At 44.8% G+C, this 72,089-nt stretch overlaps 1 protein-coding gene across 1 annotated transcript; it reads right to left on the minus strand.

Annotated features, from left to right (window-relative positions):
• Window positions 1-11,914: 11,914 nt before the first annotated feature.
• AMIGO1 (adhesion molecule with Ig like domain 1) lies at window positions 11,915-13,911 on the minus strand. The gene has a single exon (XM_060231595.1). It carries the CDS (start codon window positions 13,887-13,889, stop codon window positions 12,303-12,305), a length of 1,587 nt encoding a protein of 528 aa, XP_060087578.1. The 5' UTR covers window positions 13,890-13,911; the 3' UTR covers window positions 11,915-12,302.
• Window positions 13,912-72,089: the final 58,178 nt, after the last annotated feature.

The following is a 72,089-nucleotide window of genomic DNA, read 5'->3' on the forward strand; positions in this document are numbered from 1 at the left end:
AGCTGCTATTTCTGCTATTTGTCCCAGAGAGGAAACATACAGGCAATGCAGCTTTAATGTTTCCCCTGTGGGGCAGATAGCAGTACTGGAGGGGGGAGTTATTTGAATCAGAACTAGTGTTGCAGGTCTGTATTGGAAAATACCTGGAGAATTTGGGGTGGATCTGGGAGAGAGTGGAGTTTGAGGAGAGGCCTCAGCATGGTTCAATGCTATAGAGTCTACCCTTCAAAGCAGCCATTTTCTCCAGGGGAGCTGATCTCTGCCAGTTGGAGATCAGTTGTAAAAGCAGGAGATCTCCAGGCTCCACCTGGAGACTGGAAACCCTAATAGAAGCAATGATGCAGAGGGAGGAGCACTAACCCCTACTTCTCTTGTGCCATGGTCTTCATTTCTGTATCACCCTCCCCTCCTTCTGCACTTGGGTTGCCAACTCATTTGGGAACTTCCTGGAGAGGGGGGGGTAGGACCTGAGGAGGTGAGGGACCTTAGTATCATATAATGCAGTAGAGTTAATCTTCAAAGTAGTTATTTTGTCCTGTGGAACTGATCAGTGCATTCCGGAGATAAATTGCCATTCTGGCAGATCATCAGTTCCCACTTGGAGATCAGCAGGCCTCAGATTCAGCAGGAGCTCACAGAAACACAGCTCCTGAACCTTTCTGCAGGTTCCACCTCTTCCTCCCCACCTTGTCCATTGAATAGTAGGTGCAGCTGCATAACAATCCCTGGATGAGCTCCACCACCTATTTTTCTACAAAATGGCCCCTGGAGGTCAGCAGCCCTAATCCACACATTAGCTATTATTTACCAAGAAAAGCTAAGCATGGGAATTCATTTGTTTGCTTGATTTGGAGATAATCTAGTGTGAATGCCTTGTTTTAAAACTCCATTTCAGAATATAGTCCTAAACCTCCTCTCTCTTACACTTGTATAAGGCCTGTTGTTTGTGTTAGGGTAAAGCAGAGTAAATACATAGGGGACTTGCTTGGTGATAGCCACGGTTTGAGACTATTACAGTGAGAATTTTTATCCTGTGCATACTATTGTACCAAAACAGCTTCATTAAATGTGCTGGGCAGCTATTCTTAGCATTTAAAAACTTTGATGGGTGTGCAGTGAGCTTGCACAGGTATGCAGAAGGTCCTGTTATTTTTAGTGACATTAATAGGCACAGGGCTCTTTTTGTAGAAAAATCTCAGCAGGAACTTATTTGCATATTAGGCCACACACCCCTGATATCACCATTGTTTCACAACAGGAACTCATTTGCATATTAGGCCACACACCCCTGATGCCAAGCCAGCTGGAATTGCATTCTTGTGTGTTCCTGCTCAAAAAAAGCCCTGAATAGACATGACATTTTAAAGAATGACAAGAAAATGAAGTTTTGTGCCCCAAGGAGTTTACAATCTAAACTTTGATTTCAGAAAGGCAAAAGTGGGAGGGGATGAAGATGGTTTACCAGTGGTAAACCAGGAAAGAATATGGATTTAGCCATATATAGGTTTAGTTTCAGTAGAGGGATTGAGAGGAATTTTAAGGAAGAAATAGAGGCAGTTTTGCATAGAAGTCAGTTCCAGGCACATATATTGTTGGGCTGCTGAACCTTTCTTGTTATAAATATAGTTTCCAACTTGCCTTCCTTTCTGCATGTTCTCCCAGAACTATAATTTATATTTTCAGTTGCTGTCAGCATCTCTTTCATGTCTCTCATCCACAATGAACATCTGAAATCCTGGAGAAAATAAAGACATCATAGTACTTTGCACAAGATCACAGCATCTTTCTGACATCTTGGAAGAGCTCAGATTTCTAATTGGGAGCACAGACTGTTTGCTTGCTGAAGCATTTGGGCAAAATATGCCATAAAAGGAGACTAGGAATGGGTAAGGGGGGATTTCAGCTTATTTCCTAGGAAATGTGAAAGCTGAATGGTGAAATGGAAAAACTGATTTTTAACTGAGACATTCCTAAAGTCAGGGCTTTTTTGTAGAAAAAGCCATCAGGAACTCATTTGCATATTAGGCTACACCCCTGATCAGGCACCCCTGATGCATTCCTGTGTGTTTCTGCTCAAAAAAAGAAGAAGCCCTGGCTAAAGTTTTACTCTTCTCTCTGCATCTAGCTTATTTTAAACAGTAGATGTTGTTGTGTATCTTTCAAATAGAGAAGGGGCATTTTGATCACACCATTAGGATGTTCCTCGGAACCTACCTTATTTAGGGCACAGGAGACATACAGAACATAGGACCGCTATTGACACACTTTCCGCATGCATTGAACTTGTAGACAGTTTGGGAACTTTGAGGAAGTGCAGTGGGTGCCATGCCACCACCAAATGGCAGTAATGGAAAGTGGGACCAGTCACAAAATGGTGGGAGGTTCCACAAGATGTAAGAAGATTCAGTGGCAATGGCAAGTCTTGTACTTCTGTGGAGGCAGCTGATTCTGAATGGACATTCCCTGGAGTCCCTGAAGATGCAAACTATATTCTGCCTGTGCTCTCCAGAAGTGCCTCCTGCTCCAACGAGAAAGAGGAAAGCTAGGATTAGATGTATGGTTTGAGGAAGAGGTGGTACTTAGTTTCCATTTCCAAAGAAAAGGAAGGGGTTGCTTTAGCATGTCTTTAAGGAGAGATTGTCAAGCCTCCAGAAATAAGAAAATTGTGACTGTTCTGTAGCCAAATTGAAGGTGCATAGTAGTGAGCTCAGTGCAGCCAAAAGTGGGATTCAAAGGATGCTATGAAGGAATCAGTCCTCTGCAGAGCTGCTGCACAGATCCTGGTACATCTGGTTCTGCAGACATTGCTTTGGTCTTGTTAAGATTGTGACACAGAGCCCAGAGGACATCACCAAGCTTAGGGTTTACCACAGGATGTGATTAGAAGGCAACAGCAACCTTGCTGAAACTAGGCATGGTTGAGTCTGATCAGAGCTTGGATTGGTACTTCCTAGGCACCCTATGTATACTACCTTGATGACAAAAAGATAGGAAATAAGCAAATGCTTATGACACTTGAACTACACAATGGCTGACCAAGCTTGTGCACCTTCTGCAATTCCATCTTTAGGCAGGTTTTTGTCACAATATTGTATCCCAATAAGAGCTTTAATACATTAACTAAAAGCCATTATCCTATTCATGTGGAGATGCTTTTAAAGCCTTTCTAATACCTTCCTATGCAGTCAGGGGATTTCTGTAGCAGGAACTCAGTCTTTTAAACAATGAACATACAGCTAGCTTGGCCCCTAAAATGTCCTTGAAGATGAGCAGATGATTTTGCAGGGCTTTGAGCCATAGGAAGAAAGAGGAGGCAAAGCTGGATAGTGCAGCCAAAAATGGAATTTGAAGGATGCAATGACCGAATCAGTGAAGGAACATTCTTCTCTCTGGCCCCAAGTCAGACTTAATAACATAACATTTTTATATTTTCCATTTTCTTTTTACAAAATGGGTGAGGAAATGTGTTAACTTTTTATGAGCAAGTATTGTTAATGGTCTACAAATGACAGAATTATGTTAGTGAATATCTTGTAGTTCGCTATTTGCATCAAAGCCTTTGTTTGTCAATTTGCTAATCCATTTAGTGAACTGCTAGGAATTTTTATATGTGCTTTCCAAGTGAAGTGCAAATATATGCTTACTATCTGAGAATGTGTTAGTTTTCTTTACTCTCTTCCTCTGTGCTGCTGGAAGTGCCCCTCCACGCATTGGGATTTTTTTTCACTAGACTGCAGGACCTTCCTGGCTCAATTGCAGTGGATGCGTGCTGAATGTGCACATAAGTGTTAAGCCAACATGTACAAATACCTGACTTTGAAATCTATGACCTGTGTTAAGTTGCAGCTAACCTACAGTGAACCCAGAGGGTTCCTTAGGTAAGAACTATTCCCTGCCTCTGTGTAGGGACCCTGGATCTCCTTGGGTGGCCTCCAGTCCAAGAACTAACCAAGGCCAACCTCACTTAGCTTCTGAGATCTGATCAGATTGGGCTAGCCTGGGCTATCCCGATCAGGATGTCAGCTGTATTACTAGATTCATAATAAGCCATAGCTACCAAAAAACAGAAAATTTTTTCCTAGCATGATGCCCATGAAAGAAGTTAAGCAAAGGCAAGTGTTTCAATGTCTTGTGGGTACGAAATACCAAACTACAGTCTTGATCACTTGTAATGACTAGGGCAGGGGTAGGGAACGTTGGCTCTACAGAAGTTTTTTTGCCTACAACTCCCATCAGCCCCAGCCAGCATGACCAATGGCTGGGGCTGATGGGAGTTGTAGGCAAAAAACATCTGGAGAGCCAACGTTCCCTACCCCTGGACTAGGGGGTTGGGAACAAAAAAAATCACCAAGGTTGTATAAAAAAGAAATACCAAGAAAAGAAGATGGGCTTATGTTTCAAAGAAAAAATGCAAACAATGATGAGAAGGCGTAATTTAACCATTTTGATAACAGAGTTACACTTGACCACAGATGCGTTTCCCAAGGGGAAGCCTTGCTCAGCCCTTAGATCCTTTTGCAGGAAAATAAAGGTGGTAGAGTTAAACAGAAACCAGTGAGGGTTGCACAGTAGATTTACTATTGCTATACCCTCTCTCTTCATAGTCAAACTGTATTTAACTAAGTGACCTACTGTATACAATAGTAAAATCTGTATAGGTCAAAAGGTTGCTTTTCTTTCCTCAGTGAAAGTTGCTTTACACATATATAAATGGCACATCCTCCTTACTATGTCCAAATGTGTTCATTTAGATGGCACACGACCTAGAAGTATAGACCTAAATAATGCTGGAGATGGGAGAGAAATGATAAAATAGGTTTTTATAATTGTTCTGCATCTTTATTGAATTGCACAGACAAACAAGTAAACACAGACATGTTCCTCCTTGATACTACATTCCAAGCAACCTGCTATTGGAGTGGCCGCATAGTGAAGAAGCAGCAGATATCTAACAAAGCAGGAACATGCATCATGTAATGTGTAGAATAGTCATGAGAGAGTAAGGAGAAACCCCTTGTTCTAGCTTTCTGCAATGCAGTTAGTTTTCTTAGCATATGCATTGCCTGAAATGGTCCTGCCTTTGTTAGCAGTGTCTGTAAAAAATTATAGCTCATGTGCTGCCTCGTTGGCCTATGGCAATTTCTAGCCATGCATGCACCAGCAGACCATTCAGTGAGCTGGCAAGCTGTCTGCTTTGATCAGTGTTTTTCTGCCAGTTGAGTGGGAAAGGATTTTTTTAAAGGGATTTCATTAGTTGCTGTTCATACCTTAGTGATGGAGAGTGAAACATGTTTTCATCCATGAAAACATGCAACTATGTTTTGGGTGAGTATTGTTCTCAGTTTACACAAGGCTCTTGTCACAGGACTACAAGTTTCAAATACCTCACCCCAACTCTGTGAACAGAGGTAGGAACTTTCATCCTTACTCACAGACAGCAGTTCTGGACCTTTAACAGCTGCATCTAGGCAGAAACTTAATAGGTGCTGCTTTACACCATCATTAAGAAGGGGTTGTGGCTCACCGGCAGAGTACCTGCTTGGCATGCAGAAGGTCCTGGCTTCAGTCCCTGGCATCTCCAGTTAAAAGGTCAGGTAGCAGCTGATGTGAAAGACATCTACTTGAGGCCCTTGGAGAGACTCTGCAAGCCTGAGTAGGCAATACTGACCTTGATGGACCAATGGTCTGACTCAGCATAAGGCAGCATCATGTGTCATGAACCGCAACTGTTAAAGGCAAAAGGTCTTTTTCAGAAAAACAGGTGACAATCCCAGGTCTACCAGGCAACCTTCTAAACCGTGTGCTCCACTAACTCACTACATACTGGAGTGAATTTGGTGCTGCATGTTCCATGGATGTTGGTACCAATGTTCCCTCTAAGCTGTAGAGTCCTGTGAGCAAAAATTCAACTTTGTGAGTTACTGGCATTAAAACTGTGAGCTGCTACATAAATTTGTTTGCTCTGGGGCCATTTTGGTTAGTACATGTGCCATACTTGTTGCATTTGTGTGACAGATTAGTTTAACCTACCTCTCGGGGTTGTTGTGAGGACAAAGCCACACATGCTGCCCTGAATTCCTTGAAGGAAGTGTGGGATAAAAATGTGATCAATGAGCAGTCAACCATGAGAGCTACATTTAACCCTAGAAGTAATACACACACCCTATTGCACAGATGACTGACAGTTCTCTTGTTCAAGGGCTGCTAGACCTTTGCCCAGAGATAATAAGCTGCCTTTCTAGCAAGCAGGGCTCTAGTTTTGGTCCACAGCAGATGGGAGCAGAGCGAGTGAAGAGAATAGCAGGACAGAAGGTGGAGTTTTTAAAGAGATATAAGCACAATGTATTAATGAGTATTTGGAAACCTTACTGTTGCATTACACCACCAGACTGTGATCCTGACCACACTGGGTCATTTTACTTACTAATTTGCAGGAAGGAGGTGCTGCTGATTAGCTAATCCCTGCCCTGGCAGTTTTATGTATCACTTTTGGCAATGACGCACTGTACTGTGAACCACTGCTTGTCCTCCTGAAACCACTTGCCAGAATTACTTCCAGTCATCAGTCTTCACTGGTGGGCAAGACATATCTTATAGGGTACTTGTGCCCATTTTAAAAATACTAAAACCATTATTTACCCAGCTGGTGATTAAAAATCAAACAGACTGACCTTGAAGGTACATGATGTTTAAAACTTATTTTATTTTCATCTATGTCTATGCTGAAGAATACAGACTACCTGACAGAGAAATGTAGCCCAGATGTTCTTTGGGATTGTGGTTTCTGCCTGAAATAGATAAGCATATATGCATCCTCTGCAGGTTGCAGTAACATTTTGCTGGACCTGCAAACCACAGAATGGTGACTGGGAGATGAGGCTGTCCTAAACTATAAGCACCTGTGAAGCTTTCCTTATGGTGCTGGAGGAGCTTCCTTTGCTCTGATGTAAGCAAAATTCATGCCCCCCTCCAAAAAAAAAATACATACACAAGACATAAATACACACACAGTTTTCTCTTAGCCCCTTCCTTGAAGGTGCTTCTTTTTGTGAGGGGATATCCAATAATCTACCAAATAACCATCTGCTTCCAAATTCTGTCTGGGTGCAGGATTGCTGCTCCATTTCCATCTCTAGCAATGCAGTTCTAAACAGAGCTAATACCCCCTTCCTAGGTCCATTAATGTCATGGCTAATATCCAACCACTATAAATGTGTTGAATCTTCTTTTAAAGCCCTCTAAACTAGTGGGCATCACTTTATAGTACAGCAAGCAACTCCAATCAGTAGGATCCTCTGAGGTAGGGAAAGCATCTTCTAGTTGCTTACAGAAATATGACTTTATAAAAAAAACCTATCCTGCCTCATCACTTTGCTTAAAATGGGTGACAAACTGATAAAATCTTAATAAATATTACGGATTTAGAGGCAACTCCATTTCACACTTTCTCCTCTTTAGTCTAGACAGCAGAGTCGGGGGGGGGGGGGGGGGAGGCGGTCTTTCTGCACAGCTACAGGAAGCAGTTGTTGTTAACCAGAAAAGAAAAAGACCAGACCATAGCAAGTACTTCAATGACCTAAGCCATAACTGAGCCATTTCTAGTCGTGTTCCATATAACATATATCCTCAGGTGCACTGTCTTCTAGGGGAAAGAGGATAGCTTTTTCTGGGATTCTTAATGTGGAGTGTTTCCAAAAGCATATTTAGGTTTTCAGAGCAACCATATGTGTGTTGCACACAGATAGCAGATGCACCCAAGTGGTTTGCTGAAAAATTGATAGTTCTGATGGCAATAAATGGAAAGCAGGCCACTAGTTTTGTTTATGACAAGGAAGTTGTGTGAGTGGATTCCACTCTGACTGCACTAGTTTAGATGGAATAAAAGGTCACCTTAGTAATTATTGATGAGGCACAATATCCATCTGTGGGACAGAAGAGTTCCTTTTTCCTATGAGCTGTTTAAGTTAATTGAAGAATACCAGGAGTGACTTGAGTGTTTGTTCAAAGAACAAGACAAGGGTTCTAAGACCATAGACCCATAACACTCCCTGATGACAATGGGGAAAGTATAGCTACAATATCTGGGGATATCTGAGGCTCCAAAACTATGCTAGTGGAAATCAGCATCTTGGTGTACCAAACTGAGAGAACAGGATTACATTTGCTTTGTTATATCCTGGCAATGAACATGGAGTTAGTGGTACAAGTACAACAAGCCATGGTGGGAAAAGGGGAGGGTTTGTATGAACTGGTCTCATGTTTCAAAGTCCATGGGGCAAATACATACATGTGCCTGGAGCTCCATGCTGAGAACTCTTCTTAAGCCCCTTATGCGCCCGTGCATACACAGTTTCCTGATTTGAAACAGCCCTGTGAGCTGTTATTAGCTCCATTGAGAAGTTTTATGTACTGATGGCTACAGGTAAGTTTCCCCAATGGGGCAAAAAGTATCTCCCTGGGAATATTCTATGCTGGAAAAATAGTATGGGGGAAGGATTAAACCCCCAATCCATGTGTTACATGGTCCCAGTTCAAATCATGCAACTAAAAGTCCTCCAAGGTTGTTTCACTAACTCCTTGACAATGACCAAGCACAAGCTGCTCATATTACATATGCTGTGGCCTAAAGTTACAGGCTGACTGTATCTCACTGACAAGGGTATTTCCTTGTGTAGATTTGCCACAAAGAGGATTGTGCAAGGGTATCCCAGAGTTCTCTATCCTGCTTTCTACAAAAATGTTCTTGGTCTCTTTAGTGGATTAAGGAACTCTAGCAAAAGATGGAGAGGGCTTACTCTGGTAATTAATACAGTTGGATATTTACAGAATCCCACTTCCTCATTTAATGACAACATAAGTTTAAAAACATTAAAGATTAATTAAATCAAAGTAATATTCATACAGCTACAGTAATTTTTGCCTAGAAAAGTTAAGGAAGTCCCAAACTCAATGCTTTCCTAGCACAATCTATAGTACTGAGAATGGTTTTCAGACTGGATAGTGCACATATGCAAATTCATATTTGCACATATGTGCAGACCAGAGCACCTCAGAGGCTATTACATTCTCACAACTCTTGTTAGCTTTCTGCTCATGCAGTTCCATTAAAGCAAGTTCCTGGGTTCCTGGCATCTCCAGTTAAACAAGCTTCATATGGCAGGGATGGGAAAAGTCTTGACCCAAGACCTTGGGCAGCTGCTCCTAGTCAGTGTAAATAATACTTGCCTAGATAAAACAATGCTCTGATCTAGTACAAGGAAGCTTTGGGTATCTACTACATTAGAGAAATGTGATTTGTTGTATTTTAACTAATTTTATGAGCACTAGCCACTCTGGAAGCCCCTCAGGATTGAAAAGCAGACTATAAATAAAAAAAGAGATGATACTGATGCATGTGCTTATAAATGCTTGTGTGGGGCTGGTTGCACAGTGATGAAGCTGTGCTGCATTGTATGTTTGCCATCAAGCATGAGAGGGCTGGGCTTGGTGAACAGGCAGCCTATGATCCTTTCTCCCTATATACCAGGAAGAAGCAGATTCCTCCCTGCAGCTTTAGTTACCACTGCAGTCAGGGCCATCTTTAATGCACTGCAGCAGGGCTCTTTCCCACCAGAGAAGCAAAAGGTTTCAGAAGCAATGGAAACAAGGGGGAGCAAAGAGGGCTTACTCTTTTTACTATTCTGCTAACCCACCCACAGGCAAAATATAACAGCTTTACAACAAACTGCATAGGTAAACATCCTAGTATGAATAAATACGGAGCCTTTACTGTTATAGTATAAGGTCACAGATTTTGGATTTTTTTCTATTCTGTCAACCCACTGATATATTTCCTCATTCAGTAAACACACATAAGGAAATATTTTATTTGTCTTGCCACCATTCTTAACTATTATAATTTTGGTCCTGGTGCACAGGAATTCTAGGAAACAGGTTTACTGCAGGATACCTGACGAAGCTGCATGATTCCACTTGAACCAGAATTCTACCACAGATTCACAAAAATCTTCCAGGCATCCTGGCCCACTATTGATAAATTCTCACTACTGCCCCCCCTTTCCAGTACAATTCTTTCTGCTCCCCCCATACTTCATAGTTTTGTTTTTCCAAATTGCTTAGCCTCCCTTCTGTGACTTGCAGACATGATGTTTGGACTGCATGCTTTTATTGGAAAACTCATGCCTAATATCAACATGCCAGAGAAAAATGACTGGACATCTCAGAGCAAAGGCACAGTCAGTTGGGTTGAGAGTTGCCTCTTGCAGCTGGCTTATTATTTATTTTGGGCTCTAACACTTCTTGGGTGTTTCCCTAGAGGTCCAAGGTTACAAGCAGAAGCCAGAGTTCATATGGCTGTGGAAGAGAGCTTTGCTCATTAAGTACGACAGCTTTTTGGACCCAGTCACAGCCTTGTGCAATACATTCTATGGCTTAATGCGTAGCATCCTTTTGCCCCCACATCCCCAACTACTACTGATCCTCCCCTGCAGGAAACAGACAAATTAGTGACAGTTAACAGAGCCTCCTGAATCCAGATCAAAAGAACCCTTACTATAAAATATGTGGCAGGACCTGTGCAGCAGCCTCCTTTTGCTGCCCCACTTTGAGTGGAACATTCTGAGCTGAACAGAGCAAGTGGGGACCTCTTGGGCTGGGACCTGAGAAATAGGAATGAGGCAAATCACATGCTTGGCACAGGGACCTTCTTGCTGTTCTTGCTTGGGGATGGCAGGGGCAATCTTTTGAGCTAAATAAAGGAGCCATTATGACTTCCTGAAAGTCCTTTGCAACTCCCCTCCTCCAACCAAAAGGCTGTCATTATGCTTTTTCTGTGCCCTTAGTATATCCCACACCCTGAGAGAGACTAGGAGGAAAGAAATTCCAGATTTTTTAAAAAACAAAAAACCTAGACACTAGAAAAGACCCAGACACAGTGAAATGCATCTTAGAAGATGGCTCAAAACAGCACAAGCACATTCCAGAAAAGCCTCTGTTTGGCCAGAAGCACTGCTACACTGGGTCACTGAAAGTGAACAGGGGAGTTCCTTCAGCTTTAGCCACTGTGTGCAAAAGGTTATAACCTTCCCTTTCCCTGCCAACACATGGAGTCACAAAACGCTTGGTCTGCTAAAGCAGTTAACCTAATATGAACACCTTCACAAGGCTGATGAATCTTCCCAGTTGCTTCAGGATTTCTACAAAGCCTCTCGCAGCCTCCAGACTTGCTGAAGTTCTGCAAGGATGAAGACTTGTTCGGAACCCTGCCTTGTGCCTTGACATATTATGACTGCAATTAGTAATGGGCTTCTGATTGTTATGCTGCCAAGCAAAGAGCTGAGAGGGGGAAGCAGCTGATTTGGATCATGCCATGCTGTGTTCTTGTCTCTGTCGCATCCCCAGAAAAAGCAGGGTGAAGTGTGTGGAATTCCAGCTTACCAGTTCCTGAGACTGTTGGTTCCTTCTTGCAGTTTGGTAATCTCAGAGATTTTTAACTTGGATGACAACTTCAGACCATTTTAGAGATGCTCTGCAGTGAACTACCTCTCCCCATTTCCAACAGATTTTTTAATCTTAAATTTATTTCACAGTCCAAAAAAGAGGATAGAGGATTCCAAAAACTGGTAGGCCTACTTGCTAAAAATGCTCTGAATTAGGTCCTGAGACACCTGGTATAATGGAGACCTTCGTTTTCTGTAAAAACTGCTTCTGTAGCAATATTTTAAAAAGCAATTTAAGAGTAACGTATTTTCAAATTGTTGTGACATCTAAAGTAGAGCTGCCTGGGATTTCTGCTGTGGCTGGAGCTCTTGCGGAAGTGAATTTTCTAGGCCACCATGCTGACAAAGTAGGCTGTCATCTGCAAAAGCTTGTGCCACAAAATTATTGTCAGTCTTTAAGGTTTATGGGACTCAGTAACTTCTGCTGCAACAGGGCTGCTCTTCTGGAATTCATACCTACCCAGGTGTTTGGAAGGACAGTCAAATCAAGGTGGTCTGCAAATGCAGAAAGAGTAAACAGGAAACCTAGTTAGGCCACTGAACCATTAGCATTGTGCAACTCCTTTTTGCAGTGGGATGTCTGCAAAGTTCCGACAATGGGGAACTGAAAAATACTATCATTCCAAAACTGTAGGGCTCAGGTACTGTTGTGCTTCAAGAGCAAACTGGGGCACTAGACTCTCAACACAGGGTGGCAGGCTTGAAAGGAGGGAAGATAAAAACAATGCTTTTACAGATTGCGGGAGATTGGAAACCAGTAGCATACCAGGCTATTTTATGTGTTCCTACTCTTCTCTTCCACAGTCACAGCAATCCCACTAATTCAGCTCCTGCCTTATCTCTGCTACACCCTCTCCCTCCTTCACTCTGTGAAACTCCCACAATGGGAGTATCTGAGAAGACTGAGCTGACAGAGTCTGGATCCGACATTTTCCTCTCTGCCTTCTGGAACCCTTTAGTTGCCTCTGTGGGGGAGCTGTTGGGCTTGCATTTGCCATTCTGACCTTGTGCATTACTTGGCATCATGTGGCGATTTAATACTTCTTTGCCTCCAGCCACCTCAGCATTGTGGTTAGGAGTGGTGCTGAGCATTGAGGAATTGATGCTGTCTTCTTGTTGGCTGGCCTGTTTCTCACTGCTACGGCACCAGCAACGGCATGGGGTCAGGTAAAGGTAGATGAGCACGAGGATGACACTCAAGATGCAGCCAACAAGTGTGGTGTAGGCAGTGTTGAGTGTGTCGGAGGCCCCATGCTGGGTAAAGTTATGGACTGTCACATGCACATAGAGGGTCTCATTGAACACCTGGCTTACCGCATAGCAGATATATGGGCCCACGTCCTCCACACCAATATTGCTTATCTGCAGACTTCCATTGGTCAGCACAAGCATAGAGCTATTGTTATTCTCCTGAGGTACCCGCTCAAATCTGGGTGTCACCCACTCTCTGATAGTTACCTCTCTCTGCCTGGTGTCACAATTGATGGTCACATTTTCCCCTCGGTAGGCTGTGAAAGACTGCTCCTTGACTTTGGTGCAGTTCAGAAACTCTGGGTTGCTGAGGCTTAAGATTCTGATCCCTTTCCTGCTCAGATCTAGATCACATCTGAGCTCCTCTTCAAAGTCCACAGCTGAGCTCAGCTGCCGCATCTGCCAGTGACTGAAGAGGTTGTAGAGCGGACAGCTGCAGGTCAGGGGGTTGCTGTGCATGTAAAGTCCATTCTTCACCCAGGCTGGAAGGTCTTTCATGGCATCCACATTAAAGGTCTTGATTTTGTTGCTAGAGACGTCCAGCAATTCAAGCTCCGGAAGCAAAGCTCCATCTTTTTTCACCAGCTCAAGGGGGAAGCGAGTGATCATATTATGGCTCAGGTACAATTTCTGGAGGCTGGCCATCTCCTCAAAAGCAGTGAGGTCAATCTTGGAGAGCCTGTTCTTGTAGAGAAGGAGCACTTCCAGCTCCTTCAGCTTACTAAAGAGGTTCTCTCCTAGAGAAGCAATTAAATTAGAAGAGAGGTCCAAGTACTTCAGATGAGGGAGGTTGTTGAAGGCCTCAGTGGAGATGAAGATCAGGTGGTTGTGGTTGAGGAGCAGAGAGTGGAGATGAGGGAGCATGGCAGGGGCCCACTCCGCTCGCACATGGGTCAGGTTGTTGTGGCTCAAGTCCAAGACAGCCGCATAGGGGGGGAAATGCAAAGGCAAGCCTTTCAAGTCGGCGTTCGAGCAGCTGATGATGTTGCTGGCGCACACGCAGTCCTTGGGGCAGCTCAGTGCCAGCCCGCCTCTGCGGGCAATACCAAAGCTCAGCAGCAGGAGCAACAGCAGGAAGGCAGAGCCCCCCCAGTCCGATGCCAGCCTTCCACGGGACTCGGAGGCATCTCGAAACCACATGGTAAGACTCAGCGCCGGCAGGGCAGGGTCTCGTTGTCACAGCGAGGCGCCGAGGCTGCAACCCTCGGGGGATGCGGGGCGCTTGCTGGCTTGTCCGCGGCGGTCATCACCCGAGCGGCGCCTGCCGGCTCCACCTGCTGCACCAGGCAAGGCGAAGGCAGGCAGAGGCAGAGGCCGAGCCCGCGCCGCCGCTCCTCCTCTCAGCATGTCCGCCGAGCCCTGCAGGCTGCCACGCCGCGTTGCACTGCGCCAACCACAGCCTCCCCGCGCGGCAGCGCCCCTCGCGCATCCTCGGTCCCCGGCTCTGCTCTGCTCAGCCCATCCCGGCCGCTCGGCTCACCCAGCTCTCGCTTCTCCGGCGGCGGCGGCGGCGGCGGCTTCTGCAGAGCAAGGGCGATCCTGGCCAGGCGACTCGGCGAGGGGCTTTCCCAGCGCTCTGTGTGCTGCCTGCAGCCGCCGAGAGAGGCTGAGAGCGCGGAGCTGCCGGGGTGCTGCGAAGGAGCCCAAGAGGCGGGGGGCGGGAGGGGCTCTGCCGGCCGCTTGCTGGATGCGCGCGCGCGACCAATGAGAGAGGGCGAGGAGGCTCCTGCCTGGCACGCCCCCCCGCCCGTCTGCAGAGGAGAGGAGCCGGCGGCTGGCCTTCCTCTGGACGCTACTAGTCGCACCCCACCGCCTCGCCTAGGAAGCCCCGGCGGCCGCCTGGCCACCTTCGCGGGGGGAATGCCAGCCTCCGTTGCCACCCCTGTTATTCCCTCTCAGTGTTGCGATGGAATAGTTAGTGAGGCGGGCTCCCAATTAGCGGCGGCCGGGGAGCGCATAAGGCTGGATGCCAGCCGTCTGACCAATGAAGTGCCGCAGGTATTTAACCTGTGACTTGCTGAATTGCATGTGCCCTCCCTCCCTGAGCCTCCCACCTCCTCCAATAAAATCCTTATGCGCCAAGATAGGGCTTTAGGGCGTCGGGCTGCCTCTCTTAATCGTGGTCGGATGAAAACGAGTGCAATTAAAAGCGCGACGGGTTGGTGCCCTTCGCGAGTTGTACGATCGGCTCCTCGCTGTGGCTTGTGCGACGGTCTGTGGGTCTCTGGCCGATCTTTCAGAGGCTCAGGGACTTGCGCCGGTCGAGAGGACAAATCCACTAAAGGCGGTTAGGTGCTCAACCAGGAATTACAAAGGAGGCTGCAAAAAACAAAGGGGGGGGGGAGACGGGGAGTAAATCGTTTGCATTGCTTCCCGGACAGGAACTGCACCGTTCTCGGTTTTCGTCCAAGCCCTATTTTAAATACGATTGTTGTGATATGTGCGCCTTTATTACAGGTGCAAAAGGCAGACCCACCCCCAGTCGTCATAACACTAGTACCTAGACGCACAGAGGAGCTAGGTGAGAGGAAGATTTAAGGCTGTTTTCACAAGCGATGCTTAAATTGGATTTGCATTTCCCACATTTACAATTCAAATATAAAGCCTTCATTGGCTACAATATTTCTTTTGCTTTCCAGCCACAGTGAAGTCTAAGCATTTGTATTGTACATGCAGCTGCTCACACATTATCAGCCTTTGCTTTCCTTGCTTCTCCACTCTTTCTGTTCTCTTTCCATCATCCCATACTGCAGGGGATCTTTCTTTCCAGTGCTGTAAAACATCATGTACACTGATGCTGAAATACAGTTAAATAAATGACTAGATTTATTTTCTGAAATGTATACCATGCTTTTCACCTATTTCAGTTTTTAAGAGAGAGGGAGAAATGCATTCATACTTTAAATTGGCTATTCTCATTCTTTCTATTCCCAATAATGCTTCTTTTTTAAAGGCAGGGCTGCTTTGCACATTATTTTATCAAATTTATATGCCGCCCTCCCCTAGTGGGCTCAGGGTGGCTAACAACAGTTAAAACAACATAAAATATTAAAAACAAAATATACAATAAAATCATTTTCATATATTTTACAACCATTAAAGTCCAAGATGCACATTGATGTTTCTGATTATTCTGATGTTTCTGGCTTCAGTGAGATTGTCGGTGCTGTGAAATAGTAGCCACCCCTCTCCTTAACCATTAAAAGTGAGTTTGAATAGTTCAGTCTTGCAGGCCCTGCAGAACTGTGGCAGGTCTTGCAGGGCCCTGATGGTTTTGGGGAGGGCATACTACAGAGTGGAGGCTATTACTGAGAACACACTGGGTCTGGTGGTGGACAGTCGAGCTTCTTAAAACATTAGGTTTTAAATGTGCACACACGGAATAATTGAACATATACACGAAGAAGTGTAATATACATGCAAAAATGTCATCATGTGACATAAAATATAATTCCCTGCCACATAAGGTTACCACTGTTAGTATATGTATAGCAGGGAGCCACTTAATATATAAACCAGCATTTAGAATCTCTTTTAGAAATATGTTAAGGTGTCAGGATTGTAGAGCAGGGAAGAGAATATGAGTTCTCTCAATGGGTGTTTTCACAAATAGCTTACATTTAGTCTGGAACATGTCATGTCTGAATGTTATTAATAACATATAGAAAATAGAGAAGAATTATTTTAAAACTGAATGCTCTGGTCAACATAGCTTCTCCATTTAATTTTAACATGTGGGGAAAGCTAAACATAAGCATATTATGTGGAAATGCCAAACTCTTTCCATATACATATTTCTGGAGCTCTTGACCCAGCCCAGAGAATGACAGAGCTCCACTGTGGTTGTTCTATTGCCACAATTTCTGTGTTGGATTTAAATGCGAGAGCTGCTAGGAAAAGAGCCCATATCACTACTCTGGCCAGGCTGACCTTTCAATACATGTGTTGTGTCCTCCACATCATCACTGATTTCAAAGCTTTGTCTGTATTCTTTAATATGAGGCATGACATGAAATTGGTCAAGCAGGCTTTCTACTGGGGAAAACTAGTGTAGTCAGCACATGAATCTGTCTGCATTGCAAATAGCATAGCATACAGAGGCAGCACATTTATAAATCAATGGGCAACATGTTTGAAGGTTAAAATACAAATAAATGCATCTGTTTGCAACCTAGGCAGTGTCTCAAGAATCTAAAGCATAAATAAGTCTAATAATTTATAGGAATGACTCTGAGATATGTTTTGATGTGGATGTGCATTGTCAACTTGCCATTTGTTAAACACGTCCAGTTTTGCTTTAAATTATAGTATCCTTCATACTAGAGGCAGAATGTGTCATTTTAATTTCCACTGTTTAGTCTGTAATTTTAGATCTCATATATTTTAATTGGTTTTAACTGTTGATTGTCTTCTTTTATGATGTAATCTGCCCTGAGCCTGTTCTATGGGAAGGGTGGACTAAAAATCTAAATAAATAAATAAATAGAGCTGGTGGTGCAGTGACCCCTACTGGTAAGATACAGTTAAAGTCTTACAGTGTTTCAGATTTCATTGGGTACAGGAAGGAAGGATACTGTCATATTTTCCCCATGTCATGTCCACGCTCTTTTCACTAGCACCAAATTATTTTTAAACTGTTTAATGTTTTTAATGTATTTTTTTTTTAATTCTAAGCTATGTATTATGAGCTGCCCTGAGTCTGCTTTGGCGGGGAGGGCAGGATATAAATCCAATAACATGAAATAAATGATATCTTGGGGGAGATGTGTTAGTCAACAATCTATGAATCACTTGTTAATTTTGAATTTCCTCAAAAAAAAACCCCTTACAAGTACTCCTTCCTTTGTCTTATCTTCACAAGAGATAGGTTAGACTTACTGATTGGTGCATAGCTCAGCAGATTGGAACCCAGGTCTCATTGATCACATGCAGCCCTTTAGCAACTAACAATACTCTTAGCCTCTGTATAATATGCTTATGGTGGGGTGTGAGATTGATAATGGAGGGCGTACATAAAGTGTGGCTTGTTTGAGATTGTTATTTATTGATAATTTATAATGTCATATACCTTTTTTTTTTGCCTCACAACAACATGTGCGATAGGTTAGTGTTGTTCCCATCCTTATATATGGGAAATTGAGCCATTTTGAAGGTGGAACATATTTGAATGATCTGAGAGATTAGAAACTTTGACTTAATCTGATTTACCAAATCACAGTTTAAGATCTTACATGTATCATAACTTTGCGTGCTTACCAAACCCCATTTTCAAAACAAAAATAACTAAATAGTTATTCAGTTCCTTTTAGGTTTTGACAGGAATTTTTTTGAGTTCACTGCTCTTGACTCCCTGATTCCCTGCAGGATTTTTCTTGCTTTGGAATCCTTCCAAGTCTATAGAAAGGGTGCCTAATAGAAAGGGGGAGCCTGGCTTTCTTATCAATCATGTTTACTTTTAAGATCCTGGCTAAAGTGGCTCTACTATCAGCTATTGTAATATTTCTTCCCACCACCTTCTGCAGAAGATTCACTATTTCTTCTGTGAATTTAGCAATATCAGGGTAACTCAGCTTGAAGGAATTCTTCACTAAATGGGATGAACCGCTAGTTCTCAAAACCAGGTTTCAATGTGGTATCCTTCTCCAGATGTGCACCCAACTCTCTTTAGAAGAATACTGTCAGTATGCCACAGGGAGACTGAATAATGATTGGGTTGAGAGCCAGCAAGCTTTCTGGATTCTAGAAGTGCTTTAACCCTAAGAGAGTCAAATTACTGCAGCAGAAATCTTTTGAGGGTGCTAACAAACCTGGGAAATATCTGGCGTGGCAAATGAAGAAAAAAAGGGAGAACAAATTTATTAATAAAATTATAGTTGGAGGTAAAGATATTGTGGATCAAGCAGGAATTAAAAGGGAATTTTACAAATACTATGCTAAACTATTTAAAGGCCGACAAGTAGATAAAGAGAAAATAGAAGCGTACCTGCAGAGAATAAAAGTAAAGCCATTAACAGAAAATATGGAAAAAACTTCAAATGAACCAGTTGAAAAAGCTGAAGTAGAAGCAGCAATTACTTCATTAAAATTAGGTAAAGCACCGGATCCTGACGGTTTTTCAGCAAAATTTTATAAAGTACTGGTAGAGGTAATACAATGTAAATAAGAATCAGATCACTGTGTAAGCGAGTGGTTAATATTATTATTTAGGGGGTTGCATCAACATTGTATTAATAATCTGTTGGTCAGAGACAAATTTTTGGTTTGTGATTTATTCTCTGTTGTGATGGCATTCTTAGGGACTGTATCAACTGTAGGATCTGGCTTGCCAAATTTCAACTAGACTGGAGGAAACATCCATTTTTATAATAATTTAAGGACAGAGCACATTTTTTATTCTGACGTTGTATCTCCTCATTCAGCTGGGGTGAAATTCTCACTGGTTTAACACTACAGTGTTGTATAGTGGTCAAGAACAGCAGATTCTAATCTGGAGAACTGGGTTTGATCCCCCACTCCATATGAAACATGCTGGGTGACCTTGAGCAAATCACAGTTTTCTCAGAAATCTCTCAGCCCCACTCACCTCACAAGGTGACTGTTGTGGGCAGATGAAGGGAAGGTGATTGTTAGCTGATTTGATATTCTTTAAGGTTGAGAAAAGCAGGGTATAACAACCTATTCTTCTTCTTCCTTGTTAAAGTTGTGACAAGTAGAAGAAAGCCCCTATTTTATTGGCAATTTAATTTCTCTTTTGCAGAGCAGGCACACGGAGGCATTTGGCAATCTTAGAAATCAGGCAGGGCTACACAATGGAAACAGATGCTTACATCTGGTTTGCCAAGAAGGTAGGTACTCAGTGACACAGACATTTAGCAATTACAAGATAATAGCAGTACAAAGCAGAGACCCCAGAAATGCGGTTTCTCACTCGAAATCTCCTAGCTATCCCCGGGCCAAAAGAAGCCCACTTAAAATCTACCAGGGACCGGGCCTTTTCTGTGGTGGCCCCATCCTGGTGGAACCAGTTGCCGGGGGAGGTGAGGGCCCTGCGGGACCTTGCCCAGTTCCGCAGGGCCTGTAAGACAACCCTCTTCCGGCTGACCTATGACTAGCTGGTACAAGAAATCCAGGTGTAGTTATATTAGAGGTTGCTGTCCCTAATGTTTTAAATGGTTTAAATGTTTTGTAATTTTAAATATTTTATAACTTAAATGTATTAATTAATTTTAACTGTTCTATGTTTAAATGTCATTATGTGGAATTTTATGCTGTGAGCCGCCCTGAGCCACTTGTTGGGAAGGGCGGGATATAAATAAATAAATAAATAAGTGGATTGGGACAGGGAAGGGCGGGATATAAATAAATAAATAAGAAAGTGGATTGGGACAGGGAAATCAGACCCCAACAGCACAGTGGTTTACAGAAACATTGAACTCAGAAGCCTATCAGTGCAGTCTCTGATGACAAGATTAATGATGGGTTAGTCAACATTCCTTCCTGACCTCCATTATCTTTTGTCTCCTCAGTCCAGCTGCCCTCTTAAAACTAAAGCAGTGCTAGTGAGACACCAGAATAGAAGAGATTAATTACCTTCCTCCAGAGCTTTTTTTTGTAGAAAAAGTCCAGCAGGAACTATTTGCAGCCCAGCGGGAACTCATTTGCATATTAGGCCACATCCCCTGACATCACCATTGTTTCACACTGGGCTTTTTATAGAAAAGGCCCAGCAAGAACTCATTTGCATGTTAGACCACACCCCCGATGTCGAGCTAGCTGGAACTGCGTTCCTGTGCGTTTCTGTTCAAAAAAAAGCCTTGCCTTCCTCCTTTATAAACACATGTGTTTATCAATTTGGATTATTGGCAGTAATTTAGGGTGGCCATAATTTCTGCAGGCCAGCCAGGGACACCTTGAGGGGGGAAGGAATGTGTGTGTGCGCGGCGCAGTGTGTGCGCTGCCGGAAACAGGAAGTGACGTCACTTCCGGTGACGACATGCCACCGCCGGAAAAAGGAAGTGACATCACTTCCTGTGACATCATCCCCCCCGCGCCACCTGCCGGAAACAGGAAGTGACATCACTTCCTGTGACATCATTTCCCCCAAATGACATCATTTCCCCCAAATGCCACTGCCGGAAACAGGAAGTGACTTCACAGCACTTCCTGTGACATCCCCAAAAATCCCCCAAATATCACCGCCGGAAACACCAAGATTATTTATAGAGAGGGAAAGGGGGAAATAAAGTTAAATAAAACTCTTTTTTTACTTTTTTCAAAGTGAGAAGACTAGAGAGAACGGGTTCCATGCTGAGAAGCCAGTCAGATTCCATTGAGATTCCAGTGAGACTGTGCTGCATAATGCAGCCTATTTATTTTGTCCTGTTTGCTCTGTTGGCTCTATCTGCGCCACCTTCATCACTTTCGGGGTGTGGATCCCCCAGTGGGGTGGTCTCCCGACTCCCTCCACCGGCTGTTTCTGATAGCCCTACGCCCCCTCTTTCATTTGATATGTGTCCCGTGCGGGTGCCACCCTCCCGCTGGGAGATGCCGCAAAATGAGCCCCCTTGAGGCTTATGGCGGCAGGGCTCAGGGGAAGCGAGCTAGACTGCTGTTCTTTTGAGGGGTTATAGAGTGTTTCAAGCCCGTCCTTGTGGCATCGGTCCCATCGTTGTGGGACCCAAGGGGCCGGCGCAGCGGCACGCCGAAGCAGCCTGTCACTAATAACAGAGGTCGAGATGCAGGACAGGAACCCGGAAGTGACCGACAGGCTCACTGCAGGCGGAGGCCGGGGAGGCGACGGAGAGGCCGGCGCTGGTCGCTGGAGGGCCTCCAGCGGCCAGCGCCGGCCTTTCCGCCGCCTCCCCGGCCTCCGCCACTGCCGCCAGGCCCCGCGCGCAGGCGGGGAAGGCAGCGAGTGAGGGAGGGAGCGTCCCCGCGCATGCGCAGAGCCCGCCACAATCGCCCTGCGCACATGCAGGGACGCTCCCTCCCTCCCTCGCCATCTTCCCCGCCCACGCGCGCGGCCCACCGGCTCTCTGGCTGGCTAAACCGGGACCTCTAATGATCCCGGTATAGCCAGCTCGGGAGCCAGGAATTGGGGGCCAGAACCGGGACTTTCCCGGGAGACCGGGACGGTCTGGCCACCCTACAGTAATTATATTAAAGAATGGGATATGTTTGGCTCAGATTTTCACTAGTTTGTTTCTGAATAAAAAGGTAATGGTAGTCCCTTGTGCAAGCACCAATCGTTTCTGACTCTGGACTGATGTTGCATCACGACGTTTTCACGGCAGACTTTTAACGGGGTGGCTTGCCATTGCATTCCCCAGTCATCTACACCTTCCCCCCAGCAAGCTGGGTACTCATTTTTACCAACCTTGGATGGATGGAAGGCTGAGTCAACCTTGAGTCGGCTATCTGAACCCAGCTTCCACTGGGATCGAACTCAGGTCATGAGCAAAGAGCTTGGACTGCAGTACTGCAGTTTTACCACTCTGCACCACGGTAAAACACCACAGTAAAACTCTGCATCAATTTTACCACTCTTTGTATTTGAATACACATCCCTAATATTACTTCGGAGTCAGACCCAAGTATATGCAATGCTGGAGTTCTATGACCAAAACTCCTGACTGGGGTGATAGCATTGCTGGGAGTTAACTCTTCCCTGTGTTCTTTTGCCCTGAATGGAAATGCATACGTTGCATTAAGACCCAACAGAGGGGGGAAAGTTACCCATAATTGTGTTTGATTCCCCCCCCCCCCCAAAAAAAAATATGGGGCTGAAAACAACACAGGAGTGGCATTTCCATCTAGAGTGTGTATGCATATATAATCAAGACAAAGGAAACTTCACACCAGAAGTGCTAGCACAGGGCATGCATGGATGTGTGAATGGAGATCTACATTCAGATGCTAATAAGAGCCTGAGAACAGGCATGAGCCTCAGAGCAATGAAGAGCACACTCAGCCTGCAACACCATCCCTATGTGAGCCTGTGCTGTTAATTGCCAGCAGCCTTTACCTTCCCAGCCTTATCCATCGTTTTCATAAGATGTTGGGATCCTTGGGTGTTTGTCCTATTTTTATATGCAAACCTTTATAAAGATTTTAGCTGAAGTTTAGAAGGAAGAAAACAGACAAATCAACAGGACTGAAAATGTAGATGAGATACTGGTAAATGACTGACAGTGCCATCCTTAGCAGAGACTTGTATTTCTTGGCCTGTTGACATAAATAGACTTAGAATGGTCTAACTCTGCATAGGCTTGCACTGTGAAAAACTCAAGGCAGGAATGAACCTATGTTTGCCTAGGTAGCTGTGCTAATGAGATGAAACAAAAATGAAAATCAAAAGTCCCATGGCCTCTGAAAGGCCACCAAATTCATTGTGGCATAAGCTGTGTGTTTCCCACCATTATCCTTACAGCTTTCTCCCTGAAACACACATCCTGGCTAAGTAGAGGCTTGAGTCAAAGAGTGTAGTGAGGGTGCTTCATTCAACCACAAGCCATATTCTAGTGCCCTGACGGAATCAAAAAATTTTAATGTGATGTAATCAGCACAGGTCCAAATTTCACCAAGGGTATGTGGAAGGGGAAACAATGTATGTTGACTTTATGGGGTTATAGGTGCTCCTGTGAGTTATCTCAGTGAAGCACTCCTTCTTGCTCAGAAGGCTTGTTAACTGAGGTGTTTCTTCAGATTCTCATGAAGATTCTTATTCTTCTGTATGCCTCCCCCACAACTTCTTCTGTAGTCCTCCGCACCACAGTTCTTCTGTTTTTCCCAACACTTCCCTTCCCTTGCCTCTTTTTTTTCTTATTCTCTCTTGCACTTCTCTCTCTTTTCATATTGTGTTCCCACCCAGTCCCCAGGACTTCTTTGTCCTGAGAGGCAGTGTATCTTCATCTCTGTTTCTTCCTCCTTTGATTTTGTTTTCTTCCCTTCTCCCTCCTATTCTCTTCCATTCTCTCAAGGTCACCCTTCTTTGCAGTCTAATAAACACCATTTTCACTAAAGCTTGCCCTGAATGAGACTATTTGCGTCCAGTGAAGCAGAACAAACTGAAATGAGAAAGCCATTCATCTGTATTGACTAAATCCATCCCTGCTTGAGGGGGAGAGCCACAGATGCTGTCATTTGGGATGCTTTAGGAATAGAATGTCACATTATCTTCAAAGCCCAGGCTGCCCACCCCAAACCCAGCCTTGGTTTTGAATCCCAGTCCTTCAGATCTTTTCTGCTTTCTAAGCAATTTGGAGACCAAAGCTAGCTCCTGGGATTCCAGCTCTGCCTGTTGTGCTGCATGCTATGTTATCAGCAGGCTCCTGATTAGTGCACAGAATAAATAACAGTGAGATAATTATCTCCCTGATCACCACTCAGCTGGAGCAAGAGGATCTGCCACAGAGCGGGTGAACTGCTGTGCATCTCCGGGGACTGATGCATTTCCATCCTTGACAAGCTAAAATTTCAGAGGGTGGAGCTAAGGCTGTGCTTTATTGCCCTTCTAAGTCAGCTCCATCAACCCCAGCACAATTCAGTTTTTCCTTAGGCTGGGGATGTTTTTATAGTCATGTGGAATGAATACACAGGCAGACATGAGGATCTTGGCATATGTTGCCACAATTTCAGAAAACAATATCACATGAACAGACCCTACAATTTTACCAGAATCCCAATGTAGGCACGCTGTATGGTTTAGCCCTACAGAGATTTTACTGAACTAGATTTCCAGATTGTGTGAATTAATGGCATTGTCTCACATTACTCTTTTCAAGCCAAAGGACAGGATTTTATGACTTCTGCTATCCAGATAGGGAAAAAGATAATTAAACACAGCTGACACCTCCTTCCCTCCAAGTATCTCTGATTTGCTTTTGTCCAGCAGTGCTGAGTCATGTCCATATCTTCCCAAGTCAGTGGTAAAAGAAATAATTTGCAGTCCCCATTTCTGTATGTGTTATTTCTGTGATGAAAAACAGGTATTTGCATGTTGGAGGGGAAACAGAGATTGGAGCATGGCAGATAAGGTGAAAGTGCAGTTTAGCAGGCAGGATTAGAGGATAGATTAAAGTTAATAGAGACCTGAAATCCCAGTGGGAAGAGCCAGTGCTTGGCTCTATCCCAGCCCCTCAATTAATACTCATTCCACTGGGGACCAAAAACAGAAAATCTGATGCTGGGAAATGAAAGGTGGCTGTAATTACTGCATATTGCACGGAACATAGGAATCCAGAGTCCTAGAAAGCTACTGGTGCGATCTGCATGATCTGCAGAGAAATGGAGAGATAGCAAGGAAAGCCTTTTTTCCTTGTCAGAAGGAAAACTGATGCTATCTGTGCAGTGACTATGCTACTGTGTGATATGGTCCACATTTCCCTCCTGACTGTTAATACTTTGGTCAGTTACAGTAACATGCATGCAAGGGGGAATGTTACTGCATGTATATAGGAACTGCCACCAATAATGTAAAGTTTTGTCTGCATCAAAAGGTCAGACTAATCTGAAGCTGATGCACATTCCACTCCCCCCCCCCACCGCCCCGCCAGTAAGTTCTGAAAGATGCAGCTGAGTGGGGAAGTGCTAGGGGAAGAAGATATTACACTGCTGGCTTGCATGCCAGTTTCTTCCTCCCAGCAGCTCCATCCTGTCCACGTAGGCATAGGGTTTTAGTGTCTGCAAACAGACATAAGAACATAAGAGAAGCCATGTTGGATCAGGCCAACGGCCCATCACGTCCAACACTCTGTGTCACACGGTGGCAAAAATTTTTATATACACACATACACTGTGGCTAATAGCCACTGATGGACCTGTGCTCCATATTTTTATCTAAACCCTTCTTGAAGGTGGCTATACTTGTGGCCGCCACCACCTCCTGTGGCAGTGAATTCCACATGTTAATCACCCTTTGGGTGAAGAAGTACTTCCTTTTATCTGTTTTAACCTGTCTGCTCAGCAATTTCATCGAATGCCCACGAGTTCTTGTATTGTGAGAAAGGGAGAAAAATACTTCTTTCTCTACTTTCTCCATCCCATGCATTATCTTGTAAACCTCTATCATGTCACCCCACAGTCGACGTTTCTCCAAGCTAAAGAGTCCCAAGCGTTTCAACCTTTCTTCATAGGGAAAGTGCTCCAGCCTTTTAATCATTCTAGTTGCCCTTCTCTGGACTTTCTCCAATGCTATAATATCCTTTTTGAGGTGCGGCGACCAGAACGGCACACAGTACTCCAAATGAGACCGCACCATCGATTTATACAGGGGCATTATGATACTGGCTGATTTGTTTTCAATTCCCTTCCTAATAATTCCCAGCATGGCGTTGGCCTTTTTTATTGCAAACGCACACTGTCTTGACATTTTCAGTGAGTTATCTACCACGACCCCAAGATCTCTCTCTTGGTCAGTCTCTGCCAGTTCACACCCCATCAACTTGTATTTGTAGCTGGGATTCTTGGCCCCAATGTGCATTACTTTGCACTTGGCCACATTGAACCGCATCTGCCACGTTGACGCCCACTCACCCAGCCTCAACAGATCCCTTTGGAGTTCCTCACAATCCTCTCTGGTTCTCACCACCCTGAACAATTTAGTGTCATCCGCAAACTTGGCCACTTCACTGCTCACTCCCAACTCTAAATCATTTATGAACAAGTTAAAGAGCATGGGACCCAGTACCGAGCCCTGCGGCACCCCACTGCTTACCGTCCTCCACTGCGAAGACTGCCCATTTATACTCACTCTCTGCTTCCTATTACTCAGCCAGTTTTTGATCCACAAGAGGACCTGTCCTTTTACTCCATGACTCTCAAGCTTTCTAAGGAGGCTTTGATGAGGAACTTTATCAAAAGCTTTCTGGAAGTCAAGGTAAACAACATCTATCGGGTCTCCTTTGTCCACATGTTTGTTCACCCCCTCAAAGAAATGTAACAGGTTAGTGAGGCAAGATCTTCCCTTGCAGAACCCATGCTGAGTCTTCCTCAATAACCCGTGTTCATCAATGTGCCTACTCATTCTGTCCTTGATAATGGTTTCTACCAACTTTCCCGGTATTGAAGTCAGACTGACTGGCCTGTAATTTCCCGGGTCTCCTCTGGAACCTTTTTTAAAGATGGGGGTGACATTTGCTACCTTCCAGTCCTCAGGAACGGAGGCAGATTTCAATGAAAGATTACAGATTTTTGTTAGAAGATCCACAAGTTCAACTTTGAGTTCTTTCAGAACTCTCGGATGTATGCCATCCGGACCCGGTGACTTATTAGTTTTTAATTTGTCTATCAGTTGTAGGACCTCCTCTTTTGTCACCTCAATCTGACTCAGGTCTTTCAATACCCCTTCCAAAATTAGTGGTTCTGGGGTGGGCAAAAAGTTCTCATCTTCCACAGTGAAGATGGAGGCAAAAAATTCATTTAGCTTCTCAGCCATTTCCCTATCCTCCTTCAGTAATCCTTTTACCTCATGGTCATCCAAGGGCCCCACTGCCTCCCTGGCTGGTTTCCTACTTCTAATATATTTGAATAAAGTTTTATTGTTGGTCTTTATGTTTTTTGCAATATGCTCCTCATAGTCCGTTTTTGCCTGCCTGATCACAGTCTTGCATTTGATTTGCCACAGCCTGTGTTCCCTTTTACTAATCTCACTTGGACTGGTTTTCCACCGCTTAAAGGAGTCCTTCTTACCTTTTACAGCTTCCATTACTTTGTTTGTTAACCACGCAGGCCTTTTCTTATGCCTGTTTGTGCCTTTCCTAACTTGTGGTATGTATTTTATCTGAGCTTCTAGGAGTATAGTTTTAAATAGCATCCAAGCTTCCCCAAGGGTTTTGACCGTATGTACCTTTCCTTTCAGTTTCCTCCTCACATGCCTCCTCATCTCAGTGTATTTACCCCTTTTAAAGTTAAACGTGGTTGTGGCGGTCTTTTTGGACAACTCCCTATTTATACAAACGGTGAAATCAATAACATTATGGTCACTGCTCCCAAGCGGCGCAATCACTTTTACATCTCTCACCAAGTCTTGGGCATTACTTAGGACCAAATCCAGGATCGCGCCACCCCTGGTAGGTTCTGAGATCATCTGCTCCATAGCACAGTCATTGAGAGCATCAAGAAACTCAATCTCTTTCTCTCGACCAGAACACATATTGACCCAATCAATCTGCGGGTAGTTAAAATCACCTATTACGACACAGTTTTTACGTTTAGCTGCTATCTTTAAGCCTTCCATCATATTATAATCGTCCTCTCTCTTTTGATTTGGTGGGCGATAACAAACTCTCATAGTTAAATTTCCTTTTGGGCCCTCTATTTCGACCCAAAGCATTTCTAAAAGTGAATCTAATTATCTGATCTCAGTCTTACTGGACCGTATATCCTCTCTGACATACAGAGCCACCCCACCTCCAACCCTTCCCTCCCTATCCTTCCGATATAGCTTATATCCAGGAATCACCGTGTCCCACTGATTCTCCTCATTCCACCAAGTTTCTGAAATTCCCACAATGTCTATGTTTTCTCCCAACACTAAACATTCCAATTCACCAATTTTACTTGTAGCATTTGCATACAAACATCTATAATTTCCCAGGCGAGCTAGGCCCGCCACCTTCCTCCTGCCGCCTCGAGACTCTGGCAGACAGTCCATATTGTTTGTCACCTTCACAGTGGACAACTCTGGTCCATTACCCGGTAGAAAAATAGCAGCTAACCCTTCATCTCTTTGAGACGAGTCCTCCCGAACCAGAGACATTTCATCTCCTGTCGGCTTTCCCCCAAGATTTAGTTTAAAAACTGCTCTGCCACCTTTTTGATTTTAAGCGCCAGCAGCCTGGTTCCATCCGGGGACAAGTGGAGACCGTCTCTTTTGTACAGCTTCCGCTTGTTCCAGAAAGCATCCCAGTGCCTAACAAACTTAAACCCTTCCTCCTTACACCATCGTCTCATCCACACATTGAGACTTCTAATTTGTGCCTGTCTTTCCTGCCCTGCACGTGGAACAGGTAGCACTTCTGAGAAGGCTACTTTGGAGGTCCTGGCCTTAAGTCTCCCGCCTAGCAGCCTAAATTTTTCCTCTAGGACCTCACGACTGCATTTCCCCACATCGTTGGTGCCAACATGCACCACAACCACAGGCTCCTCCCCAGCACTGTCTATCAGTCTATCTACTACACGCGTAATGTCCGCTACCTTTGCACCAGGCAGGCAAGTCACCATACGGTCAGTACGCGGTTTCGCCACCCAGCTGTCTACTTGCCTAAGGATCGAATCACCAACTACCAAAACCCTTCCTCTCCCCCTGCTCAGGGATGGTTCCTTGGCGCGAAAGGATACCCGCTCACCAACCGAAGAAGAGGTCCCTTTTAAGGGCGCATTCCCCTTCCTCAGCCCGGTGCCCTGTTCCCTCTCGACCCTCACGCTCTCTGGCAGCAACGGGGCTGCTACGTTCAGAGCGGGGCTCATCTAATACACTCCCGAGAGTCTTCCCCAAGTGCCTAACTGACCGTCTCTGCTTCTCCAGGGCAGTCACCTCGGCCTCAAGGGTACGAACTCGTTCCCTGAGGACCAGGAGCTCCTTGCATCGAGCACACACCCAAGACTTCTGTCCTTTGGGCAGATAGTCATACATGTGACACTCAGTGCAAAACACTGGAAAGCCCCCAACCCCCAGTCCTCTGTAAATGCTGTTTGTTTAAGTGGCTCCCCTTCTGGAGGGTCAACTTACCTTACCTCAAGTTACCTTATTGGGAACTTACCTTATTTGGAGAACAAGGAAATCAGGGATCTGGGTTCCTGGTCCTTAGAGAGCCCCTAGGCGAAGAGCCACAGGCCAAGAGCCCTTTAGCTCTCGCCCTTGGCAAGGCGCAGCTTAAAATGCAAAGAGGTGGAGCAGAGGCACTCCTCAGCAATCACTCTCAATCTCTTTCACCCTTAGGCCAGTCAACCAAACAAAGAGCAGTTCCCCAGCTATCACACCTTAGAATTTTAGGCAGCCCCACAAACCTTAGAATGAAGTCCTTCAAAACTCAGAAATTCTCAGCAATTTCTCCAGCTGTCTCATTTTAAAACCAGAGGGGGAAAGCCCAGGGAGGGGTGTTTGGGAGAAATGAGTGTTATAGGAAGGGTGAAGTACCTTTTCTCCTCTGTGGCTTCTGGAATTCCAACCAGGCTCTCCTAAATTAGCAGTTAAAACAAGAAAGGGACCACAAGTGGAGCTGTTGAATTTCCAGATGTCTATTCACAGAGTTTCAAATGGCCTGACTCCCTACAGAGGAGTGCACAAGTAAAATTATTTTGTAAGTCACTTTTTGTTCCCTCAGGATTTCCTCAGTGCTGAATTAACTACAGATCTTTGTCCCAGCCTTTTCTTTTAAAACCATTCCCGTTTACCATCCTTTTTCTCTGAGTACAGCATAGAACACTTTCTCCCCTCTCTCTACACCCCATGGCACATTGCCTGCCTCACCCTCAGACCTCCTCTTTTTGAGCTGCTTTTCTGGGTTTTTTTCTCCATGCCACCAGTCTCTCTTGCTCTTTGCATCCATTCATTACATGGGGTCCAACTTTGCTGGATGAGATATAAACCCCTTAGACTCTAGCATTATGTTTCCAGCAGTGATCGCCAGCCATATAGCATGGAGGTGTGTACAAGCAAGGCAGGAAGGCAACAGGGTTTATTTCCAGTTTTTTTCCCAGCAGCTAGTGTTCAGAGTGGTACCGTTTCTGAACACAGAAGTTCCTTTTAGTTATTATGGCTAATAGCCACTGGTAGACATGTGTCAAATCCTTTTAAAAAGCTACCAGCAAGTAGACTAAACATATATGTTAATTATACATATGTATGAAAAAAACACTTTCTTTGGTCTATCCCATATTTCCTGCTAATCAATTTTATTTGGTGACTCTACTATTATGAGGGAAAATGGAATCTGTCCTTCCTCTCTATCTCATGCCCCCTTCACTGTCTTTTTTAGAAGCCTAAAAATGGACAAATGATTGTGTTTTTCCTTGTATGGAAGATGCTCTTGAATCTTGGAGCATTTTTAGTGGTCCTTTTCAATTCTATCCTTTTTGAGATGAGCTGACACATTATTATAAATGTGACCATGCAATAGACTATTAAGATATTTATTTTATTTTTAGTTTCTTTCCTAACATCCCTTAGCACAAAATTTGCATTTTTATTCACTGTTTGCTATACACTGGGCTGACATTACATTAAACTACCTACCACAATCTGGTCTATTTCTTAAGCAGTCCTCTTCACTAATTCAAACCCTATTATTATATAGTGACATTAGGATTCTCTTCCACCCATCTCAATATGCATCATTTCACATTGATTTCAGATCAAATCTGATATAATTTTCTGGACCATGAGTCCTGACAAAACAAAACAAAAATATTCTATAGTGTATCAAGATGTATACCAGAAGCGGGCAACAGTATCTCTCCAGAAGTTTTTTGCCTACAACTCCCATCAGCCCTAGCCACTGGCCATGCTGGCTGGGGCTGATGGGAGTTGTAGGCAAAAAAACATTCGGGGAGCTACCGTTGGCCACCCCTGATGTATACGATAATTAACTGGTAAACATACATGAGGGGAGGGAACCTGCTTTGAACATGAACACTCCACTGCTAAGGCATATAAAACTATTGTTTCATCTGTTGCTGTTGGCTAGTAGACGTTTAATTACTTGTTGATTTTATAAAAGTACTTACTTTGTATAAAACAGTGAGACAACTCCTCTACTGCATCCTTCCTACAGAAGCAAAAATTTTAATTGGATGGAATGTCCCTATAGCAACCATCTAAGATTGCAGAGGACATCTGTTGGAACTGTAAAAAGGTCAGAGCCCTCATGATAAGGAAATTTTGCAAAGTCTGTTAAATAACTTTGTAAAATTTAATCATGGAAGATGACTTTTGAAAACATATATCAATCAGTCTGCATCAGAGCAACTTTTAGTTGGTTTTTAATATCTTTCTAGTTAAAAATGTAGGCTTGTGAGAAGCCATATGACTGCACCAGCCATGCATTCTTGCTCAGCCAGGACACTGCCCTCTCTTCTCCAATAGATTGATCCTGGAGATGGAGTTTGAGCAGCCTTTCTGCTGGTATCCAGAGAATTGCAGTCTAATAACAGAAGATGTGAGAACGGACAGCATCACCTGCTTTTGAACAAAAGGGTATCTGTACATTTGCATCTCATACGTTGTTTCATTCACCATTCATTCAATATGGAGAAATTCTTTTAGAGCTCTTCGTTATCTGCTCAGGATTTTACCAGCCTGAATGCTTTAAAGTTATTTGCAAAACTGGTTTTTAGAGGTTTCTGTTTACCGCGCAAAAAAGCCGAAGCTAGTTGCAGCCCCGGGGCAGATAGTGTGAAATCAGACGGAAGCCCTGCTGAGAACAGGAGCTGTGAGAGTGGCGTAAGGTGTGTGGGAAATCGGTCCCAGGCTTGCTGCTCACTTCTGGATGTAGATCTAGGCTCCTACTGTCCTCTGATCTTTTCTTACATTGTCTATCACAGATCTTTGTTCCTCCCATCTTATCTCAGGGCCAAATTAGAGACGCTTATTTTTATATAAGCGCATCTAGTTTGGCCCTCACTGTCCTTTATGACACTCATTCTCTTCTCTTTGCATGGAAGAGGAATGCAATGGTAAGCCACCTCTGAATATCTTTTGCCTTGAAAACGTTGTGGGGTTACCATAAGTCAATTGTGACTTGGCAACATAAACAAACAAACAAACAAATAGGCCCCTACTGTCCTCTATAACACTCATTCTCTTCTTTTTTATATTGTCTACCACAAATCTTTGTACACCCTCAATGTATTGCCCAGGACATTTTTTGTAGAAAAATCCCAGCGGGAACTCTTTTGCATATTAGGCCATATTAGACCCCTGATGTCACCATTGTTTTGCACAGGGCCCAGCATGAACTCATTTGCATATTAGGCTACACCCCCTGACCCCAAGCCAGCTGGACCTGTGTTCCTATGCGTTCCTGCTCAAAAAAGCCCTGGCATTGCCTGTCTTTGCTTGTTTCCTACAAGTCTCCCTTCTATGTTTTTACTACCTCATTTCTTCCTATAGTCCCTTTTTAACCCTGTTTATGTTTTGCCCCTCTTGTATATTACTGCATCAGCAGTTGGTTATAGCAACTTTGTAGCAATTTGCAACCCTGTGAATTAGTGGAGAAGGACAGTTTTTATTCCAGCCTATTTGCAACAATCCTCTGAAGTATTCAGAGTATGCTAGAGAACTTGGTGCCAGTTTCTGCAGTCTGTTGCAGCCAGGCACACTGGCTTAACTATAGTGAAGACTTTCCTTATTATGTGACTTGCAGGGATACTGAAAGCCTTGAGTGCTGTTCTAGGGTTGCTTGGCCCAGCCTGGCAACCAGTGCGAGGACTGGTTGGGATGGGGATATGGGGTGGGGGTGGCCAGCAGCAATGGCATGATGTCACTTCCAGGAAAAGCCAGAATTGACATCATGCCTCTTTATGAATCCCTGGAAACTCTATGGTAAATTCTTGGAACTGGGGCAATTCCTAGAGAGGTGTTGGATCACATCCAGGAGTGATGTTAAGCTATTATTGTCAGGTTTTTTTCTTAATTATTTCTTGTTCTGGCCACTGTCAGTGGTCAAGATCCACTAAGGGTGGCAGATCCCTGGAGAGATGGGGTAACAGAATATATAAGGTTGCCAGCCCTGTGTGAGAAAAAGACCCCTAATTTCAGAACATCGTAGTTACCCGTTTGGTTGCCAGGGTGCCTGGAGAAACAAGTCACACAAATCTGCCAGTAGAACGTGGGTTTTGTCTACCAGAATGTAGGGACTTATGTGAGTACTAACAACCACAACATCGCAGCTGCACTTCGTGTCTCTGGAGGAGTGCTAACCAGGAAAACAGATGGGTTTCCAGTCGCTCCATGCGATCACCATCTCGGCCGTTGCAGCGGAAGAAGTTGTGCCGCTAGGAACTGTCCAGGCAAGCAGTTTCCAGCCTTGACCATAGAATCCATATGGGAAGGCTAACATCACCAGCAACTATCTTCCTGCAGTGCCAGACTCCATGACAGTGAAGCGGGAGGCTCACGTACTCAACAGATGTCACTTATGCATGAGGCAATCAAGCTTATCTTAGGTGTGGATCCTGTTAGACTGCCTAAGCCTTTGTCCAGCGGAACCCAAGACAAAGGATGGTGCCAGTAGAGGAATGAAGAAGAGGAAGAACATCTTCACCCAGAGCCAAGTTTCTTTGTATAGATAGGGTGTTACCTTAGGTAGCAATTTGGCCATCTATTGTCACCTTTTAGATAAGTTTTGATAGCCTTAATCACCTCCACCCCAATTTCTCCCATTCTTTCCCTTAATGGTCATCCTGGAGCCTCCCCCTTTGACCCATTGTTACCTGGAAGTCCAATCAGGTAACCAAGGCCAAGTCTGCTCATTGGCCAGGTATGGGCATCCAATCAGGTGCCCCCAATAAACTGGCTATTGGCTACCGCATAAGTCCAGCCCTTATGGTCATTGCAGAGCCTCCCCTTTTTCTGAGGTCATGTACCAGCTGACCACTGTCATCCACCTTTGTACCTCCCATTCCCTAAGGGCTCAAGGTAGTCCTTATAACCTGTGACCCAGCTTCCCACAGGTGTGCATCTAGCAGCACCCCATTCCTGCTGCTTAGATACATCCCCGATACAATCCCAGCTACAAATACAAGTTGATGGGGTGTGAACTGGCGGAGACTGACCATGAGAGAGATCTTGGGGTCGTGGTAGATAATTCACTGAAAATGTCAAGACAGTGTGCGTTTGCAATAAAAAAGGCCAACGCCATGCTGGGAATTATTAGGAAGGGAATTGAAAACAAATCAGCCAGTATCATAATGCCCCTGTATAAATTGATGGTGCGGTCTCATTTGGAGTACTGTGTGCAGTTCTGGTCGCCGCACCTCAAAAAGGATACTATAGCATTGGAGAAAGTTCAGAAAAGGGCAACTAGAATGATTAAAGGGCTGGAACACCTTCCCTATGAAGAAAGGTTGAAACGCTTAGGGCTCTTTAGCTTGGAGAAACGTCGACTGAGGGGTGACATGATAGAGGTTTACAAGATAATGCATGGGATGGAGAAAGTAGAGAAAGAAGTACTTTTCTCCCTTTCTCACAATACAAGAACTCGTGGGCATTCGATGAAATTGCTGAGCAGACAGGTTAAAACGGATAAAAGGAAGTACTTCTTCACCCAAAGGGTGATTAACATGTGGAATTCACTGCCACAGGAGGTGGTGGCGGCCACAAGCATGGCCACCTTCAAGAGGGGGTTAGATAAAAATATGGAGCACAGGTCCATCAGTGGCTATTAGCCACAGTGTGTGTGTGTGTGTATATATATTTGGCCGCTGTGTGACACAGAATGTTGGACTGGATGGGCCATTGGCCTGATCTAACATGGCTTCTCTTATGTTCTTGGCTGGCTGAGGGTCCCATTCCCCATCGTCCTCATTTGTCGCCATTGGAGCCTTCCTTGAAGACTACGATCAGTAATTATCACCCTGTTTGTCCATCCTTATGTTACCTCTATGCATTTTTCTCTATTTTTGTTAGGACTGTATGTGTGTTGTATATATCCATCACCTTCTATGTGTGTTCTGTATTTTTCTACAACAAATTTTTAATTGTTTTTATTTAATTAGTGTCCTTGGCAAATTGAAGCAATAATTTCTGGAAGTGGAATTCTGTATACATAGATTCTAGATCCTTTTTAATCCAAAGGTGCCCACCTGTCAATTCCCCAACCTCTTTTGAGGGCATTTTGGCTTGCACCTAGGCTGAGAAATACCTGAAGATTTTTGTGGTGGAGCCTAGGGAGGGTGGAGTTTGGGGAGGGGAGAAACCTCAGTGAGGTACAATGCCATAACCCTCCAAAGCTGCCATTTTCTCCAAATAAACTGATTCCTATTGTCTAGAGATTAGTTATAATAGTGGGACACTTATTCTCTATTTCCACTGCTGATCGGCCTGTGCTGGCCGCAGATATTTCTACCAAAATAGCCAATGAAGGACATTGCAATTAGCCTTTGGGACTGATAATGTGCAGGCCTAGCCTATAATATAAACAGTTGCTCATTCTTACTCACAGAAGATCTTGTTTTGTGCCTCTGTTGCAGGCTCAAAAGTTTCTGCATGGACTGGAGAAAGCATCAAATCCCGCCCCCCCCCCATGTTTGTTTCATTCCTACTTGGTCAGCATTTGGTTCCACAGCAGCACAGTAGTTCACATTAGGACTGATTTCGCACTCACCTTACGCCACTCTCATGTCTGTCTTCTCAGCGCGGCATCCTCCTGATTTCCCACTATTTGCATCGGGGCTTCAGCAAACGTGGTTTTCACGCAGCAAATGGGAACCGGTTTTTAGCTGTTTCTGTTTGTTGTGTGAAAACTGCTATGTTTGCTGCAGCCCCGGCACAATTAGTGGGATTCTGGGAAATTGGAAGGATGCTGCGCTGAGAAGACAGACATAAGAGCAGCATAAGGGTGAGAGCGAAATCTGTCTACGTATATTAACCTCCAAAAGCAGAGCAGGCCTGCTTGTCAGGGATAGGCCCAGACCAACATTTACTATCCTGTTGTGTATTGACTCTGGACTGTGTATAAATGAAATGTCTTAGGAAATTATTTAACTTTTATGCCTTATGGAGGATATCCCCTTCCCCCTAAACCACTGAATATTAAAATGCTTTGCCTTCTTTATTAGCTAAACAGTCACTGCCTGTTACTTTTTTTCTTTAAAAATATCACCCTTCAGTCTCTTCTTAAGCAAGGATTCTGTTGTGCCCCTCCTGTGTGGCTTTGGTTGCCATGGCAATGATGCATCGTTACTAGGTTGCTTGTCATTTGCTTCAGGATCCTGCCAGGTAAAATAGCGTTGATAAAAGATAATGGCTCATTTGATGTCTACAGGAAGAGGGGTTTGCAGTTCCTTATTTCAGTAAAAGGTGGAGATGCAGAAACAGGGCAGTGATCGTCCAGTCAAATCAAGAAGGGACTTAGAGATTATATGAGCAAAAGGAAATTTCTACCAGAATGTTCTTGGAAGGCATTTAGAGTTTAGTGATTGCTGTCTGGCTGACATACAAAAGGGGGAAATACCTGTCTCAGGCTCTTTTATACACTCCTGAAGACTGCTTTAAAAACATTACTATATTGTGAACTTCTGGGTTTATAAGCTGCTTCTAAAGCTGCAAAGATGCAGTAGTGAAAATGATAAGAACTGGTAAATTTGCGCTTGAAATCTGTCACTTGCAATTCTGATGCCACTGTACTCCTGCAAATTTATATGATGAAATACAATCAATCAATCAATCAGTAGTTTATTACAATCCAAAATCAGACATCAAGCTTGTCAAACAACACGCTTCGGTGGGATAGGGCGGGATATAAATCAAATAAATAAATAAATAAACACAGACATTAGTAGGTGTCAGAATATACTGAATATAAAAACATATTTGCCTAGATAAAATTTATTCTGGTCACACTAGGCTTGACAAAAGATACACACATACATGCATTTACTAAAATAAAATATGTTAAAACAAGAGCATATTCTTCTGCCTGACTGAACATGCCAAAGCACAAAATTTTGCTACCTTTAGAGTAATTTCATTACAGTGATCAGTCAGATGCAGTGAAACATAATACTGATTGGATCTGCCTGGATATTTGGACATAAGTGGAGTGATCTACAAAATTTGAATGTTCTGGTAAAACTGACAATATAGGAGGACATGCTCAATTGTTTCTATCGAACAGGATTGACAAGGACAGAGGTGTTTCAGATATGGGATACGTGCATATCTCCCATTAAGTAGGGCAGATGGTAGCATGTTAATGGGCCAAGGTGAAAGCTCTGTGATATTTAGGGAGTTCCAGCAGACAGAGGTAAGTAGATGGAACAAAGTTTTAGTATGATGAAATACAAGAGCACAGGCGTTCTTTTTGAAACTATTTTCCCATCATCAGCTAACATTAAAATAGATGAGATAAAGCAGCCTGTGACAAGCAGATTGTTCAAGACCAGATGGGGGCAGGGGATGTGATGGTGGTAGCCACGGGACCCAGTGAGCAGTCAGGGGTGGCAACCAGATTTGAGGTAGCTAGCAGGAATCTACCAGTAGTAGGACAGGTAAAACCTGATATGCTACTGTGGGATGTGGATGGATTTTGGCTTCTTCTGTCCTAGGAGGGAGGGAGTGCCCCTGGGCTTGCGTGGGCCAGCTTAGGGGAATGGAAGAGAGGGAACAAGGTGCAGATGGAGTGGCCAGTTATTAGACAGAGCATTAAAGACAGTGATTCGACATGCCTGGAGAGTGGCCAGTGAAAGAGGAGGATCTCAATATTCAGCAGCTGGACAAAATGAATGTAACTGAACCAGGTGGTTATTATTTGTTTATTTCAACTTTTATCCTGCCCTCTCCGCAAGCAGACTCAGGGTGGCTAACAAGCAAATTCAGACAATACAATTGAAGTTTAAAACAATAACATACAGTAAAATACAATTTAAAACATTTATGCTGCTGTTAACTTCAAAACAGGCGGGTTCTTTCCTCTGACAATGATCCTATAGTGATTGTAGTTCCTCAGCAGTGTAGGATGGCAGTCCTTCCCTGGTTAGGTGTTAAAGGCCTGTTGAAATAATTTGGTTTTACAGGCCTTTTGAAATTGAGAGAGGTCCTGCAGGGCCCTTACAGCCTCCGGGAGAGCATTCCACATTTCTGGTGCTGCTACTGAGAAGGCTCTTGCTCGTGTAGAACACAGTCTGGCCTCCCTTGGTCTGGGGATGGACAGTAGATTTTGTGTCCCTGAATGCAGTACTCTCTGGGGAACATACAGAGAAAAACGGTCCCATAGATAGGCAGGTCCCCAACCATATAGGGCTTTAAAGGACAATACCAACACCTTGAAGCGGTGCACTGGATGAGCCCTTCTCAAGTTGTGTGTGTTGCTTCCACCTGATGGAGAACAGACCCTTGGTGAGCCTACTACAACCTGCAGTTTTCCAATAAACCTGTAGCATGCTCACCCCATGCGACACAGCCACATTAATATTTTATTTATTTATTTATAAATAAGCGGGCTCAGGGCGGATAACAATATATGTGTCTACTCCATCCACCAATAAATTGAGAGTGGACAAGTGTCTGTTTTTTACAAGTAAACACCTCCTCCTTCATACCTCACTGACCTCCACCACTTCAGTCTAAGGACATCTTTGATAGCTGCGTAGGTCTCTTCTCACTCAAACACTCTCCTCCCTTCATAGAATGACAACAGAAGCAAAAGTTCTACCATTACTGTTCTACAGCTAAAACCATGTAATGAACATTTAGACCACCAAGCCAGGCAGAGGACTTGGATGAGATACTCCTACAACAGATTGCAAAGTTTTCCAAGAGAAGAGATACAGTGATCATGGGAGATTTCAGTTATACGGACATCTGTTGGAAGTCCAATTCTGCTAAAAATGAAAAGTCAAATAGATTTCTGACTTGTCTTGCTGACAACTTGCTTTTCCAGAAAGTGAAGAAGGAAACAAAGGGATCTGCTATCTTGGATTTGATTCTCACCAACAAGGAAGAATTGATTTAAGATGTGGAAATAGTGGCACCTTGGGCAGTAGTGACCATGTGATTTTGGAATTTACAGTCTTATGGAAGGGAAAAGCTATACGCAGTCAGACTTATAGGTTGGACTTCAGAAAAGCAAACGTCGATAAACTTAGAACTATGCCGGGTAAAATCCCATGGTCAGGAAAAAGGGGGTTCAAGAGGGGTGGGAGTTTCTTAAAAGTGAAATACTGAAAGCGCAATCACGGATGATTCCTATGAGAAGAAAAAATGGAAAAAGCCTAAAGAAGCTGAGTTGGCTCCATAAACAGCTCTCTAAAGACTTGAGAAATAAAAAGGACTCTTTTAGGAATTGGAAGGAGGGCCTTATAACCAAGGATGAATATAAACAAATCACCAGTGCTTGTAGAGAAAAAGTTAGGAAAGCTAAAGCTCAGTATGAGCTTAGGCTGGCCAAAGATGCTAAAAAACAACAAAAAAGGGTTCTTATGTTCAGAGTAAGAAAAAGAGCATGGACTTGGTAGGCCCATAGCGAGGGCAAGAATATGAAACTGTAACAGGTAATAAAGAGAGGGCAGAACTGCTCAATTCCTACTTTTCCTCAGTCTTCTCTTCTGAAGGAAATGGTGCTCAACATGGCAAAAACAGAACTTATAAGGAGGGTATGAATTTCCAACCTAGGATCAGTGTTGGGGTAGTACATAAACACCTAGTTTATTTAAATGAAACTAAGTCCTCAGGGCCAGATGAATTGCATCCAAGGGTTCTGGAAGAGCTTGCAGATGTAATTTCTGAGCCTCTGGCTATTATTTTTGAGAATTCTTGGAGAACAGGAGAGGTGCTGGAAGACTGGAGGCGGGTGAATGTTGTCCCCATCTTCAAGAAGGGGAAAAAGGAGGATCAGGGTAACTACCGACCCATCAGCTTGACGTCTATACCTGGAAAAGTTTTAGAACAAATTATCAAACAGTTGGTCCTGGAACATTTAGAAAGAATGGATGTGATTACTAAGAGCCAGCATGGGTTTCTCAAGAACAAGTCATGTCAGACTAACCTGATATCTTTTTTTGAGAAAGTGACTACCTTGCTGGATCAGGGGAATGCTGTAGACATCGTTTATCTTTATTTCAGTAAGGCTTTTGATAAGGTTCCACATACTGTCCTTGTTGACAAGTTGGTCAAATGTGGTTTGGATCCTGTTACTGTTAGGTAGATCTGTAACTGGTTGACAGATTGCACCCAAAGAGTGCTTGTGAATGGTTCCTCATCCTCTTGGAGAGAAGTGACAAGTGGAGTGCCTCAAGGACCTGTCCTGGGACCTGTTTTGTTCAACAACTTTATCAATGATTTGGATGAAGGAATAGAGGGAATTCTTATTAAATTTGCCAATGATATTAAATTGGGAGGGGTTGCAAATACAGTAGAAGACGGATACAGGATACAGGATGACTTGACAGGCTGGAAAACTGAGCTAAAATCAATAAAATGAATTTTAACAGGGATAAATCATAAATGTAAAGTTCTGCATTTAGGTAGGAAAAATCCAATGCATAATTATAGGATGGGGGAGACTTGTCTTAGCAGTAGTATTTGCGAAAAGGATCTAGGGATCTTAATGGATCATACGCTGAACATGAGTCAACAGTGTGATGTGGTGGCTAAAAAGGCAAATGCAATTTTGGGCTGAATCAACAGAAGTATAGTGTCCAGATCACGTGAAGTGATGGTATCGCTTTACTCTGCTCTGGTAAGACCTCACCTGGAGTATTGTGTTCAGTTTTGGGCACCACATTTTAAAAAGGATATAGACAAGCTGGAACGGGTCCAGAGGAGGGCAACAAAGATGGTGAGGGGTCTGGAAATCGAGTCCTGTGAGGAGAGGTTGAAGGAGCTGGGGATGTTTAGCCTGGAGAGGAGGTGGCTGAGAGGTGATATGATCACCATCTTCAAGTACTTCAAGGGCTGTCCTTTAGAGGATGGTGTGGAATTGTTTTCTGTGGCCTCAGAAGGTAGGACCCCAACCAACGGGTTGAAATTAAATCAGAATAGTTTCCAGCTCAACATTAGGAAGAACTTCCTGACCGTTAGAGCGATTCCTCAAAATATACTTCAAAATATATTCTTCAAAATATAACCTCAATACTAGAAATACGATTAAATGATTTTTGACATCTATTTAACGGGATGTTTCCTGAACAATTACATGAAACGGTTAAATTCTCCTGTATTGTCTAGCCTGGCAACTAAGATCTTCCTCCCAAGAGCTGCTCTCTTGCCCCTTCTTCAGAGGAAAGCTGGGCAGCAACTAGAGGCTGAACCTTTTCAGCAGTGGCACCTTGCCTCTGGAACACCCTTCCCCTTGAGGCACCAAACCAACACATTTCTTTTTGCCCAGGCTTTTAATGAAGAGGCTGATCTTTTAACATAATTTCTACAGTCTACTTTTAGCCTAAGATCTGTTTTATAAGACTTGTTTTAGAGACCCATCCTAAACAGCAAGTTCCATTTTATTCAATAGATTGGCATGGTACACTATTGAAGTCCCTCCTCTCCCTAAACCCTGTCATCCTCAGACTCCATCCCCAAAATCTCCAGTATTTCCCAACCTGGAACTGGCAACCCTTTCAATAGAGCTTAATACCAGAAAGGTGCTTTTAGGATTGCACTGTTAATCTGCTCAGTGTTTTGTGCTGCTTTTATTCCTTGACTGAGGTGGGGGGGGGTTGTGTTTTTTTAAAAAATTAAGAACACCTTTTGGACTATTTTTAAAATTTTTGTTTTATTTTGTAAATTACCTCCAGCAGGATCTCTGGAGAGGCAGAGTAGAATTTCTGCTGCATGTCAGCTATTAGAAACAATTAAATAATATATGCAACCAGATAATGTCACATACCGTTAATTTCAATGAAGCAACAAAATACATAATCTTGAAATCAAGTGTATTCCTGAAATATCTTTGCAGGAGCATTTAGGGACAAAGACATGACAGCAAAAGGACAGAGAGAAATGATTTTCCCCCCTCCTGATTCAGAAACAATTGCTTCTGTTTTATGGAGAGCAGTTTTATCAGTGAAAAACAATAGCAGCAGGAAACCAAAAGGACCCTCTGGAGCACAGCTTCAGCTCAATAAATAATTGCAAGAGCAAACAAACAGGGAAGGTTGGCTGGGTACAACCTCTCCTAGCTTTTCTCTAGTTGGACAAGAGCTTGCTAGCTCTAAGTTGGGTCACCCCTTTAATAGCCTCTCTACAGCTAATAAAAATCTAGTTGTGAGTGAATATGTTTTATTGTTTTACAAAAGACTGATGAAACACCATACATCAAAAGGGTGGGGGAGGAATTGGATACCTAGCAATGAGACCATATGCATAATATATTTGCGGTACTGCGGTTGGCTTCCTGAAACAAAATGGCTCTTGCTTTGTGACAGTGTTTGAAGCACTTTCAGGGTCCCCTGAGGTCTGCTGGATTCATTTTTGTTCTGAGATACAGAAACAAAAACTGAGAAAGGCCACGGCCAAATATTGCAGGGCTTCAGTGGAGTGCCTGTGCTTGCACTTCAGGCACGTTCTTGAGGTTTCTGCTGCATTACTTGTTACAACAGCCAAAGTTCCCTTGTCTAATTCAAATAATTTTTAATGTAGACTCACTGACTGAAATCTAGGGAAAATGCATTGCCTGGAAAATATGGTTTGGACAGTCTAATGATCCCATGGTTATATTAGTAATTATTTAGCAGAAGTTGTAAACCCAAACACAACAGCTTGTTGACACCCTGGTAGCCACAGAGAGTAAATACTGGGTTTGGATTCTACTTTATTTATTCCTTACCCTTCACAGCTGTGTTATTCTGTGTAACATCCAGTGGTGCACCTAGCCTATTTGGTGCCTGGGGCAGATAATTTTTAACTACTAATTCTTATTCTTATTCTTCCAAATCACAGCAGGGCCAAAGTTAGGATTACTAGTTTGATGGGGCACATAGCCAGGATTTTTTTGTTCAGGGGGCCACCAAATCAGGTGGCTCTCAGCACTGGAAGGCAGGGAGAGAGGTGGCCCTGGCCAACTGTGACTGGAGGCAGGGAGGGAGGGAAGCTGAGCTGAGGCACAGCCCAAGGCCACCAGCAAGCTTCTGAACCCCCCCCTCTGGAGCTTGTGGGGAGACACTGCAGCCACAGACTGATGCTGCAGTCACAGGATGCTCCAGCTGTAACTGGGTTGATCTCAAATGTTCCACAGGACTTGAACCTGGCTGCTCAAGCGATCGGCCCTTCCAGGAATCTTGCTGCTGCATCACCAGCTTGCTGAGCCAAGGGGCCACTTGCTGCCTGTTCTGAGGAGGAGGAGAGGATAGGAGAGAGCCATGGCCAGGAAGGACGCCCAGGCTCTAGACCAAACCCTCTGGCAGACTGCAGCTCCAGCAGGTGAGACAATGAGGCTGGTCATGGGATTGATCCAGCAAGCCCAACTGTGAAGCCCCCATCCCAGCTGGCAGCAACCAAACTCCACAGCTGCCTCCTTCTCCTCCCCCACAGGTTTCTCTCCATCAAGCCCTCTTGCTTGGGCAAGCCTGGGGCAGGGAAGAGAGGGTCTCTTGGCAGCAGAGGAAGTCAGGGTTGGTATGTGGTGAGGCTGGGACCCTGGCCTTAGTGTTTAAGTGGTGGGGCCGGGAGCCTTTGGGCCCCATTGTAGATATGGGCCTGAGTCATAGCTGACTTATGGTGACCCTGTAGGTTTTTCAAGGCAAGAGAGGTGGTTTGTCATTGCCTGCCTCCACATCAACCCTGCTTAACTTTTGAGATCTGGCAAGATCAGGCTAGGTTGGGGCTGTCCAGATCAGAGCCTGTCCTCTATGTGACAATTTTTTCTCATTAATAATAATGAAATGAAATGAATAATAATAATGGCCAGAAAATAGATTCAGGTGAGTAGCTGTGTTGGTCTGAAGCAGCAGAACAAAGTTTGGTCTTAAAGGTGCCACTGGACCCAAACTTTGTTTCAATGGCCAGAAAAGAAATGTAGACAGTGAAAAATTTCCTTTATTTAACTTTGTATATTTAATCAGGCCAATAAAAAACCAACAAAATTCCAACATGCTATTCCATCATGAGAGCCAGCGTGCTGTGGTGGCTAAAGTGTCAGGCTAGGATCCGGGAAATCTAGGTTCAAATCCGCACTTGTGCCATGGAAGCTTGCTGGATGACCTTGGACCAGTGACATTATTCTCAGCCTAGCCCTGACCTGAATAGCCCCATGATAGCCTGATCCTGTCAGATCTCAGAAGCTAAGCAGGACTGACATGGAGGCAGGCAATGGCAAACCACCTCTGAACATCTCTTGCCTTGAAAACCCTATAGGCTTGCCATAAGTCGGCTGTGACTTGGCAGCAAAAAAAAAAAAATCCATCACACCATTTGTGTTCTGGCAGGCACTTGGGAGGGCTTCTGTTCTCCATTTTGAAGCCCAAGAGCTGACCATCCCAAACATCTACAAGACATTTTTGAGAGCTGGGAGTCTGCCTTTGGCTAACAGTAGCCAAAGTATCACAACATAGTTATTGCAAGCTTTATCAGACTGGATATTAAGAAACACTATACCCCAAATAAGGTGCCTCCATTTGCTTCCAAAATACTAAAGTCAAATCAGAGAATCTCTGCAGTAGAAACTGATTGCAAGCTTCATCAGACTGATTATTAAGAAACACACTACATCCCAAAGAAGGTGCCTCCACTAACTTTAGTGTCAAACCAGAGAATCTCTGCAGTAGAACCTGAAGATTTGTGTGGGGGCATTTTTGCAAGCCCAGCAGAACCAGTGCAATGTACAAAGTACGCACCAGTACTAGTACAGTCATAGAGTGCCCAGCAGAACCCAGTGCCATTGTGCCAATGCCAGCTGATGCCAAACACATAATCACAGCCCAAGCAGGGGTGGTAGTGGAAGCCCAGCATAACCAGTGCAATGTAATGCTGAGCACACCCCATGCTTTTTGTTCATAATATTAACAAAGGTTTGCTACTGTGCTACTCTTAAATACATTCTGTCATCAAGCAGGATAGGGATGAGAAGGTCTTGAGACCAAGAAGTGAAAATAAGGCAGGAGGGAGAGAACAGCAAATTGAGGTGAAGGGAGACAAATGAGTGAGAAATGTGTGGGGGAAAGTGAGAGAAATTTAGGGGAAGGTTGTTTTGCCTTGCTGCCAACACCCTAACTCAGGAAGAAGAAGAAGAAGATAGAAGATATTGGATTTATATCCCGCCCTCCACTTGGAATCTCAGAGTCTCAGAGCAGATCACAATCTTTTTTACCTTCCTCCCCCACAACAGACACCCTGTGAGATGGGTGGGGCTGAGAAAGCTCTCACAGAAGCTTCCTTTCAAGGACAGCTGTGTGAGAGCTATGGCTGACCCAAGGCCATTCCAGCAGCTGCAAGTGGAGGAGCGGGGAATCAAACCCAGTTCTCCCAGATAAGAGTCCACACACTTAACCACTACACCAAACTGGACAAAAGTATCCAACATGCAGCTCAGGTGCCAGATCAGACCCCCGGAGGGCTCCAAGCAATAGGCTGTCATCTGCTTCCTTCTCCCTCTCTCTTGCTTCCTTCTGCATCACAGCTTGCTTTTCCAGGCTTGCTCAATCACACAGGAGCTACAGAACAAAGCCACTATGTTCTCTATTGGCTGATGCTTCTCCCTTGGGGAAGGAGGGGGTTAGGGATAGCTTGCTTTGCCAGGGTCTCTCAATTGCACAGCAGAGCTACTGAGCCAAACTTCTCTTCCTTCGGCTGAGGTTCTTCCACCTCCTGGTCCCCTGGGGAAAGAAGGAGTGAGCCAGAGCTTCCTTTGCCCAGTTCCCTGGATTGCACAGGAGAGATACAAAGAAAGCACCTTTAAGACCAATGAGTGCTAATGTTTTAAGCATATTTTATTTTAAGTTTTTTTTTAAAAAAAATATTTAATTTTGTTTGTTTGTGTTGTTTATAAAGTTTATATCTCTGCTACCTGACATTACATTTTATGACACACATGGCACAGCCCAACAAGGTCTCATTTATGTCAGATCTAGCCTTCATAACAAATTAGTTCAACACCCCTACGCTAACTACTGCTTTGCAAGATCTGGCTGAGCTAGAAGCAAGGAAAGGAAAAGAGAGAGGCTAGACTACTGGGGGGGGGGGAGTTTAGCCCATCCTAAAGTGTTTTGCTATGCTCAAACTTCCCTGTACTCCTAGTGGCTTTAGCTAGAATTGCATTTTAAAAATAAAAGGAAAGACATTTGACTGGATGAAGCATGACTCTGGCTTCAAGGGCCCTTTCAAAGGTCTTTTGCAATTTGTGCCCAGGGTGGACCACACCTCACCCTGCCCTTGGTATGCCACTGGTAACATCTTTTATTTGTGTTTTTCAAAAGTACATCATCAATATGTCTAATTCTCAACATGGTGGATCCAGAAATTGGAGTTATGAACAGACAAGACCAATTTTTCTACAAACCTAAAGCAATGCTCCAGGTTTATTTTTTTTTAAATGAACCAATATTTATTGGAAGAAATATGAATACATATATGCATACATAAATAAGTCAAATACAGTTAGAAATAACCAGGGATTAAAGACAAATACATAGAGATGGGATCAAAATATTCAGAAAAAATAAGATGCCTGGGAACTTCAAAGCTTTGCCTGTAGAATTTTAAATATATAAGAAAGTAAATAATGTTGCTAGCTTCCAGGATTGATGCAAATTCTGGTTTATGAGCTAGAAATTCAAGGAAAGAAAACCAAACGGAGATAAATTTCAAGGTATAAGGATCTGTTTCACTTTGGGTCAGAGAATCTAATAACTTATTCATAATACAGTACTCCTGTACCTTCTGGAGCCAGTCAAAGAGAGTAGGTTTTGTATTAGTTTTCCAATATCTTGCCAGAACTGCCCTAGCTACTGCACAGAGAGTTTCTATTAGCTTCTCCAGGTTTATAGAAAAATATGAAATCTTAAAAAAAAAATTGGGGGATTAACCCCCCCTCCCAATAATAGAAGCAGCACCTGTGGTTTTACTAAACAAATGTCCTCGATGACCACAACATTATTGCCAGCCTTCGAGTCTTGATTTCTGTCAGAAAAGACAGAGGGAAGAGGCAGAGCCCATTCTAGAGCTATTTTGAACATGAACATATGAAGCTGCCTTATACTGAATCAGACCCTCGGTCCATCAAAGTCAGTATTGTCTACTCAGACTGGAAGCGGCTCTTCAGGGTCTCAAGCTGAGGTTTTTCATGCCTACTTGCCTGAACCCTTTTCAGTTGGAGATGCCGGGGATTGAACCTGGGACCTTCTGCTTACCAAGCAGATGCTCTACCACTGAGCTACCGTCCCTCCTCCTATTTTGGTCTTTGATGGATGACTGAACCCAACAGCAATCACCAGGCAACTTGATACCATGTGACTTGCATGACTCCCCAAAGCCTGGCTACATGCTGCTGTTCAACAGCCACACCACAAAAGCTAATGAGATACAGTGGTTAAAATTTCAGACTAGGTTTGAATATCCAGTCTGCTGTGGAAATTCACTGGAGGGACAGTTAATCAGTTCTCAGCCTAATTTACCTCACAGAGCTAAAAGAGAGGAGTTAGAGTTGCCAGGTGCAGGTTGGGAAATTCCTGGAGATTTGGGGGGTAGAGACTTGGGAGGGCAGGGTTTGGAGAAGGGAGGGACCTCAATGGGGTATAATGCTATAGAGTATATGCTCCAAAGAAGCCATTTTATCCAGGGAAACTGACCTCTGTAGTCTGGAGATCAGTTGTAATTCCAGGAGAGCTCTAGGCCTCACCTGGAAGTTGGTAACCCTAACAAGGAGATAATGATGTCAGCTGCTTTAGATCTTCATTGTGGGGAAAGTTGGGTATAAAAAAGGTGGTTAAATGCTAAATATAGATGAAGGTGGAATGCAGATAAAAAGCAGGCTGGTTGGTCAGTGGAAAGGAGAGAAGGATGCAGTGAAAGGTAAGGGGGGTTGCCAAGAGAAGGGGGAAAGGAAATAGTGTGAGGAAGGAGGAACAGGGAGCCTTGTGAGCTCCTCAATGTGCAACTGCACCCAACAGCCAGCAAAGTGCAACTTGTGCAGAATTCTCCCAACAAGAGGCTACCAAGGAAGGGAAGGAGCCAGTTGAAAACAGAGGCACAGATGAAGGTACGTTGATGGTAGGTGGGAAGGAGAGAAGGAAACAGGAAAAGAGACATTTGGAGGGCTTTCAAGGAACAGAAAAAAGTAATAGAGGCAGAAAATAGATCATTAGGGTTTGAAGAATCTTTCGAGCTCAAGTGCTGTGTTCTACTGGAGAAAGTTTTCCTTCCAGACATTTCGTTCTCAGCTGCGGAGAACATCCTCAGTGGCGTTGCAGCTGGAGCAGGCGCTCTGACCTTCTTGGCTGCTGTGCATTGAGTGGGGCCAGGGCTGCTGGAGAGCTGCTATTTCTAGGCTGGAGAGGGTGTGATGAAAGGGCAATTGGTTTGTGGATGTGCCCATTGTTTGGTGGGGCTTCCTGGAAGGGTAGTGATAAGGAAACTGGCTGTTGAATGTGACCATTGTTCTGTGTTAATTGCTGGGAGGGTTGGAAGGGGTGTGAAGATAAGGAAGATGGTTGTTAACTGTGCTGATTGTTCTGTGGAATGTGCTGGTTGTTCTGTGACTTTCTGCAATTTATAGTCTGTAAGGTGTTTTGCAGAGCTGGGTACCAAGATTGGTGGATGAAAATGCCTTCTTCCTTTCTGTTAAAATTGTGCTGGTGTTTGTAATTCAGCTACAGCTGATCTTTCTGGCTGAAACAAGCGACAGTGTCTCTTGTGTTCGGTGAGACGGGTGTTGATACTGTGTTGGGTAGTGCCAATGTAGACTGCACCACAGGAGCAGGGTATTTTGTAGACTCCAGGGGTTGAAAGTGGATCTCTCATATCTTTGGCCGAGCGCAGCATGTGGCGGATCTGTTGTGTGGGCTTGAAGACTGTGTCAACATTGTGGCGTTTGAGAATTTTGCCAATGCAGTCGGTGACAGATTTTATGTAGGGCAGGAAGGCTGTACCTACATTTGTGTGTGGCTCGGGATTTGGTGTGGATGGTCTCCTGGGATGGAGGGCTCTTCTAATTTCTTGTTGGGAGTATCCATTGGCCTGCAGTGACTGTTTGATGTGGTGTTCACTGTGGAGAAAGAAAACAATGGTCAACTTGCCTTTCTTGACGTCCTCATTACCAGGAAGGAAAACTAGGGCCACACTGTATTCAGGAAACCCCCACACACCGACCGCTATCTAAATAAGAATTCCAATCATCATCCTCGCTAAAAACGTACAGTTGTAAAAACCCTCATCCACTGTGCATCACACATCTGTGAACCAAGCCAACTCCAGCAGGAACTACACCACCTCAACCAGTCACTGCAGGCCAATGGATACTCCCAACAAGAAATTAGAAGAGCCCTCCATCCCAGTGTTGATGCGCCTGTGCTTAGTGAAGGTGGTCTTTAGTGACGCAAAGAATGAAGGCTTGCATACAGCAGTGTTAAAACCACTATATACAATTTATTTACACCTCCACTCTCCAATCCGACAGAATGCTCCGCTGCACCTTCACCATACATATCCCACACACAGTAAAGTGTCTTTGTACATTTATACATAAGATCCACCCAGGTAACCAATCAGCTTGCTGGTGAGTCATGCTGACATTGCCCAGGCTGATGCAATCTGCAACCAGCCACCGTTTGTCACTTAGATGATCTACCTGGCAGTTCTGTTACTTTCACTTTCCCAGCATGTGCATAGAAACTGCTAGCATATACTGACACCCAGGAGACCATCCACACCAAATCCTGAGCCACACACAAATGTAGGTACAGACTTCCTGCCCTACATAAAATCTGTCACCGACCGCATTGGCAAAATTCTCAAACACCACAATGTTGACACAGTCTTCAAGCCCACACAACAGATCTGCCACATGCAGCGCTCGGCCAAAGATATGAGAGATCCACTTTCAACCCCTGGAGTCTACAAAATACCCTGCTCCTGTGTTGCAGTCTACATTGGCACTACCCAACGCAGTATCAACACCCGTCTCACCGAACACAAGAGACACTGTCACTTGTTTCAGCCAGAAAAATCAGCTGTAGCTGAACATGCACTTCAAGAAGGAGACCACGTCATCCACTTTGAAAGAACTGAAGTCCTTTCTACGGCCTCACATTATCATACCCACCTAAACAGAGAAACTATTGAGATTTACAAACACCAGCACAATTTTAACAGAAAGGAAGAAGGCATTTTCATCCACCAATCTTGGTACCCAGCTCTGCAAAACACCCTACAGACTATAAATTGCAGAAAGTCTCAGAACAACCAGCACATTCCACAGAACAATCAGCACAGTCAACAACCATCTTCCTTATCTTCACACCCCTTCCAACCCTCCGAGCAATTAACACAGAACAATGGTCACATTCAACAGCCAGTTTCCTTATCACTACCCTTCCAGGAAGCCCCACCAAACAATGGGCACATCCACAAACCAATTGCCCTTTCATCACACCCTCTCCAGCCTAGAAATAGCAGCTCTCCAGCAGCCGTGGCCCCACTCAATGCACAGCAGCCAAGAAGGTCAGAGCACCTGCTCCGGCTGCAACGCCACTGAGGATGTTCTCCGCAGCTGAGAACGAAACGTCTGGAAGGAAAACTTTCTTCAGTAGAACACAGCACTTGAGCCTGAAAGATTCTACAAACCCTAATGATGTTACCAGCCGTGAAAACCTGAAATTTTGATAATATTGATTTGTTTAAAAACAATTATGAGAAACTATGGCGTAAAATGGATGAAGATATGATAAAATGGAATAAACTTAATTTGTCATTGCTGGGCAGAATAGCTGCAATTAAAATGAATATTCTGCCAAGAATAATGTATTTGTTTCTGTCAGGTCTTTGGTGCCCCTCCCGGTCCCCCGGCGTCGCCGTTGCCCCACCCGGGCACTCTGGAGCGTTCCCCGGAGGTCTCAGAAACAGGGGGGTGGGCACTGGGTTACTTCACCGCAGGCCCCCGTTCCCTCCTGGCTGTGCTATGGCTCCTGTCCCTCTCTCTCGCGAGGCAGCCTCTTTGCGCATCAGCCAGCTCTCCTTAGCGACCTCCTCCCTCCCTCCTTTTATGCTTCCCGACCCATCCTCCCCCCTCCCAGGACCTGCCCCTCTCTGGCTCCTCCCCCCTTCAAAGCCCCAGACGCCCAGGAGAGGTGCGTCGGGGCCGGGCTGACTGGGCGTGCCTCGGGCGTCCCAGCCCTCAGCGGCGTGCTGCAAGGGAGCGTCTCGTGCTGCGACGAGCTGAATGGCTCTCCCTCTTGCTCTCCGGCGTCTTGCCCCGGCCAGACCTCACAGACTCGAAGCCGGGCTCGCCGTCTGGGAGGCGTCGCTCGGGTGGCTGCTTTCGCCCCGTCAGTCGAGGTGAGGGGTGGGGCCTCCACAGGGGCTTGGAGAGGTGGGGGGGGCTCTTGGGGCGATGCCGGGGGCTTGGAGCGGCTGGCAGGCGCCGGGGGGTCTCCTCCGCGCAGTCCCTGCCCGGGCTGGGCGGGACAGTTTCAAATTATTCTGATTGTAAAAGACAGTAAACAATTTAATAGATGGCAAAGGAAATTCTCAGAGTTTGTGTGGGCTGGGAAGAAACCAAGGATTAAAATGAAAATTTTAACAGATGCAAAAGAGAGAGGAGGATTCCAACTACCAGATTTAAAATTATATCATGAAGCAGTTTGTTTAGTGTGGATAAAAGAATGGGTGACGCTGTTAAAAAAACTCTTAGCATTGGAAAGTCATGGAAATAAATTTGGCTGGCACGCTTATATGTATTATGGGGGAAAAAAGATGGATGGTTTTTTTTCTCACCATTATATAAGAAACAATTTGTTAAATACGTGGATGAAATATAAGAAATATTGTGATGAGAGAAAGCCGTTATGGATAGTGCCAGCAGAAGTAATAAAAATAACAGCTGAGACAGGTGAAGAAAAGTGAATGTCATATAATCAACTATTAAAAATACAAAATGGCGAAATAGAATTGAAAACTGCTGAAGATCTGAATAATAAATATGATTGGTTCCAAATGCAACAAATAAAGAATTTGGTGGAAAAAGATATTAAAACTGAAGGAATAAGAAAAGAGCAGAAATGGAGAAAGTTCTGCTTGGAGATAATGAAAAATTAATTTCAAAACTATATAAATTACTTTAAAATGGTTTACAGAAGATGAAGTAGTGAAATCTCAAATGATTTAGTGGATAATTAATGTAAATAAAGAAATACAGATGGAAACTTGGGAATATTTGTGGAAGAATTCTATTAAGCTTTTGACATGTCATAGTATTAAAGAGAACTGTTTTAAAATGATGTATAGATGGTATATGACTCCTAAAAAGTTGGCAAAGATGAACAATAAGATGCCAGATAGATGTTGGAAATGTAAAAAACATGAAGATTCTTTCTACCATATGCGGTGGACTTGTGAAAGAGCGAAAAAGTACTGGCAGATGATTCAACAAGAGATTTCTAGGATCTTGGGATACGAATTTAACAAAGTTGTAGAGACTTTTCTGTTGGGAGTACAAATGGAAAAATTTCCAAAAGAAGATAGAACTTTAATTTGGTACTTGCTCTCAGCTGCTAGGACATTGCGCAGTTGTGGAAGCAAGAAAAAAATACCAGAGAAATGGGATTGGATTGTAAAAGTTATGACATGGAGTGAAATGGACAAATTAACAAGAATTTTAAGAGACTATGATTTAGAAGTTTTTAAGATGGAATGGAAAAAGTTCAGAAGATATGTAGAAAAAGAGTGGAAAATAAAAGGAAATTGGACAATTTTTGATAATGATTAAATATTAGAAGGAAAAAGGATATTAATTTTTGTTTTATTAGTTAAGGGTACCTTTAAATATTAGTATTTTAAGTAAATAAGTAACGGGTGGAGGGGTGGTTAGAAAGTAATATATGGGATAGATAAAAAGGAATTATTAATGATGTAAGAAATAGATTTTGTTACCATATGTTACTAAATAAAATTGTTTTAAAACAAAAAGGTCTAAGCCAACAACGGTTGCATTGCAGGCTTATGTATGTGACATCTCTGGAACAGGAGAGCAGCCCCTAGGGTTCTCCTCTCCAGCTCCTTACTTGATCAGGTGGTTGCTGCAGCTAAGGCCTGCTCATATGATCAATTGTCTTCGAAAAATGACTTTGAATTTCCTTCAAGTGCTTATTCAAGGAGTCAATTGGAGGTTGGCCAAAGATTTTTTAGACAAGAGCTGCCAGTTGTCCTGCCAGTTTTCAGTTGTCCCTGGATTAGTTACAATCACAATAACAGCAAAGTCATTACCCTGGAATGGAGAGTGGAATGAACTCTGCAATGTAATAGAAAAATAATAATAATAATAATAATAATAATAATAATAATAATAATAATAATAATAATAATAATAATAATAATAATAATAATAATAATAATAATAATAATAATAATAATAATTTTATTTTTGTATCCCGCCCTCCCCCGCCAAAGGCGGGCTCAGGGCGGTTCACAGACATGGAATACCATGATTTGAATAAAGCAATGTAAACAACAATTTTAAATACAATTCAGTTACATGAATTAATTAAATAGATAAAATAGATAAAACAGGTGCTATAAGATGCTATAAGTCACAATCATACATAAGATGGCTAGATGGCTACAGGTCAGTTTAGCCAGGTTCTGTCTTAAAAGCAAGTTGAAAAAGAAATGTTTTGCAAGCCCTGCGGAATTGGTTCAGGTCCCGCAGGGCTCGCACCATCTCTGGAAGTTGATTCCACCATCAAGGGGCCATTGCTGAAAAGGCTTGCTCCCTGGTTGTCTTCAATCTAGCCTCTCTTGGCCCAGGGATTATTAAAAGATTTTGAGAGCTAGATCTCAGTGCTCTCTGGGGAACATATGGGGAGAGGCAGTCCCTAAGGTAGGCAGGTCCTCGGCCATATAGGGCTTTAAAGGTGATAACCAGCACCTTATAGCGAACACGGTACACAACCGGTAGCCAGTGCAGATCCCGCAGCCCAGGCCGCACATGTTCCCACTGAGGTAGTCCCATTAGCAGCCTGGCCGCCGCGTTCTGCACTATCTGAAGTTTCCGTGTTCGGTATAAGGGCAGCCCCATGTAGAGGGCATTGCAGTAGTCTAGTCTCGAGGTGACCGTTGCGTGGATCACAGTTGCTAAGTCGCTGCATTCCAAGAAGGGAGCCAACTGCCTTGCCCTCTTGAGGTGAAAGAAGGCGGATCTAGCAGTGGCAGCTATCTGGGCCTCCATTGATAAAGAGGATTCCAGTAGCACTCCCAGGCTCTTGACCCTGCGCACTGGTATCAGTGGCGCACCGTCAAAAGCCGGTAGGGTAATGTCCCCTCCTGGTCCGCCGCGGCCCACGCAAAGGACCTCAGTCTTCGCCGGATTCAACTTCAGCCCGCTCAGCCTGAGCCAGCCAGCCACAGCTTGTAACGCCCGGTTAGGGTGGCCATAATGTCTGAAGGCCAGCCAGGGACACCTTTTTGGGGGGGAAGGTAGGGGTGTGTGCGCGCGAAGCGTGCGTGCCGCCGGAAACAGGAAGTGACGTCACTTCCGGTGACGTCATGCCACCGCCGGAAACAGGAAGTGACATCACTTCCTGTGACATCATTTTCCCCCACACCACCTGCCGGAAACAGGAAGTGACATCACTTCCTGTGACATCATTTCCCCCGCGCCACCTGCCGGAAGCAGGAAGTGACATCACTTCCTGTGACATCATTTCCCCCAAATGCCACTGCCGGAAACAGGAAGTGACTTCACAGCACTTCCTGTGACGTCCCCAAAAATCCCCCAAATATCACCGCCGGAAACACCAAGATTATTTATAGAGAGGGAAAGGGGGAAGTAAAGTTAAATGAAACTCTTTTTTTACTTTTTTCAAAGTGAGAAGACTAGAGAGAACGGGTTCCATGCTGAGAAGCCAGTCAGATTCCAGTGAGATTCCAGTGAGACTGTGCTGCATAATGCAGCCTATTTATTTTGTCCTGTTTGCTCTGTTGGCTCTATCTGTGCCACCTTCAGCACTTTTGGGGTGTGGATCCCCCAGTGGGGTGGTCTCCCGACTCCCTCCGCCGGCTGTTTCTGATAGCCCTACGCCCCCTCTTTCATTTGATATGTGTCCCGTGCGGGTGCCACCCTCCCGCTGGGAGATGCCGCAAAATGAGCCCCCTTGAGGCTTATGGCAGCAGGGCTCGGGGGAAGCGAGCTAGACTGCTGTTCTTTTGAGGGATTATAGAGTGTTTCGAGCCCGTCCCTGTGGCATCGGTCCCATCGTTGTGGGACCCAGGGGGCCGGTGCAGCGGCACGCCGAAGCAGCCTGTCACTAATAACACAGGTCAAGATGCAGGACAGGAACCCGGAAGTGACCGACAGGCTGCTTCAGCGTGTCGCTGCGCCGGCCCCCTGGGCCCCACAACGATGGGACCGATCCCACAGGGAAACTCCAGGTAGTGCAGAACGCGGTGGCCAGGCTGCTGGTGGGACTACCTCGGTGGGAACACGCGCAGCCTGGGCTGCGGGACCTGCACTGGCTGCCGGTTATGTACCGTGTTCGCTATAAGGTGCTGGTTATTACCTTTAAAGCCCTATATGGCCGAGGACCTGCCTACCTTAGGGACCGCCTCTCCCCATATATCCCCCAGAGAGCACTGAGATCTAGCTCTCAAAATCTTCTAAAAATCCCTGGGCCAAGAGAAGCTAGACTGAAGACAACCAGGGAGCAACCTTTCTCAGCAATGGCCCCTCGATGGTGGAACCAACTTCCAGAGACGATGCGAGCCCTGCGGGACCTGAATCAATTCCGCAGGGCTTGCAAAACTTTTCTCTTCCAGCTTGCTTTTGAGGTAGAACCTGGCTAAACTGAAATTGGAACCGATCTGTAACCATCTAGCCATCCTATGTATGATTGTGACTATAGCACCTTATATCACCTGTTTTTATCTATTTTAATTAATTTATGTAATTGAATTGTATTTTTAAATTTTGTTTACATTGTATTTTACTTAAATCATGGTTTCCATGTCTGTGAGCCGCCCTGAGCCTGCCTTTGGCGGGGGAGGGCGGGATATAAAAATAAACTTGACTTGACTTGACTTGACACAGGAGGCAGGATCCGTGCACACACGTTCAGAAGGAAAGAAGACAGCCTCGCAGTACTTAACATCTGTGCAACTTACACACACACACACACATGGGCAAAAATGGCTGTGGACGTATGTCCTGTGAAAAGCGATGAGCCTGTACCACGCATTGTTGTTGAATACAGTGTCGTTCATATGGCAATTTATTAGTAAAGATCCGGTCTGAACTATCTCTTTTTTCAGAAAGGCCTTGCACTTTTGCTGCAACACAATGGTGTGTGGGGCTGGGGTTTCTAGCCCCACCCCCGGAATTAAAGCCTTGTAAACAGTTTATACGTTGTTCTACTTCTCCCTGTGTTCTGATAAGTGTGTCCTACCGGGCTTGTACTTCTTGAACTTACCGCTAGAATGGTTAAAAGCCTCTTTGAAAATGTTAAAAGAATGTTGAAGGAAAAGTTGCAAGCGTGGCTTCTGACATAAATCGATTTAACAAATGTAATTGGGGGAAAAAATGTCAATCCCCGATCAGCGCATTTGCCACCATAACTGTGATGCCCCAGGAAAAGATGCGTCTGAATGCCAAACCTACAGTCTCCTCAGACACTAATTATGCATCCTATGCCTCTGATAAATGCTGCAAAAAGTGGCAAAATCTAATCTTTCGACCAAACCGAGTTTGCTTAACTATTTGAAGCTACAGAGGAAGTGTTCCAGGCTGGGGGAACAGTCATCCTGTCAATAATCATCTTTGTGAAATTCTCACTTTTAATCTTAACTTTTATCTCAGCTCTACAGTTTATGACAATTGTACCTTACAATAATGCTGAGAATCTTCTTGTTAAAGTGTAAACTTTTTATATAACGACCTCTCTCTCTCTCTGTTCACTGTTTTTCTTTCTTTATTCTTATCATTCTTTTTTAAAATACACATTGTTGTTGTTTTAAGCAATAATTTTGATAAATAATGATACAGTTCAAAACTGTATAGCTGTATAGTTATGACCAGACACATTGGTCATTTTTCATTTAAAGGGGGGAGAAGCCAACATTAATACAAAATTAAAAATTGAAGCTATAATACCATTTATGATATGCAGATAGTCACAATAATTTGCAATGTTATAAGCAAATATTACTAAGGTAGTGTTGTGAATGCCTAACTGCTTAATAAGTACTATACATTGTGTAAAAAATAAAATTTCTTTATTGGGTGATTCATATTGTGGCACGCACTCTCAGACCACAGAACTAAATTTTTAAAAAAATGTCCATTGCTTTGAAGTGTGAGGGAAACTAATTACTTTAAAACATATAACAAACAGACACAGCCAATACAAACCGGGGCTGCCAACAGCGCTTATAAAAAAATTCCCTCCTCTATTTTCTCCTCATAACAACCCTGTAAGGTTAGGCTGAAAGAGAGAGTGATTAGCCCCAGGTTACGCCCTGAGTCCGTTTGTGAAGAGTGTGGGATATAAAGCCAAAGTAAGTTAATAAATAAAAAACAAAATTACCACCTAGCAGGGTTTCTTAGCAGAGTGGGGGTTTCAAATTTGGGTCTCCCAGATTCCAGTCTAACACTTTAACTGCTATGACACGCTGACTCTAGAAATTCTGCCAGTGGATTTCTCTGAGCTGGATATATTTGGAGATCCTTAATAAGAATTTTAAGGCTTTTCTGTTTAGGGCAATGTACAGAAATATTTCTGTAATTTGCCAAGATTCTTTTGGGTGTATTGTTAGCTTTGGCTTCTGTTTATATCTGTTTGGGTGGGGGACTCAGAAAATATATGGCAACTTGACTCTGAAAATATATTGCGTGAGAACCTAATTTCCTCAGTTCTCTGTTTATCTTGTCCGGTCTAAGCTGTGTCAGCTTTAATAATATCCGTATTTTGTCAACATTCTTGTTGAACTGCAGGTGTGTACTCTCCTACGTCTGAGAGGTATACCTTTCTACACTTCTCACCATAAAATCACTGACCTTAAGCAGTTGACCATTTAGGACAGTTTGTGGGGTTAAATACTTTTGTCTCACAATTAACAATATATAAGATAGATCAAATTAGAAGGTGGGAAACGATACCTTGTGAGAGACCAGTTTCCTAGACACAGTTCTGTGAGAACTCATTTGCAAGGTTGTGCATTTTGTTTTGACAGCCAGAGCTAGATTCTCCAGCCTGGAGACTGGTAACCTCCCTGTGCTTGCAGAGGACGAGAGACAGTTTTCATGATCGTATGAGAACAGGTTGCTGAAGCTGCTAGAAAGATAGGTTTTAATGTTAATAAGAAACTGTAGGTGTTTGCAATTAATAATTAACGGGGCAGTGTTATTATAGCAGAGGATCAATAATTAATACCAATATCTAATCAATATCAATATAGAAAATAATCTTTTGGAGCAGTTTAAGCAAGGGAGTGGTAGCTTGCAGAGAGAAAAGGGAACTGTGACAGGTCGTTGACCTTTCAAAACCGCAGGCTGAAAAACATAGAACAGAGCCTAGAGAGAAGCAAGACAGGTGCAGCGAGAAATTGTGGGCGTGGGGGTAAAATGTTTCTAGAGAAAGAGGAACCAGGGTTTGCAGAGGCCTTAAGAAAGGCCCTAAGAAGAACCCAGAGGGTTGGAGAACAACTCGAATTGTGGTGAGAACATGGGTGTTTTAAGGTAGTGAGTGGGTAGTGAGTGGGCGGAGGCCCCCTATAAGGGATGGCAGGTGACTGTGATCATTGCTCAGACCCTCGGGTCTGGAGCCCGTGTATAGAGCGCTTATGCACGTTAAATAAAGAAGCTGTTTTCCTGATCTTGCCTCAGACCTCGTTTGTGAGTATGATTTACTATTAATTGGACAACACAGGACTTTTCCTGCTACATAAATTTGGCGACCCAGATGGGACACAGGGGCCTTTAGCCCCTGATGATTAGCCCGGCCAGGTGCTACTGTTGGCGGGGAGGACCAGATTCACGGTAAGGAGCTCCCAGCCTTCTTTTTGGCTGACCGTCATCTGCCCGCCCTGTCTTCAGTTGACCTTTGACCGATGGCCTGATCTCGGACCAGCGAGGGGGCAACAGGAATCAGCTCTGCTTGGAAGACTCCGGAGTGTAAGTAGAGAGCCTTGAACCCAGGGCCCTGATAGTGCAGGACCTTGTGCTCAACGTGATAGATTTCCTCCACCTGAAACAGTCTGATTGCAGTAATAAAACCTCTCTAACAGGGTAGGTGACCAAACGGGTCGCCTGATGCCCATCCCAGCGGCCTAACCACCCGCATGCACCGGCAGCACCCTAGTACAGCCCGCTGGCAGGGGTAGTGGTTCTCTCCATACCAGCGCCCTGGAAAATGTGCTTGCCTTGAGAAGTTGACAGACCAGGGTTCCCTACCAACGCGGCTGCAGGGAGCCTACATGTCATTCGCCTGTCTGTCTGGGGAAGGGACGAAATCGACCCTTCTGCCACCAATAGGGAATTATTGGGGGAATTTTGTGTTTAATGTTTAGGGAAATTGTGTGTCCCATGTGTTTAAAAATGTTTTGTCCGTCTGGTTAACCATAAGAGAATTACAGTCTGGGGGACGCCCTTGACTGCATATTTCTTAAGATCAGCCTCAGTGGAGCCCCCCATCCGAGGTTCCAAAAGGTGTTTAGAGCAGCTGAATAGTGTAAAGGCTGATTGGGGTGATGTGAAATATTTCTGCAGTATTGCATAACCCTCGCTCAGAAAAACGGGAAGTGCGAGTGTGAACCTAGCAACTTGCAAAATGTATGTGTTTTGCCCCAGGAGATTCCTGGAGACCCCAAAGATGCTATCTATTAACCAGGAAAACTGTGCTTTATTTTGTTTTATGATTGCAATAATACTGCCGTGTGAGACCATGTGAAAGAGCACCTAAAAGCATTAATCATGTCACATTTGTGTTTTGATATGGTTCCCATTTGACTTAAGTGTATTAATGTGTAGTTTTAAGTAGCATATGGTTGTGAGATATACTGTCCCTGGACAGGCATCTCAGTTTCAGGACAAGGCACTTTTGGTTAGGAAGCCCCTGGGAATTAGATGCCAAGACATAGAGCAGTGTTTCTGCTGCCCCTTATGGGGAGCTGATTTTAAGCCCAACACAAGGCTCCCAGCTTCTTCCTCTTTTGCCACTTAGACCTCACCCTCGCCCCCTTTATTGATTAAGAGCTGAAGAGTTCTAGATCTATGGGCCCTCCCAGAGAGAAGTACTCCAGAAGCAAGTCCCCTGCCTCTGGTCAGCTTACCTTCTCAGAAGAAATCCCCGTCAGCCATGTGATGTCCCTCCAGCAGATCCAGGGCTCCCAAACTCCTGGCCCATGACAGGCTACAATGTATTCATTGGGCACAAGGGAGAAGAGACTTTTAAAGTGCTTGCTGAGTGCCCCTGAAATAATCCTCCAAAATTGCGGAAGTGAAGAAACAACTGCCCTCGAGTGAGATGCCAACAGGGAGGCTCCCATCTGCCTAGTGAGCCGATGCCAACAAGCTCTACCGGCAGGCACAAACCCATTAAGACGTGTGAGGCAGCAGAGATCCTCCAGAAGCCAGATGCCTGTGTGAAGCCCACCAGATTTATTTTGCCCACCAACCACGAAGTTACAGTCGGCTCCAGATATCAGGCGAAGGCAGCAGGAAGCTGAGTCCAGCCTGAAGGAGATTGGAAGAGTATTGTTCAGCCAGTAAGATGTAAGGCTATGACTATCGAGCCAAACAGCTGGCCCAAAGAAGTAGAGAGCCTGTGGAGGAAACTGTGGGCTGGAAAGCTTCCTTGATGGTTTTTTCTTTGTCGCTGTTGCTGCGAAAGATAAGAGAGGAGACCTTAGCCGAAGGGCCGATCCAGATAAGGAATCCAAGGGTCATCTGAAGGTCCTGATGTCTGCGACGCTTGAGCTCTTGGGTGGCTGCAGAGGGGCCAAGCAGCTGGCAGAGAGAACGCTGCCCAGCAGCGAAGCAGATCGAGCGGATCCACAAAGGGGAACTGACTGGCATCAAGGAAGTTTCACGCCTGAAGGCTGTAGCCGGATTGCGCCAGAGGGAGATGGCCAGGAAATGGTAGAAGCACGGAAGAAGCAGCTGTCCCAGTCCCAGAACGAGGTGTGAGCCTGCAAGAGCCTCTCCAGAAGGGAGAGGGCCCAGAAGAGAGTCCGGAAGAAAGTCCAACTTGCTAAGTTTCTGTATGAAGCTACAAAGAGGGGACTCTTTTTGTTCCTTTTTGAGTAATTTTTTGGATTATTTTGATCTTTTTTTTGATGTTTTGAAGCCACTTTCCTTTGATAGCAACAGCTCTATGCATGAGGCTTGTTTGCCCCAGAAGAAGAGAAGAAGATAAGACGATCCCTAGGGGTAAGTAGCCAAAATGTGCCCAAAGCTAGTTTTAGCTTGACACATTGCTCAGTGCCTTGCCCATATATTGTGATGCTTAAGTAAGAGAGAAGATTCAGTCCTTTGTGATTTGTGATTTTATTCATGAAAGGCCCTTTGGGAAAATTGTTAAGATAAGAAAACCCAGCCCCAGAAAGAAATGTTATGTTGAATTATAGGCTTGTTTTGAACTTTGTATTGTTTTGGCTATGCAGTTTGATTGAGGTTTTCCTAGATAGGCTTTCTAGGTGCAGCCTTGCTCCCAGACCTGATTGCTTGAAACCCGACCTCTGGACCTCACTCACCGGCAACAGTGAGGTTCCACAGGCAACGCCCTCTGGATCCTAGCCTACCCGTAATGGCAGGATTCCACAGGCATCAGAGACAACAGCCAGCGGGTCAAGTTGAGAGAGCCATGATTACAAATGATTATCAAATGTATTCCAGATACGTTCCTGAGTATGGGTTTGATGCTTGGTTTTAATAGATTGATTTTAGTATGTGTGTGATGGTTTGTGGATGATGTAATAATCAAACTCCGTTTGAAAGAGGGGAATATAGCAGAGGATCAATAATTAATACCAATATCTAATCAATATCAATATAGAAAATAATCTTTTGGAGCAGTTTAAGCAAGGGAGTGGTAGCTGGCTGAGAAAAAGGGAACTGTGACAGGTCGTTGACCTTTCAAAACCGCAGGCTGAAAAACATAGAACAGAGCCTAGAGAGAAGCAAGACAGGTGCAGCGAGAAATTGTGGGCGTGGGGGTAAAATGTTTCTAGAGAAAGAGGAACCAGGGTTTGCAGAGGCCTTAAGAAAGGCCCTAAGAAGAACCCAGAGGGTTGGAGAACAACTCGAATTGTGGTGAGAACATGGGTGTTTTAAGGTAGTGAGTGGGTAGTGAGTGGGCGGAGGCCCCCTATAAGGGATGGCAGGTGACTGTGATCATTGCTCAGACCCTCGGGTCTGGAGCCCGTGTATAGAGCGCTTATGCACGTTAAATAAAGAAGCTGTTTTCCTGATCTTGCCTCAGACCTCGTTTGTGAGTATGATTTACTATTAATTGGACAACACAGGACTTTTCCTGCTACATTATTAGAATGGGTTGCAGAACTAGTCATGAATGTCTTTGCAACAGTTTCCACCATAAAACACACTGAGAACATAAGAGCATAAGAGAAGCCATGTTGGATCAGGCCTATAGCCCATCCAATCCAACACTCTGTGTCACACAGTGCCCAATATATGGGTGTGTACGTACACACAAACACATATATATAAACTGTGGCTAATAGCCACTGTTGGACCTCTGCTCCATATTTTTATCCAATCCCCTCTTAAAGCAGGCTATGCTTGTAGCTGCCACCACCTCCTGCGGCAGTGAATTCCACATGTTAATCACCAAACATTGCCAATCTTAAAAAGGGATCAAGTAAGTAACAGTGACTTTAAGTGTGCACCAAGTTGTGAAACACAAGTTCCAGATCATAATAAGAACATGAGAGAAGCCGTGTTGGATCAGGCCAATACTCTGTATCAAACAGTGGCAAAAAACCCCCAAAACAAAACCCATGTTACATCAGAAGGTTCACAAGTGGTGCTAGAAGCCCTTCCACTTTGCCCCCCCCCCTCTCCCAAGCACCAAGAATACAGAGCATCACTGCCTCAGACTGTTCCAATAAAATGCTGTGGCTAATAGCCGCTGGTGGACCTCTGCTCCATATTTTTATCCAATCCCCTCTTGAAGCTGGCTATGCTTGTAGCCTCCACCACCTCCTGCAGTGGTGAATTCCACATGTTATTCACCACACATTGCCAATCTTAAAAAGGGATCAAGTAATTAACAGTGACTTTAAGTGTGCACCAAGTTGTGAAACACAAGTTGCAGATTATGATAAGAACGTAAGAGAAGCCGTGTTGGATCAGGCCAGCACTCTGTCTCACACAGTGGCCAATATATATATATACACACACACACACACACATACACACACACACACACACTGTGGCTAATAGCCTCTGCTCCAAATTTTCATCTAACCCCCCCCCCCCTTGCTTGTAGCTCCACCACCTCCTGTGGTGGTGAATTCCACATGTTAATCAACCTTTGGGTGAAGAAGTACTTCCTTTTGTTTGTTTTAACCTGACTGATCAGCAATTTCATTGAATGCCCACGAATTTTTGTATTGTGAGAAAGGGAGAAAAGTACCTTTTTCTCTGCTTTCGCCAGAGAAATGCATTTTCTCTGCTTTTGCCATCCCATGCATAATCTTGTAAACTTCTATCGTGTCACCCCGCAGTTGACGTTTCTCCGAACTAAAGAGCCCCAAGTGTTTTAACCTTTCTTCATAGGGAAAGTGTTCCAAACCTTTGATCGTTCTAGTTGCCCTTTTCTACACTTTTTTCCAATGCTATAATACCCTTTTTGAGGTGCGGTGACCAAAACTGTACACAGAATTCCAAATGAGCCCGCACCATCGATTTATACAGGGGGGCATTATGATACCGGCTGCTTTGTTTTCAGCATTCCTTAGGGTGGGCGGATCCCTAGCCTCCCATCGGGGACTGTTGCATCACTCCCCCATAAGGAAACATACGGCGTTCGTTTTTTGTGTGTGCGCGTGCATGTGTGGGTGGGGCAGCTGTCACTTTGATGATGATAAGGGCCCCCTATCTACTACTCACCTGCTTCCATGACAGCTATTATTTTAAGAAGTAAGGAAAGAGCCACTCATTCTCCAGCACTACTTTGCAGCCTCTTCTGTCCTCTTTAGTTGTGTAAAGATACTTGAGATGGAAATAAGGTCACTCTGCTCAGGGAAAGTAATAGCATAAACAAGCTTCGAGTGACTCTCTGTCTGAAGCTTTTTCATACCCAGCAGTGCTTTCTTGCTCAATCTCTTCTCCACAGAGTAATCTACTCTTCCATCTCTCAGAACTGCAGCCCCCCACCACTACCCCCCATTTGGCTGAAAAAAAATGTAGGGGGCAAGGAGCAGGTTTCTTCCCTCTCCTATGTCCCATGCTGTGCCATCACAGCTGCTGGGAAGTCTATGTGAAAGAAGATTATGCAATCCTTCCCACTGTGGAGAGGCACCCACAGAGCTGTGAGGAAAGCTGTCAAGAGACAGCAAAGAAGCAGTGGAGGGGGAGGTACAGCAGCAAAGCATTACATGGGGGAGGAAATACTGTGCGCTTGCAGAGGCCTGTGCAGCTGCTGAGTCTCCAGCCAGAAATTACAAAATATCACTCAGCTCAGCTCTCAGAAACTGGGGCGGGAGGGAGCATGAATATCTACCCAGGCTAAGTGAAGGGGGAAAGTGCTTTGGGGGAAAGGCTTGCAACGCCTAAGGATACATCTGTGAGGGTGACTATGACAGGAGAAGAGGACTGGGCTGACAATTCCTGCTGTCTTGTTTCAAAGAGACACAGGCTGAGAAGAGCGGCTGGTACAGCAGACAGATAGCAGGGGAGGGGAGCCTTTTGAAGCAGTAAGTCTGGTTTTAAATTAGGACTGCACTTCTGTCAGAAAATACACCTACTCCTCCTAACCGGGTCTTTCTACCTTGTGATGTGTGTATGTGTGTGTGTGGAGTTACATGCCTCCAGTGAAATACTTCAATAATAACTTGTGGGAGAGATAGCAATAGCAGAGGAGTATAGTCAGAGATCTCTGCCAATGATTTCTATGATGTGGCTTCCCTCCCTTACAGTAGAAAAGAGTAAGGATTCAGTAGCACCTTAAAGACTAACAAAATATGTGGTAGGGTGCTACTGGACTCTTACTCTTTTCTACTGCTACAGACAAACTAATAAGGCTACCCATCTTGATCTATCTCCCCTACAGATCCCAGATTCACCTCCAGACTGTTTTCCTGTAGTGTCTTCTTACAGAGTCAAATGTGCATGTTATCATTTTGATAGATTCTGAAGGGCATGAGCATGCATCTCTTCCTTCCAAAAATAACATAAGAGGTTTCAAGTCAATATCCTGGTCAAAAACATCAATATCATAGTAAAAAAAATAAAAATCTGTGGACTGTTTTCCTTCCCCATCACTGCTGCTTCTTGTAAGGTCAGAGTGGCCTTCCATGTAGCCTTTCTTCTTTCTTCAAGCCCTTTGGGTATTCTTTACAGTCTCATAAAACTGGGCTTTCTCCAGGTTAATATAGCAAAGACCAGTAGTTACCCAAATGTAACTCTCTTACAGCATTTCCTCATTCTTTTTCTTTTTCTGATTGCAGAAGCAGATGTCTCCATGTGCACCAGATCATCTTATTTCAAAAGCTACACAACTTCTGTGGACATAGTTTGCTAATGTAATAACTCTTATTTAAGAACAAACTAAATATCACAAAGTAGTGAGTGCAGGTGTTTTAATTCCCCAGATCTTGTCATCAATTTGGAGATAAAGTGGAGGGAGGGGGAGGAAGGAGAGTGGGTAGTAGAAGATCATATTGGATTTATATCCTGCCCTATACTCTGAATCTCAGAGTCTCAGACCGGTCACAATCTCCTTTACCTCTCCACACCCCCCCCTCAACAGACACCCTGTGAGGTAAGTGGGGCTCAGAGAGCTCTTACAGCAGCTGCCCTTTCAAGGACAACTCCTACCAGAGCTATGGCTGACCCAAGGCCAATTCCAGCAACTGCAAGTGGAGGAGCAGGGAATCAAACCTGGTTCTCCCAGATAACAGTCCGCACACTTAACCACATAAGAACATAAGAGAAGCGATGTTGGATCAGGCCAATAGCCCATCCAGTCCAACACTCTGTGTCAAACAGTGGCCGATATATGTGTGTGTGTGCGTGTGTGTGCATACACACACACACACATACATATATATATATACGTATACATATACACACACACACTGTGGTTAATAGCTACTGATGGACCTGTGCTCCATATTTTTATCCAATCTCCTCTTAAAGCTGGCTATGCTTGTAGCCACCACTACCTCCTGTGGCAGTGAATTCCACATGTTAATCACCCTTTAGGTGAAGAAGTACTTCCTTTTATCTATTTTAACCTGACTGCTCAGCAATTTCATTGAATGCCCACGAGTTCTTGTATTGTGAGAAAGGGAGAAAAGTACTTCTTTCTATACTTTCTCCATCCCATGCATAATCTTGTAAACCTCCATCATGTCACCCCGCAGTTGAGGTTTCCCCAAGCTAAAGAGCCCCAAGCGTTTTAACCTTTCTTCATAGGGAAAGTGTTCCAACCCTTTAATCATTCTAGTTGCCCTTTTCTGCACTTTTTCCAATGCTATAATATCCTTTTTGAGGTGCAGTGACCAGAATTGTACACAGTGTTCCAAATGAGACCACACCATCGATTTATACATGGACATTATGATACTGGCTGATTTATTTTCAATTCCCTTCCTAATAATTCCAAGCATGGCGTTGGCCTTTTTAATTACAATCGCACACTGTCGACATTTTCAATGAGTTATCTACCACGACCCCAAGATTTCTCTCTTGGTCAGTCTCTGCCAGTTCACACCCCATCAACTTGTATTTGTAGCTGGGATTCTTGGCCCCAATGTGCATTACTTTGCACTTGGCCACAGTGAACCTCATCTGCCACGTTGACGCCCACTCACCCAGCCTCAACAGATCCCTTTGGAGTGCCTCACAATCTTCTCTGGTTCTCACCAACCTGAACAATTTAGTGTCATCAGCAAACTTGGCCACTTCACTGCTTACTCCCAACTCCAGATCATTAATGAACAAGTTAAAGAGCATGGGACCCAGTACTGAGCCCTGCGGCACCCCACTGCTTACCGTCTTCCACTGTGAAGACTGCCCATTTATACTCACTCTCTGCTTCCTATTAATTAGTTTTTGATCCACAAGGTAAACAACATTTATTGGGTCCCCTTTGTCCACATGTTTGTTCACCCCCTCAAAGAACTGTAACAGGTTAGTGAGGCAAGATCTTCCCTTACAGAACCCATGCTGAGTCTTCCTCATTAACTCTTATTCATCAATGTGCCTACTCATTCTGTCCTTGATAATGCTTTCTACCAACTTTCTCGGTATTGAAGTCAGATTGACTGGCCTGTAATTTCCCAGATCTCTTCTGGAACCCTTTTAAAGATGGGGGTGACATTTGCTACCTTCCAGTCCTCAGGAACGGAGGCAGATTTCAATGAAAGTTTACATATTTTTGTCAGGAGATCCACAAGTTCAACTTTGAGTTCTTTCAGAACTCTTGGATGTATGCCATCTGGACCTGGTGACTATTAGTTTTTAATTCGTCAGTCAGTTGTAGGACCTCCTCTCTTGTCAGCTCAATCTGACTCAGGTCTTTCAACACCCCTTCCAAAATTAGTGGTTCTGGAGCGGGCAAACACTTCTCGTCTTCCACAGTGAAGACTGAGGCAAAAATGCATTCAGCTTCTCATCCATTTCCCTATCCTCCTTTTACCCCTTGATCATCCAAGGGCCCCACAGCCTCCCTGGCTGGTTTCCTGCTTCTAATCTATTTGAAGAGATTTTTATTGTTGGTCTTTGTTTTTTGCAATATGCTCCTAATAGTTCTTTTTTGCCTGCCTGATCACAGTCTTGCATTTGATTTGCCACAGCCTAGGGTTGCCAAGTCCAATCCCAGAAATATCTGGGGACTTTGGGGGTGGAGCCAGGGGACTTTGGGGGTGGAGCCAGGAGACACTGGGGTGGAGCTAGGGGGAGGGGGGGAAACGGTGCCGGGGAGTGTGGCGAGCCGCCCCGTCTCGGAGCGGGCGACACCGCTGCGCAGCTGCCGCCTCTTCTCCACTTGCCATGGCTGCTCCTCCGAGATGGGCTTAGGTTGAGCCCATCTCGGAGGAGCAGCTGCGGTGGGGCGGCAGTGGCACGGCGGCCTCACTCGCTCCGCTCCACCTCTGGGGTGGAATCGGAGGGGGGGGTGGAGGTGGGCTGGGGGCATGGCGAGCCGCGAGTCCGGGTCTTAGAAGGGCCCGGATTTGTGGCTCGCCATGCTCCTGGCCTGCCTCTGCCCTCCCCTCCTCTGGTTTTGCCTGCGCTGCTGCCGCCTCTTGGCTGCTCCTCCGAGATGGGCTCAGCCTGGGCCCATTTCGGAGGAGCAGCTGCGGTGGGTGGGGAGGGGGCGGCAGCGGCGCGGCGGCCTCGCCCACTCTGGGATGGGGCAGCTTGCCATGCTCCCCGGCGCCGTTTCCTCCCTCCCCCCGCTTCCATTTTTTTGGGGAGCGGGGGAAGAGGGTGGAAATCCTGGGGTCCCCCGCCAGGGCGGGAGGGTTGGGAAGCCTACCACAGCCTCTGTTCCCTTTTATTAATCTCACTTGGACTAGCTTTCCACCGCTTAAAGGAGTTCTTCTTACCTTTTACAGCTTCCATTACTTTGTTTGTTAAACATGCAGGCCTTTTCTTATACCTGTTTGTGCCTTTCCTGACTTGTGGTATATATTTTATCTGAGCTTCTAGGATTGTAGTTTTCAGTAGCCTCCAAGCTTCAGGGTTTTGACTGTATTTACCTTTCCTTTCAGTTTCCTCTTCACATGCCTCCTCATCTCAGAGAATTTACCCCTTTTAAAGTTAAACGTGGTGTTGCTGGTCTTTTGGGGCAACTCCCTATTTATACAAATGGTGAAATCAATAACGCTATGGTCACTGCTCCCAAGTGGTGCGATCACTTTTACATCTCTCACCAAGTCTTGGGCATTACTAAGGACTAAATCCAGGATCGCCCTGCCCCTGGTAGGTTCTGTGACCATCTGCTCCATAGCACAGTCATTGAGAGCATCTAGACCACTACACCAAACTGGCTCTCCAGTAATGTTAAGGGCATGATGGAGAAGCCTGAAGTCTGTCTACAGTTTGTAACTTTCTTAAGGTAGAAACCACAAGGTGTTATAGACTTAGTTGGGTTATGTGGTGATAGACAAAAGTCAAATTCCAAAGCAAAAGCAAAAAACAGAATATTTCTCTCTGCCATGAGTTCACTGGCGTCCTCCCCAGTCCAGCCTGGAACATACAGATCCCTTGTAAAGTGGAGAGTACCAGAATAATACTATAATACTACTAATAATACTATAGAGTAGCAGAATAATTCTATAAATGATACTATTTATTTAGCTGCTGCTAAACAGTAGCAGTTTGTAAGCCTCTGTGTTGACATCAGGGCAGGCAGGGGTCAGTGCGCTCTTCAAGGCTTTTCTCTTTGGGGCTTCAACAAGCCTCAGTCCTGAGCAAGGAAGGGGTTCAGATTACCTGTGCTCTTCTTCCCTTCTCCCTACTGCTTTCCCCTCCAGCTGGCTAACACAGGAAATGCTGAGGTAGGTCCTCTTTGACCTGAGTCCATGGCTTTTATAAAGCAGGTCTTGTTGGCTATGCCCACCCCCTCTCCATTCTGCTTCCTGTGGCCTTAGTCCTGCCCTCAAAAAGCAGTCTGCCAGTCAGGTGCAGCCTTTAGGGTTGCCAGTTCTGAGTTGGCTAATACCTAGAGATGGGGGTGTGTGGAGCCTGAGGAGGGTGGGGTTTGCAAAGGGTGTAATGCTGTCTACCTTCTGAAGTAGCCATTTTCCCCTGGTATACTGATCTCTGTCACCTGGAGATCATTTATAATCCAGGAGATCACTAGCCACCACCTGGAAGTTAGCAATCCTATTTCTCTTGGTGAGCCCTTCAGTTTTGTTTCCTTCCCCAGGAGAATGCTGCACCCATTGGAATTGGCCTAATGCAGTGCCCAAAATCTCCTGTTTGGTATAATGGTCAGAGGCGTCACTAGGGCAGGGCCAAGGGGGCCATTGGCCCCCCCTAGAGCATTCTCATTGGCCCCCTAGGGCTCTTTGAAGGCAGCAGGCGGCAAGCAATCACAGTCTTTATTGGCGGGAGACGCGGGGAGGCTCTTTCAAGGCAGTGGCGAAGCGAGAGAAGGCCGGGAGGGAAGAGGAAAGCGCAGCTCTCCGCAGGCAGGCATCAGAGGGCGAGCAGGCAAACCAGGGAAGGGAGGACGTTGCGAGCCAACCAGCGAGGGAAAGGAGGCTTTAGACGCGCGGGGCGCAGGAGGGAAGGGAAGGGGGCAGGCAGGCAGAGAGCGAGGGAGTCCCTCACGCAGGAGGAAAACAGGCGGCATCGGCCGCGCTCGCAGCAGCAAGAGGAGGAGCGGGTGAGGGGTAGCGCAGGAGCATTGCCGGCAGTGCGCATGAGCGCCAGTGCTGAAGACTCCGCACCGCAGGCGCTGCTGCTGGCGGCGGGGGAGGAGGGGGCAGGCGACGAGGACCCGAAGCGGGCTTCTTTCTCGCTGGTTCTCGCCAGGTGCGCTGAGCTCCCCCAGCCGCCGCTCTCGGCTAGCAACTGGTCTTGCACAAGCCCGCGCCGCCGCCAGCGCCTTGGGAGGGACGGACTGATGGAAGAAGTAGTTTGCAGGACGAGCAGCGCCTCTCCTCAAGTTTCGTGACGGTTACCGTCCCCAAATCTTTCGGCTTCTCCAGGCGGAGGCTTCCTTTGTTCGAACGCGAGGGATTTAGCACCTCTGGGCAGCGCACAAGGACTGCTGCTCTTCCCTCCGAGTCCGGCACACTTGGCCCCAGGGTGCAACCGACTTGGCCCCAGGGTGCAACCCACGCACTTGGCCCCAGGGTGCAACCCACCCCAGTGACGCCACTGATAATGGTTAAATGTGTGGACTCTTATCTGGGAGAACCAGATAAGGTTTGATTCCCCACTCCTCCACTTGCACGGCTGAACCCAGAGAGAATTCATAATACTCAAGGCTTTTTTTGTAGAAAAAGCCCTGCAGGAACTCATTTGCATGTTAAGCAACATCCCCTAACAGCACCATTGTTTCACATAGGGCTTTTTTTTGTAGAAAATGCCCAGAAGGAACTTATTTGCATATTAGGCTATACCCCCTGATGCCCATCCAGCTGGAACTGCATTGCTGCTCAATAAAGCCCTGATAGTGCTCATATACATTATAAAATCCAGCAACAATTTCATAAATCCTGATTCTTCTCCTCCCCCTCTACATTCTAAATCTGAAGAAACTTTCCTGTAGTCAATAGCATCACCTTAGCATAGGAGACAATTCAGAAAGCAGGAAAGAACTGATTAATTGTGTATTCTGTGTGAGATG

The sequence above is a fragment of the Heteronotia binoei genome, chromosome 2, assembly GCF_032191835.1.
Source record: "Heteronotia binoei isolate CCM8104 ecotype False Entrance Well chromosome 2, APGP_CSIRO_Hbin_v1, whole genome shotgun sequence".
Lineage (NCBI taxonomy): Eukaryota > Metazoa > Chordata > Lepidosauria > Squamata > Gekkonidae > Heteronotia > Heteronotia binoei.

Coding starts and splice junctions, on each gene's coding strand:
- AMIGO1 (XM_060231595.1), bottom strand. CDS start 13,889: ATGTGGTTTCGAGATGCCTCCGAGTCCCGTGGAAGGCTGGCATCGGAC.